Below are 71,394 nucleotides of genomic sequence, written 5' to 3' on the forward strand. Positions count from 1 at the left end.
ATAAAAGTAATAGTGAGATCAAGGGGGGAATGTTAGATTGATCTCCTAACGGCTTATTGGGCCTTGGTCACGCGTCCTGATCGGGGGCGCCCAACCCTACATGGTTGGTGGGCCCCCGTCGCACTGCGCTATATAAAGAGGTGGGGGCCGGCGGCTCAAAGCATGAGGTTCGCCGTGAGCCGCAAACCCCACCAACAAACCCTAGACCGATCTAAGAGGGTGCGCAGCCAGCGACGGGAAGCTCCGCTGACCCTCGCCCTCGTCACTGCTACGCCCCGTCTGCACTGCATCGACGTCCGTGCAACCTCTACTCCACCCGTCGTTGCCCGTGTGCTGCCTCCATCACCGAACCAGCGATGACCAGCACAACCGCGACTTCATCGGAAGGCTCAGGTTCATCACCAGCACCTCTCTACCATATCTCCCTCTCGGTATAGTGTTCTAGGTCTAAATGTGTATGTGCTTCACGAATCCAAGTATACATCCGCCTAGATCCCTAGTCGATCCAAAGAATCTTAACACTGGGTGGTCGGCCGATGGGGCAGAGGCGGCGTGCCCGTGATGCGCCGCCGCCAGCGGAGGGGTTTCCTTTTCCTATTTCTTTTTGTTTTCCCGTTCGGAGGACTACGGCCGTAACAAACTTAGGGCCGTTTCTGGGCGAGGTTGCGACCGTATTTTCCGAACGGCCGTATCGTGGGCGAGGTTATGAGTGGGGCACGCACGCGATAACCTCCGTTATTTTTTAGTGTAGAGATCGAGAAGAGAAGAGAAGAGATATACTGGATGGATTCGTACGACATAATGACTTGAGCCTGTACGTGTTTTTTGTGTCATATATGTATATAAGCACTTGAGCTTGTACGTTATTTAGCTTCTGTTTCCAGTTCCGCAGACGTACGCGTTGCAGGATACGGACTCAGTAGATGTGACAAGCGTCACGAGCGGGGAAACAACACGGACTCCGTATATACTCCGTAGAGTAGACGTGGGCGGACATCCGTAAAGCGGAGCGAAGCTTAGACATTTTTAGGTGTATATATAATACCTATTGCTATCGTCCGCGCAAATAATCGCCCCGCTCGACTCTTCTCTACGCACTTACGTGACTCCGTTTCCTACGTACGTCCTACGTGACTCTCTCAACCTCGACTCAAACAAGGGAGTCTATCTGATATACAAATTGGTTACCTACGTCTACGTGCGTCCGTTTCCTACGTACGTCCGTTCACCGTCGCCAGGGGCATCCATCTCCAAGCCGTGGTGGTCGCGCTTAGGGTGCCAGAGTCGCCCGTGTGGATGGACAGCAGCGGCCATGGCCAGGTCGCTGCACCTGGCGAGGCTCATGGGTGCCGCGCGTACCAGCCCTGCACAGGGCCGCAAGCACCGCACCGAACGCTGCCCGAGTGGGGCCGTCCTTTGCGCCGCCGCCGGGTGCCATGCCGCTGGCAGCTCCGGCGAGAGTCCGGCCAGGCGCGTTGCGCAGGCCCTTGCACCACTTTCGCACGCGCGTGTGCGCGCAGCGGCGAACACCGGCCTAGCGGTGCCCGTGCTCTGCTCTCTGCTCCAGCAGTGTGATGTCAGCATGTCATCATGCTGATGTCATATACTTCCTTTTCCCTTGGAAAATAAAATCAGGAAATACACTAGAAATACTAAAATGCAATGCACATGAGCCGTTCAACTCTGAATGCCTGTCATTAACCGGCCCAGGCCCACACCCTCCTCACCATGTACCGTTCAAGAACTACATGAATTAGTTTTCTAGAATACCAGTAATTGATTAATTAGGCTATATAATCCAATGAATATGAAATTTTTACTATAGTTCAATCATACAATAATTAACCCACCATAAAAAATTCATCACAATTGGACCATAGAAACTGTAGCTATGAATTATTCTAATTAATTACAGAAAAGCATAGATCTAGAGCCGCAACAAAAACTTTGTACTAAAGCATACCATATTATATGTTCACTGTGTAGATCTACTCACGTGGAGTCCAACAAAATTGAGTTTTCTATTTTTTATGATTTTCTGTGATTTACTATGATTTTCAAAGATTCGGCCGAAATAAATAAATAAAAAAGACAAAATCGTCTTCAAAACTGCTTATAACAGGGTCAGGAAGGTAAGATGAACGGTTTTAAAAGTTGAGGTAGGTGTTTTACCCGGTTTTAAAGTTCAGGGAGAAAAAACGGACTTTCGCGAAAGTTGAGAGGTAACGCGGACTTTTTCTTTTTGCAGTGCAGCGTAAACTTAAGCCCGACCGACTTCAGAAGTTGAGCCCACGAAGGGCTAGGCTTAGCCCAGCAACGGCAATCCCTGGCAGCGGGTCCAGATGGATCATTGGGCCGGTGCTTCTACTTTCTTCACTGCTTCAGTTTTTCTTCATCTTCTTCTTTTTTTTCTTCCCAGAATTTTCACGTTGGTATATTCTCATCATAGCGACAGCACTGATGCGATGGATGTCGGCAAGTGGTTGGCCAACAAGCAGGTTTTCCTGATGCTCATCTCTAGGTTCGCGAAAAAGGAAAAATCGACTGAAATCTTTTGCATCGGTGGCAATTGGCATTTCCACCTCGCTGCTGCACAGTACAGATGTCAGAATATGTGCCCTGATATATAGGGAGATGGCACAGCCGCAAATCTCCTCCTCTTGAAATGGCGAGCCAAGATGATCCCGGAGACGTGGACCGTTCGTTCAGTGAGGCAGCAGGAAGGAACAAGGCAAAAAGCGGAATCCTACTCTCGGCTCTCGTTGGACAGGGCAACATACTCTAGTCTTTTCCAGCTTGCATGTGTACATCGGCTCAACACAACTATTTCCTTTTTCCTAAAGAAAACTTGTGCAGCTGAAGCCATCCACGTGGACTACTAATAGTAGTAATGGTTGGTGATGACCGATAGCATAGCAGGGTCTATATTCCGTAGGTACGTTCGCTTGAACTTATCAGCCGACTTATCAAGTAGAATATACAGTGTTTTTCTTTCACAACAAAACAGATTCGGTCGGCTTATCAGCCGACTTTAATACCAGCTGAACATGCTACATTATGAACCTCCTCAGAAACGTATATATATACTCTATTTCTCCGAAATTGTTGTATAGTAGCAGTTCTTACGACAGGAACAGTAATGTCTGTGTAATCTTACCGACGGGCCTCCTCATATATACCACGTTTAGTGCAAAAGCAGACGGGAGCATTGCTAAAAACCTAAAATAAAGACCAGCTATCAGCTTTCACACCGCGCTCTCGCTGTATGTAACTCAGCCCTTGTTTAGTTCGCGAAAAGTTAGAAATTTGGCTACTGTAGCACTTTCGTTTTTATTTGGCAATTAATGTTCAATCATAGACTAATTAGGCTCAAAACGTTCGTCTCGCAATTTCCAACCAAACTGTGCAATTAGTTTTTTTTCGTCTACATTTAATGCTCCATACACGTATCGCAAAATTCGATGTGATGGATACTGTAGCACTTTTTGAAAAAACTTTTCGTGAACTAAACAAGGGCTCAGCTGTGCCGCAAAACATTTCTAGAAAAAAAAAACGCGTCTTTATCGATCTTTCAACGGTGATTGGGCGATGGAGACCACGACGAGACCGACGCTAACACGAGCGGTCCAGGAAATCAATCTAGGCAGCACGCCATGCATCATGCATGTATGTGTGCATGCTGGGTTACTTCCGGTCCGTGTTCGGGTACAGTCAGCCCCGGGCGCGCGCGTCGTGGTCGACAACAAGCTATCGGCTTGTTCGCTGGTTGGTTTCTGGGCTGGTTTGAGCTGGCTGGTGCTGGTTTGTTGTGAGAGGAAAATACTGTTGGCTGGCTGGTTTGGGCTGGCTGAAACCAACAAGCGAACAGGCTGTATATATTTACGAAATTGCACCTAACGTGACATCCAAGTCAATGATATGGAGGATCCTAGTGTGTAGGTGTGGCCCTGAGTACGATCTTCAATCCAATGCGATTATAACGGAGGATTAATTAGGGCCAGCGCTTTTCTTTGATGCGGATCCCATCTGACGTCGATGGAGATATATCGAAGGCGAGCACTCGAGACTAATCTCAGGATTATAATAGAGACGCTGTTCCCTTCTAAACAGTAAGCTAATAACTTGACATGGAGACTCGATCGAATGACGCACGATCGTATCGATGTCATTCCTCCATGTCACAAGGTTGCTTGATTAATAGGAGCTCTGACGCTCTGTTACGGTGCTCTGATGGGCGACCGACCTCTTTCCCCCGAAGCGGGCTGGGGGACGCATGCATCTGCCGCGCTTTCTTCATTCGCAACACCCCGTTTGGAAGATGAGAGCGTGGTGGTGGTGCTTCGCCAGAGAATTGCCGATCGCGGAACCTGGCACGCGGCTCGCCTGGAGTCCTGTGTGGCAACAAGCTAGCCAGCAGCGACTAATTGCGGCCGGGCGTGTGTCGCCCGACGGCCGACGGCCAGCGCGCCACGCACCAGACGGAACGAGATTGCCCAAAACCACCCGCGTGGTACGGCTTTCGATCCTCGTGTCGTGCCGACACTCCAGTTCCCCGGACAAGGAGGTCAACCTCGTGAGTGCGCCATGCAGGGGCTGCGGCCCGACACGTCAAAAAGGGGCCGGGACGACCGCGACGCTAGCTTCGTTCTATAGCTACCTACCTGCTGCCTGCGTAACATCATATCGTCGTCGCGTCAGTCGTGAGTCGAGAGCCCTCCCCACGCCACCTCGGTGATTGACGAGGCCAGATTCCCCGTAGGCGCGATGGCGACGGCCGGCGGTGGACAAGGAGGCGATCGAGGTTCGAAGATGACAGCGAAAGAGCTAGCCCCACGACCGTTGCACGCGCAGGACATCGGTAAGGGCGGAAGCTGGAGGTGCGTGGGCCGTGTGCTGCACAAGCGTCCGCACGACGAGATGGGGTGGGGGCGTGGGCTACTACAGGCCCGTCACACACACCTTGCGGGCGTAATCCCGTGTTGGCATGCAACGCGAGAAAATCAACTAGGCCGGGTCCGCGTTCTCAAAACACGGTCTCAGGACCGTGTTCGCTCAATCACGCTACAACCGGTAGCAGTAGCATAGGAAGCGGATTGCGCGCGGCGCGACAAGCTTCCGCTGCACGTGCACGTCGTCTCTCCAAAACGGAGCAACCCCGTGTTGGCGTGGAACGCGAGAAGACGAACCAGGATCTCGGCACCGCGACGCCAACGCCGTTCCAAACATGGCCGTCGGTTTCCATGCTCGCGTGCGGCCGGAAGCGCACGACGAATCACGGGTTACGACGTTCCGGGGTTCGCCGAGAGGATGGGGGGCAGTTTGTTTTTGCCCTTTAAATTAAAGCAAGGTGCCAGTTTTAAGCAAGAGCAAGAACACCGTGTGCTGGTAAGCTGTTGTTTTAGTACAGTATTTATCTTTTCGCTCTTTTCATTTCTGTGCATCGATCGATCACTCGCTTCTACATCTTCCTCACTCAGTAGTAGCTGATGCATCGTTGTGTATACTGCTGTACGCGCGGACGTAATCAACCGATGCTCCGTGTGACGTCCGCTTTGACGTTTTCCCCCGCATACGGCTGGCTGGCTGTAGCATCGTATAGTATGTAGCAGAGTTGTTGGACGTAAGCGTCGCCTGGGCTGTTTGCCCTGGATTCAAATAGGAACGGCTCTCAACATTTTCCCCATTTGCGACAGGAAAAACGAACAGTTTCATCGAGAGAGAAAAATGGACGGAAATTGTTTTTTTATGCTTTCTTATATACTAGTTATACACATACACAAATCGAGCAACTTATGCTAACTTAAAATATACGTAAATCTTCTCTTTGATTAAATAGCTAGGCTTCGTTATTTAAGTTATTATCCTACTCAAACTTGGTGCATGCGGCAAGTTTGTTACTGAACAAAGCAAGCAGCTAGCTAGCTCCTCCCTATGTGTAGCAATATACTATCTTGGTTTCAAGCTGGTAGCATGCAAGATTATACTATATGGTTCCCTAGTCACCGTATTTTTTTTTCCAGTTTTGCAGCGATGTAATAATGACTCAGTTGACATGACTGCGGCTTGGTCATGTATACACACACAAAAAAAAAACAGGCCATGTCAATCGGGGAAACATAAAAATCAGGAGGAACAGCCAAAGGAAAAGGAAGGGGACCCAGCCACTGAGGTGCTGCTGACCCTGCAAGAAAAGAAATCCTTGAGTGAGCAATTCAAACACGACACGACAGAGGAGCGGCGAGCATGCAAAAGTCGTATCGCGTGAAATTTGGCTGAAACGGGTTAAAAACACTGTTCTGGCTGAATTGTTGTGAGAGAAAAACACTATTATAACTAAAAAAAGAAGTTGAACATGTGATAAGCCGAACAGGGCCGACGTGTCGGTCTACTGCAGAACAGTATATATACCTCAAGGGTGTGCAGCAGACAGGAACTCACGCGTGATCGATGGGCCTTTCGTTCGCCTTTTCTCACGTGTTCCTGCCATGCATGGTAGTACCTGCCTTGGTGCCTCCTATCGGGCCATCGCCATTGCTGTTCCTCGTCAAGCATGTTGGTATATGCCACACATGCATGCATAGTTTGTTAGTAATAAGTAGTAGTAGTATTACTATTACCATACTCCCTCCATCCCAAATTGTAAGTCATTCCAAGAATCTTGGAGAGTCAAAGTTTTTCAAGTTTGACCAAATTTATATAACAAAATAATAATATTTATCATACCAAGTAAGTATCATTAGATTCTTCATTAGTTATATTTTCATATTATACCTATTTGATGTCATCAATCTTTGTGTTTCTCTCTATAATTTTAGTCAAACTTGAAAAATTTTGACTCTCCAAGATTCTTGGAATGACTTACAATTTGGGATGGAGGGAGTACTATACTAGGACAGTAGTACACACATGCAATTTAAATGGTTTGTTGACTTCAATCCATATGGATAATAAGAAGAAGAAGAAGGCGGGCGATCTAACAAACTTGCTCTGAGGAAAACGAAAACCCAACAGACGTACTGCACGTACGTACGATTACGCCTCCTCATCCGCGTCCTAATCCCTGACCAAAACAGCAGCCTTCGCAACTTCATTTTCTGTACGTACGTTACGCCAAAGTCCAAACCAAACACCCCCCGCGCACAGCTCAGCTATGTTGCTCGGTCCTGTTCCGCAACGACCTCCATATATGGCTAGCTGTAGCAGTGCAGCTTGCTGCTGCTAGAACTAGCTAGCCACCCTTAACTACCGTATTAGCCCGGTCGTATCTAATCAATGTGCCGTGCGTGCAGGAGAACATGCACACAGCAAGAAAAGAGATGAAGGAAGATGAATAGTGCTGCTACATACAGTAGGCCATTTTTTTCTTTTGAAAAAAAGGCCGTTCCTAATGCATGAGAAAAAGGGCAGCCTAGATTAGGTACGGTGGGAGTAGGGGGAATTAATTAGTGCACGGTTTGGTTGGCAACTTTGCATGGCTTGTGGAGCGAGCTGAGGCGCTTTGCTTTTCCGTTGTGGCGTGGCGTGGGCTAGCAAACCCGGCTCAATCATGCAGGTTACTCATGCAAGGCAAGTGCATCACGCCATCATCTCTTTTTGTGACGGCGACGGCCTCTGACTCCCTCGCTCTCCGCCTCTGCCCGATCGATCCATCACCTCCGTCCGTCCCCCTCGTTGTCGTCGTCGATCGTAGCCGTAGCGGAAGCCGCATGCACCTCGCGCGCGCACGAACCGCCCCTCTGTAGTCTGTGCCGGCTCGCTCCTCCAATCCGTCCTGCCGCGCGGGAGAGAGAGGCGGAGGCGGCCGGCAGCGATCGACGTCGTCGCGATGAAGAATCAACTAGCAGCAGCCAGCAATAACGTGTGGCTGTGCTGGTCCGTTCGTGCGTGCGTAATCTGATGTGTAATGCGGCCACTTAGCTGCGTCGCTTTGGGATTGCATAACTTCAAAGAGGAGCCACCATGATGCTCCCCACCGTACCCCTCGCTCGCTAGCTAGCTTATGGCCTCCTTTTTCGATCGCTTCTGCTGTGCGTTCGTTGCTTCCCTTTCTAGAGGCCAGGCACATGTCAGCAGGATCAAGCCTCATGCAGGGAGAGAATCCTGCAGAATCCTTTATTTATTTTGCCCACGACGACAGAAGATGGAGACACGCACTACGCACTCGATCACGGTAATTAAATCATTGGTTATTATTATTAGTGGGCGGTGATTCTTCCATCTACATCATGCCATGCATGCAGCACTCATGCACGATTTGATTCACCCCTATACCGCACGTACGTACCTGCTGTACGTGTATAGTGCAATTCAACGACCGTGCAAATTGCGGAGGTGATGGCAGCTTTTGCAATACTTTTCTCCCTTGAACTTATTGACCGATTTATCAGCTAGAATTTATAGTATTTTTTTCTCACAACAAAACAGCTTCAACCGGCTGAGCTGAACGGGCCCCACTCTCAAGTCGTCCGAACGAGGGAATCAACGTCAGATACGAGACTTACCAGTACAGCATGCTGGACGACTTACGTAGCAGTTGTGTCTCGTCCGGCTACCAGCTCGGTATGTACTAAAACTGGAGTTTCCTTGAAGAAATGAACAGGTGCAAAAAGCGGAAGCTAGCTAGACGGGGATATATAGGATAGATACACACAAGTTGTGTCGTTGTGTCGAACATATTATACACATGTAACTGTCGCCCTTTTCCTGGCCTTCGCTTTTCCCTCCCTGTGGGTGAAAGAGGCCGGCCGGCTTGTCTTTAACCACTGTGTTGCGGCTACCTCGAGTGAAAGGGAAACCCTAGCTGCCTGCCATGCCTCCATGGCGAGAGGTAACTTCGTCAGAAGAATTGGGGAAGAAGCATTATATATATTGAATTGTTCCAAACGGTACAAGCAGGAAGTACCAGATTCAGCGAATTCTTTACACATATGCCTTGAGTTTCACTCACCATGCAACATGCGTGCAGGTTTGTTTAATTACCTGACAGTTGCAATGCTGAATATCATTTTTTTTTCTTGCGAAACAAATGCCAAATATGTAGACAATTATTGGTGAATGCATGCTTTCGCACTTCAGCGCGCATCTGTGTACAAGTCAAAATCCTCAACCAAACACGCAGAAATGGTCGCCAAACATCCGAAGAAACAGGTCACCTGTCTTATAAGTGACTGAATGCAAATGCATGGGTACGGTGCTTCAATGTCCATGCATGCATGCAGCACAAATTGCAGCCGAGCTGAGAAAGAGCACGTACGAGTGCACAACCGTCAGGCCTTCTAGGGCAGTACCTAGGACCTAGCTTAGCTAGTAGGTCCCTAACTGAAATCTAACAATTGGGGGAGAAGAATCGAGAAGTACGACATCAGCAGGCTGGAGACGACGCTAAGCGGGAGCCTGATAGGTCACCAAACGCCCACACGCCCGTGCTGGCTAGCTACACCCGGTGGTCTCCGTGCTACGCTAGCTAACCTGCATGCTGCTTTCTCCAACGCACGCTAGCTCTCTAGCCATATCGTCCCCCCCCGGCCGGCCGCTACATCATTGTCGTCGACGATCACTTGCGGTTGCAGTTGCAGGCCTCCTTGGCAACTCATTTCTGTCATGGCGCCATACTACACTAGCTATACAACTGGTGGTTGCCATCATTTGGCACTAGTCTTCAAGTTACACTAACGAGGGGTACTAGCTAATCCCTGTACTGAGCCGCGCTTAAACAAACAAAGTAGTAGCTACAGCAGTTCGGTCGTCGTCGTGTGTTTCGTGTTTCCCCTCGTGACAATAATTAATACGTCATTTATATTGTGAAGAACAAGTAAAGTAACAATAATAGTGCCGTCGTCTTCTCATAAGGAAAAAAAAGGTCTGCATGCTCTGCTCTACACGACAAGTTCAGTTTCTTGCACTCACTGATTAAAGAACAGCGGACCCCCCCCCCGCCCCCCCCCCCCCCCCCCCCCCCCCCCCACACACACACACCCACCCGGGCCCCCCACCAAAAAAAAAAAGTTGGCATACACTACACGAGCTCAGCGCTCCATCATGCATCATGCTAACTTTGGGCGCCTGATTTTCTGGCGTGCGAGCCAAGTGCGGATTCTCTCCTGCATGATAATGCAGCTTTAATTTGTTGTGACTTGTGAGTGTGATCAGGGCCCTCGCTTTTAGTGTACTGAACGCTGAATGATTGCGCAATTGATCCATCGCCGGCATCCTCAAGGCAACGAACGAGATCGATTCGTAGAACTGAACATGTGTATCGCACTTTCCCTTTATATTCTCTACTCATCGTACGATCGATTCTTGTCAGGTGCGTGCATAACTGCATATATGACCTGGAACTGTCGCTTGTTTTGCAGCGATATGGAGTATCTACCTGGGACCCCTCCGGCCGGTTAATTATTCCATCGATCCATCTCTTTAAGCTTTTCTTGCAGCTGATGAGACAGAAGCGGTTATTATGTGATTTCCACCTAGCTTTCATGCGAGATGTAGCTTTCAGCTTTTCACAATGTTTCTAGAATTAGTACGTAGGTTACACCATTTTGATGCGAGCTGCTCCGATCCGTACATTTTGTTCAATTCTCGATACTATTGTGTGAAACCGACTGAAGACCATTTACTTCAAATTAGATAGGTATCAACCGTCCGATGAAGACAAAATAACAGCAGAACTGTCAAAAGCATTAATTTACCGGTTCTTGTAAAATTAGAACCGTTACACTACGCTGACAAGACATCGATGCCAATGCGTAACAAGAACCGCAAGGTTAAGCACTCCCAAGTATTATTCGTTGATCTTTCACCATAGATACATCTGTGAGTAATTATGACAATGCTTGTTTTTACCAACTGGCATATATTCCCTTTTGACTTTTGATTATCCATGTCGGTTTGTATTTATGAGCCGGCACATATAGTTATGCTGGCTCTAGGCGACACACAAGTATATATTGTGTAATTTGAATTTTAGCTTACTTCTGTAAAATCATATTCCCTCTGTCTAAGAATAAATAGATTTCTAGTATAAAATTTGTCTACAAATAAATCAATCTGTAGGAGACTCAACGGTCCACTAGCCCATTCCCCCCCTCAAAGTCCCCTAACATTTACGGGCTACCTCTTTTCCACCGATCTAGGCTTGAGTTTCTGCAATCGGATGGGTTTAGTAAATGCTATAATTATTATGCAACTCAAATAAGTGTGAAACTACTCTAATTAATGAAGGGTAGTATAGTATTTTCTCTGTTATACTAATCTGTCCTAAGTTTGTTAGGAATCTATCTATTTATTCAGGGATAGAGGGAGTAATTTTTTTCACACAGATTCCGATGGAAACATGCTTTATAACAAGAAGAAGGAGCAAAGTCCCTTTCTGGCCTTCACATTTGTCTAATTTTGCCCATCAGTTATGAATCTGAGTAAATTTTGCACCTCAACTGTCAATTTCGACCCCTCGGCTTGGTTTTGGTGGTTTCCTGATGGTTTAGGCCCACATTCCAGTATAGATCCACGTGTAAGATACTCCATTTCTCTCTTGCTCCCTTCCTCACACTATCTCTGCCTCCATCTCCCTCTCCCTTCACTCCTCTCTCTTTTCGCCACCACCGCCTTATTCACACTCCATCATCCATGGCACTGCGCCAACCGCACCAAAGGAGGTGTGTGTGCACGAGCCCTCCACTATACCCCCTTCCCCATTATCTCCCTTATCTAGCGCACAAAAATATCAGCTATGTAGTTGTCTCCGTGGCCATCGTCCACAAGTGTGGTAGGTAGAAGCACACGCCAGCAGCATATCGAGGCCGGCCTCAGAGTTTTGGATGTGATCTTGAATGACTTGAGAGGGTGGATGGAGTGTGGAAACACTTACTCTAACTTGTAACAACCATGGGTCACTCTAGCACACCGAAACAAGTCAGGCAACCTTATATATATAGTCCAATTCCCTCCAAAGAACCGTAGTTGAACAAAATGTCAGAAGGTTCCTCTTGGATCCATTCAATTGGTAATGGAGATACGATGCCCTCATTATTCTCAACTACTTTAGTTTCAGAATCCTAAATGACTTCATTTTGTTTGGTGTACAAATTATGCCTAGCTGTCTCTAAATCTTTTAATAAGTCAAAAGTATTAGAATCATTTTGCTCAATTATGGCACCCATATCATAAGTAAAATTTATAATTTCTTCCCTTGCTAAAGCAAAAAACAGGTTACTATATGAATTGTTGCCTTAAAAAATTCTCTTCTTAGCCATCTTTTCATTCTTCTCCAAGATGGTGAGGGTAGTGTCCATCTTGAACCTTTCACTTCTTCTTCTGTCTTGGAACTATTGATGGTTTTCCTTCTCATCATCTACCTTCCATTTTTTCTATTTTTATTCTCTACTTTCTTTTGAGCTAATTCTTCCTTGTTAATTTCCCCACTAGGATCATTAGTTTCTTGAGTGTTGATGATGATACCATCAATGACGAAGACTTTAGGAGATTCAGTTATGTTTTGCTGTTCAGCCTCACTTTGTTGGACTTCAGCAACCTTAGCTGATAGAAGCTCACAGATATTCGCTTTGTTCTTGCTATGAAATACTAAATCTATCCTAAATTATAATACGTTTTGGCTTTTTTAGATACATTGCTTTTACTATGTATCTAGAAAAGCCAAAACGTCTTATAATTTAGAACGGAGGGAGTACCTCTTTCATACCTTGCTCGGAACTAATTTGGGTTGGATTATTGACCTTGCTTTGAGGAAGATTGTCCCAAGTCTCCCATGCCCTCAATCAGTTTCAACCTTTCACCAAAGGAATCACTCTTAGATTCTGAATCTTCCAAACGATCAGGAATATGCACCTTCTCCTCATCTTCCATCACAGCATGACCCTTAAAAGCCTTCTGAGCATTACCCAATAACTTGTTTTTCATGACTTCCTCCACCTTAGTGGGAGCAGAAACTAAGGTTGATGTAGACAACTTGGGAGGAGCAAAATACATGGCTTGCTTTCCTATCAGTTGTCATGACTCCCTTTTGCTGCTTCGTCCATCTTCAATCCTAGTGGAGTCAGTCTGGTTTGTTTTATCAAATTCATTCCCTGCTTTTGATCTTTTTGTAGGAGGTTTGTTATCTTCTCCAACCTTGATCTCACTCTTAAGAATTTTGTCATTTCCTTCTTTTGGAACTTCCCTTTCAAATCCAAAGTCAAATAAGCACATACCTAGAGCACCTTCAACATACTTTGGTACCTTAGAAACATCTCTGGAAATCTATCTTTAATCTCACATAATCAAACCTAAATCTAGCTCTTTCATCAATTTCCTTAACTTTACCAACCAACCACCAACTTTAGCTATAGTCTTCACAGATCTTTGATCAGCAGGTATATTGGTAACTCTAAACCAACCTTGTTGCAGTTTACCCTTAATACCACCAGCAGGGGACTAGGGTTCAATGTTAATCTGAGCTTCAACACTTCTCATGGTTAGAGTTTTGAAGTAAGTCCATTGCTTTACCACCTTTTTACTAGGAAACCTCATCACAAACTTTTTCTCAGTACTGGGCCTAATATTCCATCTCCAATAAACATCTGTTCCAACCAAATTCATGAACTTTAGTTCTATTTGTTTATCCGAAACATCCCCCACTTAATAAAGAAATAACACCTCCGTTGACCTTTTCTTTAGGCACCCTATGGTCAATGCACTCATCAATGTAAAATAAGCTCTACTTTAGCAGCACAAAGTTCGGGTCCAAAATTCCATGGTACACATTTCTTACAGTCATAAGTAACGTAACATGATGGTTGAAATCACAAATATCCTACGACAATTTCTAGTTGCATCCTCAAGCCACAAATTTCACAAGCCCCCTAGGACGAGTAACAGTGGTAACCTCTGTTTTCATATACGCTTGTACGATGTCGCCACTTTGAACTTCACCGCTTAGTGGGATCAACATCTTTAGGCCCCCACCGGTCCCATTTCTTCTCATGCATCTCCTCGTGGTGTTCCCACTTGAATTTTAGTACATTTGTCCTGTTCGCTTCTCTTATAATTCGTATTTTTTAGCTTGTTTTTTTAGCTGGAACAGTGTTTTTCTCTCACAACAAATCAGCCAGAACAATATTTTGGCTTGTTTTTTCAGCGAAGCGAACGGAACCATTATAGCTTCCTTAATAATTTTTTGCTATTTTTGATGATTAATTAAATATAGATCTTGTGTGCGTTGTCTGTGTGTAGATATTTTTTACACCTCGTAAGGTTCAAAACGTTAAGTAAAACATTTTTTTGTTGGGCTTCTTGCTGGGAGTGGGAGCATAATTAATTGTTATGCCGCCTCAGTCAGTTTTGGTTCGGAGCACAATACTCGATCCTAATTCCGTGATGAATACTGTAGTTCCAAGGCTGTAACCGTTAAAGTATAATATAAGAAGGTTTGACCACAATGCAATATCCTGACACGTGACCGAAATTCGCATTGTGACTGGACTAGAGAGATTTGATCCAAATACTGTACTACTAGTGTAGTACACGTCTTATGGCCTGTTCGCTGGTTGGTTTCTGGGTTGATAAGCCCAGCTGATACTGATTTGTTGTGGAAAAAAAAACTGTACCATCACTGATAAGCCTTGACTGAAATAAACAAACGAACGTGCTGTTAAACAATTGCTAAAAATCCGATGGCCGGGATACCAAACCGACAGCGTTGCTTGCCGTTTGATGCACATGTTTGCAGTCCGTTTCCGGCCGGAGGGCCGACGCCGACGCCCGACGCCACAGCTGATACTGCTTCGGCGGCTGCACCGCGCAGCATCAGCATCGGGATCGGGGAGACAGTGAGTGATCCCGTTCGGGCCGGAAAAACGGCTCTGTTTTTACACGGCTTGAAGACGACGTCGACCGGCCGGCCTTCCGCTCGACCAGGATGGGACGCGACAGCCGGCAACCCCAAGAATGGGATCGATGCATCGCTGGGCACGCACGATCCACGTCTGTCTAGCGCAGCGTGCGCACCCCCGGCGCGGCCGCGTTGAAACGCTGCTCGCGGCGTACGGACGTCGTAAGAGCGGCTGGGGCACGACCGACGTGGCAACCGGATTGATTATTAGCTTGCTGGTGTGACTGTGGGTAGTAGTGGCGAGATGCATGGAACGGGCACGTGGTGCAGGTGTTGCGTTTTTCCGAGCTCCCTGACGAGGGAGTTTAATGATGGTACCGTGCCACATAAACCGTGTGCCGTCAAGGCAAAAAAATCTTGGTCATATCCTCAACCAACAACCCCAGCTTTTTGCCTCGGTCCTTTGCTTTCCCTGTCGGCGTGGCCCACAACGCGCGACCCAGCGAGCTCCCTGCTGCTCTGCTCTGTTCTGTTCACTTGGATCTCCATTGCTGTGTGAGTCTCTCTCTCTCCTGCCTCCCCGCGCGCACAGAGCACCATTTTTAATCCCACCTTCTCCCACAAACCGGAGTATCTTGAGCTCCAATCCACTGCAGTGCAACTGCAAGCTCTCTCTCTCTCTCTCTCTCTCTCTCTCTCTCTCTCTGCTCGATCGGCTTGCTTCGAAAACACTTGATCGCTGCGTGCGTCGTCTCCCGGGCCGGCCCTCCCCGTACGTGCGCAGTTGTCGGCACGCTACACCATATATAACCCCCGGCCGGTCTCGGCGGATAGAGATGCACAGGCAGTGACGCGCGCCCAAACCGACGACGGACTAGGTAGCTGCTCATCAGCTATCCAGATCGTTCGTTGCTCCTTCCTTCCTTGCTTCCTTCCCTCGCCATCGGCCGCGCCCGTGTCGGGCGGAGCGAGGCGGACGCGTGCGGGAGCAGGAGCGGGAATGGGACGCCACGCGGCCTCCGGCGGCGGCGTGCAGCAGAAACTGCGCAAGGGACTCTGGTCGCCCGAGGAAGACGAGAAGCTCTACAACCACATCATCCGCTACGGCGTCGGGTGCTGGAGCTCCGTGCCCAAGCTCGCAGGCATGAACGCACGCACGCAAGCGCCTCAAGCAGCCTAGCTCATCCATCCATGCATATGCATCTTGCTGCTGCTGCTTCCGTCTCGCCCAGGCTAGTCGTCTCGCGCTGACCGTCATTCGCCATTGATACAGGGCTGGAGAGGTGCGGCAAGAGCTGCCGCCTTCGGTGGATCAACTACCTGCGCCCCGACCTGAAGCGGGGCAGCTTCTCGCAGCAGGAGGAGGACGCGATCGTCGGCCTCCACGAGATCCTGGGGAACAGGTACGCACAATGCGTTTCGGATTGATTTCGCAATGTTTGTTCGGCGACACTGCTAACGGCATCAACGAATTTCGCGGATGCAGGTGGTCGCAGATCGCGTCGCACTTGCCGGGCCGGACGGACAACGAGATCAAGAACTTCTGGAACAGCTGCCTCAAGAAGAAGCTGCGCCAGCGCGGCATCGACCCCAGCACGCACAAGCCCATCTCCGCCAACGCGCCGGCATTGGAGCAGCCGGCGTCGCAAGACCGCAAGCCGTCGGCCACAACCGCCGCTGATGGCGGCGGCTTCGACATGAAGAACCAGCAGGTGTTCGACCCGTTCCCACTGACCGACAGCTTCGGCGGCGGCTTCGACGCGGCGGCTGGCGCCGCATTGTATGGCCACATGGGCGGCGCTGGTGGCTGCGGCAAGCAGGACGCGGCCGCGTTCGTGGACTACAGCAGCGTGCTGGACGTGTCGGAGAACCTGGGCTACGGCGAGAGCTCCAGCAACAGCAGCAACTGGAACTGCGCGCCGGAGGCAAACAATGCGCTCGACGGCGGCGACGCGCCGCTGCACTGGGCCTCCGAGAGTAAGGCCACGCCCCCCTTCGCTGACTACGGCGGCGGCGAGGAGCACAAGTTCTTGCTGCCCTGCCACGGGCAGCAGGAGCAGAGCCTGCCGCATTTCGACTTCGACATCAGCCGGGGCGCCGTGGTCGGCGAGTTCAACCTCGAGTTCTTCTGAAGGTTCAGTTTGTGAATTTCAGCAGTATAATTACCGTATATATATATATATACTGTATTATTGTTAAAGGCATTTCACACGGAACAAATTGGGAGCTTAGAGACCGTGCTTTGTTAATTTCCTCTAGTCGTCCTTACTCCACCTTAACAGTGTTTTGGGCATCTTCATTTTTATGTTTTCTCTATGTCTAAATAAAGGCATATACATATATATACAAATGTAAACACAGTGTAGTAGCTACTCCTATATTAAGGTTTTTGTAAGAATACGCTTCTTACTTTCTGTACTCAGTTCACTGTCTATTGGCTACGGCTACTACTACCAAAAAAACACTATACTAGTTTTGCCTTGTGTATTTTCCTGTTCTGAAGTAGAAAACAGAAGGTTCTCACTAATTGCATAGGCAAGGTCGCCATCATGTTTTCAGCTTTCCTTGATTTGTGTCTTACGAAAGCAATGAGGAAGAAAGCTACACCGCTAGAATCGGACATGCCAGTCAATAATTTCAATTATTATTTATTTTACGAGTACAGATGCTTTATATTTTTCCACGAACATCAATTTTGTGGCATTGTTAATGCTGCTGTTAGCTTGTAATCTAAATTTCCTCCCAAATGACACTTTTCCTATAAAGGGCGCTAGGACATGCATGCAGCACGCCACTGGGCCGAACGAACAATCTACCCTTCAAAAGAAACCAGTCTACTTGAAATATGGTTCAGATTTCAAAAACATTAAGAAAAATACTTGAAATATTCTAAAAAAAAATCAGTTTTTGGCTTCAATTTTTCTAGGATAACTGAGAAAAATCGGAAAAATCCACCGCCACTATCTAGGAACATTTTTGGACAACAATTTCTTAATTGCAACTACTTTGTTTACGTGTGATAATGATTTTATGGACAACAATTTCGTGGTGGTGTTAATGCTGCGGTTAGCATCTAGTAGTAGTCTCATTTCCCCCCTCCAACACGCTGCTTTTGTGAAAAGGTCCTAATAATGCATTCACCATTGCCATGACACTGAATCACCATGTTCGCTTAGATCGTTTCTGTGGCTTATAAGTCGGCTGGTGCTGTTTTGCTGTGAGAGAAAAACATTACATCATGGCTGATAAGCATGACTGATACGATCAAGCGAACAGGATGATATTGTATTATAATTTAGATGTGTTGGGAGAGAAAGAGAGAGGACGAGTGCAATTAAAGAAAGACGTGAACAACCTTTGCTGACCCATCGGGGCAACCATATTTCTCATGCATGGCAACAAGTCACGAGACTAGCAGTCTGTTCGTTTGGCTGTGGCTTGTCGTAAACGATCATAAATTTTTAGTCGGAATAGTATTTTTCTCTCACATAAACCAGCCAGCAGTACTTCTTCACGAACCAGCAACGATACGAACCAACCAACCGAACAGGCCGCTGGACTAGGTAGATGTAAAAGGACGTTGGTGTAGTCCTTGTCTTATTTAAATGAGAAATCTAGGGGAGTAGTACAAGCCATGAATTTGATTTTTCTTGGAGGAGGGAGGGTCATGAAGATTTTTTTTTTCATGTACACACATTTGTCGCCCCACTGCCGAGACCGCCGAAGTTGGGTTTTGGCGCTGCACCATTTGCCACGACCACCGAGGGTGAGTGCCGCCGCTGATCTGCTTCCATAATGGAGGGGTGTTGCGGCATCGCTGTTGCCGTGACCAAAGGTGCAGGCCACCACTGCTGGCGAGCTGTTGCTCTTCCTAGCTGACGCTGTGGCCTTGCTCTTCTTAGCCGGTGCTGCGCCGATGGGATGTACCGGTGCTGGCGCCGATGGGATGAAATGAAGGGGGCGGGGGTGTTTTTACAAATTTGATACGACACGGACAGCAGCTACGGTGTTTTTACAATTCTCGCAGCGGTGTTGTACACTGTACGTGCCCTTAGTGTCATGTAGATGAATTTCTCCATTTAAATCGGTAGCAATGGATGGGCCATGACATTGGACACGACAAGATGTGAGTCCGTCAAGTTTGTCGGAGTTATGGTGATGGCGTTGCTTGCTTGACGTCAGAATCTAACCGCAGGTAGCGACACAAGCACTGAACGTAGGAGGGTGAACATCGTGGGCATCATGTTTCCCATCCCAACGGGACGGCCATAACGGCCGTCACAACAGAGGGGCCGGCGAATACGGATCTTCAACAATAATACTGTACGGCTTAAGTAGCACGTCAGAGCGTACTACAGTCATGAGGCATACAGAAACACTTTACAGGCATGAGGCATGACAAAAGCCTGTTCGTTCGGCTGGAACAATATTTTTCTCTCACACAAACCAGTCAACAATACTTCTTCACGAACCAGCAACGATACGAACTAGCCAACCCAACAGGCAGGCTTCCAGCTCTCCTTTGTTACACATGTCACTGACCAATTACGAGATGAGCAAGCCAAAGCATCCGAGCCAGCTGATCTGTCTTGCACTGGCAGTCCCAGTCATTAGTAATCAATCGAGGGGCCAGCCGGTGGGGGGCAGACTACAGAGCATTCCGACGAGAGATCGGGACAGCAGGAAGAGTCAATGATTTGGGGGGCACAGTTCGGCCTCGATCGGCCATTCGGTCCCCCTAACAGTGGCGAGCGACGGCGAAGAGCCGAAGACCCATGCCACGACGCGCGGGAGGGGCCAAGGGGGCTCCTCAGCCTGCTCTGCTCTCTGCTCTCTGCTCTTGTCGCGGCCGCGGTGATCGACTTCGAATGCACGGAACGGAGTAAGGGCCTCGCGCGGGGGCAGGCCCTGTCGCGCATTGAACCCCCGGCCGGCGGCGGCATAGCCAGGGTCGCGCTGCTCTGCCGCCGTACTGGCGCGGCGGGTTGGCGCGACATGGATGCCAATGCATGGTCGTGGTCCTGAAGCGGCGACCAGGCATCTCACTGTGTAACCGGGGCTGCTTGCACATGTCGAGGAAGGAGGCGATTCTCTTCGGTTCGATCACGCTGTGGGCGGTACAGCAGCAACAGCTACACTCGCTCTCGCTGCTAGTGCTAGCGATGGGGATGTGCACACGCGCGGGCCTGCACGGATCAACTCCGATCGGAGCAAATCTTCGCGTGTACGAGCTGTGCAACAGCGAAGCAGGCGCAGGCGCACGCGCCGCTGTCGCCCGCCTGGGCCGTGAGTTTCTCGCGATCTACCGGAGCCCGGAGGATACCCATAATCTGCCAGCCCAATCGTGGTACCGAACCGAAGGCCGCCATTTCGTCACCCGGCACCGTTCCCGGCCCACTCAGCTCTCGTGCCCATGTGGATTGTGGACCCGTGCCGTTTCCTTCCGGTTCGCGATGAGCGGAGTTTCGCCCGTCGCTGTCCCGTTGCCTCACGAAGATCGCACGCCTCTGAAGTTCCCAGCTTCTATTTACTCTGCTTAGGCAAGAGGCGCTTTGGTGCAATGCAAGCAAAATTCATAGTTCATACGAGATAAGACTAATTGACAAGTCGCAAGAGCCAACATATAGATGACTATACAGACACAAAAACACGATCCCAACATAACTCTTGAGACAAACCTAAACGGAGGAGGTATACGTAGACACATACGGAGTACGGAACACACCAATGCACGCATGAGCATGACCAGGTACAAGCGATCGAGGCTACCGAAGTCGTGCACGCGACACGATTCTGGACCCCTCTAAAGTCCAAGTCCTCAACATACTGAGGTACAGGCTCTCAGTGGTGGTGTCCCGGCAGCTTCTCCTTGATCTTCTCCATGAAACCCTTCTTCTCGTGCGTCCCCGCTGCATGCGTCCCCGTCGTCGTCGCCGCCGGCGCCACGTGCCCAGCCTTCTGCTCCTCGTGCTTGTGGCTGCCTGGGAGCTTCTCCTTTATCTTCTCCTTGATGCTCTTCTTCTTCCGGCGCCCATCTTGCCCGTCGTCCTCGGAGGACTGCCGTCGTCAAATGACATCAGTCAGAACGCCACCAACAATAATCTGCGGCCCATGAAAACATGCTCGATGGACGATGGCTAACAAGCACAGCATGTTATTATTACCGAGCTGGAGCTGGAGCTGCCGGAGCGCCTCAGCTTCTCGCCGAGTGTCGTCGTGTGCTCTTCCTTGGTCGGCTGGAGCTGCGCGCCCGGGCCAAACGTGTGCTCCTCCCTGGTCGGCTGGAGTTGGGCGCCTCCCACGCCGCCACCGACCATGCCCTCGTACGCGAGCGCCGTCACGTGCACCGCGACAGTGTCGCCAGCGCTGTAGGGGGGATCAGCGGTGCTGCCCAAACCGGACGCTGGTGGCTCCCTCGGGACGGGGTTGCCGTACTGGTCCACCGGCGGCACGGGGTTCCCGTACTGGTCGACGCGCGGGTACGGGTGCCCGTACTCCCCCTGGTACTCCGCCATTGCCCCCTCTAGCTGAGCGACAATGCCCTCTTGGCTTGCTGAGCGTCTGCGTGCCGGTGACTGTTGTCTGGTAGCTGTAGCGGATGGGAATGGAGGCGAAACCAATGCGCTCGTGTCTAGTATATGTACTGGGAACAGGGCGATAGGGACGCCATGCGCAGGAGGACACGCGCGCACGCATGCAGCCACATAGAGAGGCAACGCATGACGAGAGAAGGGCGCGTGTCACGGGCGTGCCACGTTAGGCGAAGGCGAATGAAAGGGGTAGCCGAGTAGGAATATGGTCCGAGGACCGAGGTAAGCAAGTCCAGTGCCATTTCTGGTTTCAGTCTCAAATCTTTAATAACGAGATAACGATACGCCACGGTCGTCCATCCATCCGAACGGACGGACCTATCCATGCCGCTCATCTGTGCTGCGTGCCGTGCGTCTAAACGCGTGTCGTCCGTCCGCATCGCGCGCCGCGCCCCCACCGCCCACTCTGCGCTCGTTGCTGCCGTCCCACTCCACCTCGCTCCTCCCTCCTATCGCACGCCGCCTAGCCAGCTGAGCCAAGACCGGTGCCAGTGGTGCTTACGACGGTGGCGCTCGCGCGCCGCCGCTGGTGCTGAGTGCTAGTGCTAGTGCTAGTGGCGCTCGCGCGTCGCCGGCTTCCACCCTGACGCGACCGACCCTGGTCTTTCCTACGTTGCAAAACGCATGTTTGAAGTGTTTTATATGTTTCATATGTATGTTTCTAATGTTTTATATGGATGTTGCAATGGTAGTTTTCGGATGTTGCACATGTAGTAATGGTTATACAGTTCGTTGCAAGAGTTTGTTCAAAATATTTTATCTGTTCGGACGAATGTTGCAAGTATTTTATCTAGATGTTGCATATGCTGCAATGGCTATGTTGTAAATGTATGTTCCAAATATTTCATCTGTTTCAGACGTAGTTGCAATTGTTTCATCTGAGTGTTGCAAAAGTAGATCTTGATGTAAGGTTGTTGAGCGAGGAAGAGAAAGCTAGCGCGGGAGCCATGTCAGGGTCGATGTGGGGAGGAGGCGTAGGCCGCGCAACGCCAGTGTGGAAGAGGCGGGGAAGGCATCCGAACGGCGTGAAAGAGGTGGACGTGAACCGGTGTGGAAGAGGCGGAAGAGACGCCGATGTGGAAGAGACGGGGCCGAGTCATCCGAGCGGCGTGGGCAGCGGAGTGGTCCGAACGTGAACGCGGGAAGCAGAGCGGGCGACGCATGAATCCGAGAGACCAGGGCGGAGTAGGCGTGGACGTCTGGACGCAGGCAACCTCCAGATTTCTAAACAGTAGGGTTTATATAGGCAATTCGATTGCAGTATCTCGTTCTAAAATATAAGTGTTTAGAACTTTTTCATCGTTTACTTTATTCTCATTTTTTAAGATAAGATCCATCAGGATCTGAGTCAGATCGCAAATGACATCCAGAGTCGATGATGATGCGCTTAAATCGTTATGTATCACATTGCGACTTCAAATATTTACTATTTCTCGTCCAAAACAAAACTATTTGCAGTGCACAAGAGCGATACAGTATGGTATGATACCGAAAAGGTAGCAATACCTGTACAAAAAATCTTTGGAAACAGCCAAACAGGCATTGTTTGTCTCCTTCCACACTGGTCGGCTTTTGGGCTCAGGCCCGTTTAGTTCCGAAAATTTTTGGCTTTTGGTTACTGTAGCACTTTCGTTTTTATTTGGCAAAAAATGTCCAATTATGGACTATTTAGGCTTAAAAGATTCGTCTCACGATTTCTCGGCTAACTGTGTAATTAGTTTTTTTTTTCGTCTACATTTAGTACTTCATGCATGTGCCGCAAGATTTGATGTGACGAAATTTTTGGTTTTTGGCTTACGGGGCCTCAGTCTCGGTGTGTCGGTGCCGCTGACGCTGATGACGCAGTATATGATATCATATCCAGATTTGTCCACCATCCTCAGTGAGACGGTGTGGCTTCTGCCGCGTCATCTTCAACACGCAGGCTGTTTTCACGACGGTAGTTTGATTTTGCTCCCTGATTTCACAAAGGACAAATTACTCATTACAACTTTGTTACCTGGTTAAACTGGAATGACATGAAATTACTCAGGATGGAAGTAGCACTCACAGCTAAGGGATACAAACAAGAACAACTGATAAGTGAAAGCTAGCAAAGCATCTAGTGTAATAAAGGCAGACTGAACATTACAAGCATGCAAGTTAATTTCAACATCTCGGCAGTTCGGATAGCGGCGGGCAAGGTGAAGGAGAGAAAAACAACACTGAAACATGCAAATTAATTTAAAAAATTGAAATCAACAAAAGGCTGATGCCCCAGCAAGAGGGAGCTGAAGGACCTTTCAAGAGTTTCTAGATGTGTTTTCTGACACTAGTGGTACATTCAGCAAACAAAGGAAAAAAATATTATGTTTAAATTTGTCCTGGGGTTTGTGAAATTGCTGCAATATTGTCACTAAAAATAGCTTTCATACCTAATTGGTAAAAAAATGAACGTGGTCCAAATTAATTTATAGACATTAATTTGCATGATGAATAGGTCGTGTAACAACAAATTATGCCTCATTTCAAAGAGCCCTGAAGGTGGGTGCATAGAATAACTTCAGTGAGAAAGGATTCTGTATTAGAGTAATTGATTTTACTATTGACAATACATTAACACCAGATTCAATATTTGGCGTTTATAATGCAATGTACTCAAACAAAATGATGTAGCGTACTTCAGTCCTGAGAACCATAGAGATGGTAATATAATGATACGCAAACGAGAGATTACTCAAAGCCTAAAAAAAACTTACTTGAAATATCGTCCCTAGCTTTTTCAGTCCTCTTGCTCGCAACTTCAGTACGTCTCTGGGAATATCACTCTCTCTCAAAACCTGGAGAAAAGGGTGAAAACATAGATTAAACATGGAGTGCCAGACTTCATTTTTCTACTTGAATATTCATATTAAAGGAAATATAATTATACATGCATACTTAATTGAATTGAACGAAGCAATTTGAATAAGTGCTTACTGCTTGGCAGACCCGTGAAAGCGTTGCCTCAATATCGACCACATTGATTTTCCATAAAGAATTGAGCATCGCATCCTTTTTCTCTTCGATACTCTTAATAAGCTGCTCTTCCTTGTTGTCACCCTCTTCAATCTTTTTTATTCCTTCTTGTAGCTGTATCAGAGAAATTGCACCTATAGGAGGATACAAGTCACTGAAGAATCGGGCCATTGTTAATAAAAAAGGGGTAGTTATTGACTTATTGTCCTCGGATTTACCTGCAGCAGCATTAACCTGTGATTTTACGTGATGGCCCTTGTCCCTTACCCACTCAGCAATGAAAGGTACACCCATATACAGTTTGCTTTTTCCAAGTTCTCTTGCTGCTTGCCGAACATAGATGTAGCCAATAGTGTGAAGCATAGCCTCACCAAAAGCTGATAAAAGTTTTATATAAGTAAACCATATAAAAACATCAGTAAATAAAATATTTATAATGTTCAAACCTAAATCAAGGACACAAATGAACCTTATGGATGCCACATTACGATAGTTGCAGAATCTGGAGGTATAAGTATTTTAAATGCAACAAAGGTATGAAGAAATGAGATTCAACAGTTTGCCCTCATCATGAAAATAGCATTAGGAGAGTTCCAAAAAAAAAAAACCAATAAGAAGTGTCTCTGTGTAGCAGCAAAGCTGAATGAAGTGCCTATACTTCTAGTGAGTAGATGACTGAATATAGAGATGAAAAGTGAGGTTCTTAGACCTTACCAACTTGAGACAAACGCCGAGCTTCTGCATTTGCCCAATCACCAAACTCATCTTGCTTCCCATCAACATATGGTTGCAGCCGATGCTTTAGGCTTTGTGTAAGTATTTGCTCTCTTTCGTTTTGCACGTCCTGAAAACCAATGAGATTATAAAGGTCTACACTTAGAACATCAACCCCAAGCCTGAGGAGTTTTTTCTAGACCATGAAGTTATTTGGACTCTTATTAAAGCAAAACCACGGGGCGGTCTCTCCCACCGGGGTTTTGGTAATTTTAGAGCCTGAGGAGATTTAAGAAATAAAACTTATTACAGGAGCAGCGTACCTTTATCTTCTCTTGAATCCTTATCCTTGCCTCAGGTGCGGTTGATTCTTCCTCAATCTCTACTGAGGCAACAGATGCTAGCGCAAGTTGGCCAACATAATCTTCAAAATAGTCGCTCCCGAAAAGCATTCCAAAGACAGCGGTTGGATCAATCATATTATCTCTGGAGTATCATTGCAAGAATTTTAGTGACTAACTGTCAGTGATATGGTAGCTACTATACCGTAAATGTAACATCCAAAATAAAGTTCATAGCATTTGTGGCATCCTGTGTTTTAGAAACTAGTGTAAGAAGATAGGATAGATTTAGATAAATTCAGGACTTACTGGGGAAGTCCTTCCTTTCCATACTTATCGTAAGACTCCTTTTTCACCGGATCACTTAGGACCTGATAGGCTTCGCCTAGTTCCTTGTAAGAGGTAACCAACCAATCCAAAATCAGTGTTCGTAGCAAGGTAACCATCTACAGGACAACTGATTCAGATTTTGCAATAAGAGATAAGAGAAAGCTATTCCTGTACACAACAAAGTTTATAACAATGTCGTGTTAACAGTTTAGCTTTTGCACACTACTGCAACACCGATGCGAATTCTCTGGCCAAATAGGGTGCAATCAGAAGCAAGACACAACACAGGAAATTTACAGCCATTTCACCCTTATCCCTCTGCTGCACCCAAATGGAACTAGCAAAATCCTAAGGAGGTAGTAAAGCAGAATATGGATACGTACCTGAAACTTGCGCGCGGCATCAGGGTTGCCCGGATTCTTGTCCGGGTGCACCAGCTTGGCCTTCAGAAACCGGAAACAAGGCCAACAGATTCAAAATCACGAAACCGGAACAGTCTGCGCGAAAATAACCACCGTCGTCGTTGATCAAGGGAGGCCGGGAGGGGGATAGCCACGCACGCACCTTGAGGTAATAGGCCTTCTTGATCTGGGCCACGGAGGCGTCAGTGCTGATCTCCAGGACGTCGTAGTACGCGCTGTCCTTCACCATGGCGGCCGGCTCCCCGTTCCCTTCCTCCTGGATCAAACTGAACTCGGGGGGAGGAGGGTTCCGACATGGGTTGCAGTTGCAGGCGAAGAAACGAAGAGTCGGAGAGGCCGAGGCCCACCTGGCCGGGAGACCGGAGACGGGGCTGAGTCAGTTGATGCGATGGTGCGGTCAACATGGGAACAAAGGCACCGGAGACCGGGCCCACCGGTGCGTGGTTCCGTTGGGGCCAGGGCACGACAAAACTGCAGCAGCGGGCGACGCCACTGAGCTTCTGGCCCCGCTGGCTTGCAACTGCAAAGGGAAACTTCGCTGGCCGCCAGCAGACTCCAAACCAAGGGGCTGTAAATGATTACTTTTTGATTAGGCTGTGTTTAGTTCGAGAATTTTGGGAATTTGGCTATTATAGTACTTTTATTTTTATTTGGCAATTAGTGTTCAATCATGGACTAATTAGTCTCAAAACGTTTGTCTCGCAATTTTCAACCAAACTGTGCAATTAGTTTTTTTTCATCTACATTTAATGCTCCATGCACGTATCGCATGATTTGATGTGATGGCTACTGTAACACTTTTTGGGAACTAAACAAGCACTAAGCGTGTTATAGAACATGTCGTCAGCGGCTAGAACCTTTCTCTCTCCATCTCTCATGATCAACACAGTAAATAAAAATAGAAGAACAAATAGATACAAGATAGGGAGACTATTCTTTATTCCTCTAGTTATTGATAATTACAACATAGAGCTCTCACGTATATATATAGTCCTGTCAAGGCCTAAAATTTTGGTAAGAACCCACGTACAAACGGACTAAGATTATGATTTCTTCTTTTCCTTTTCTTGTAGGAAACAGTCCATATATTTTACAACACTCCCCCTTGGCTATTACCACGATATGCGCATGCCTCATTAAAAACTCCATCCGAAAATCTAGTGGGAAAAAACGGTTCTTGAGAAAAGAGTACATCTAATTGCATTGCACATATTGTCTCATTAAAAACCTTATGTGAGAAACCTTCAAATAAAAACTCACATAGGAAAAAAGAGTACAACATTTAACCTTCTTGATCATGTATTCTTCAGAATATTCTATTCTTCATAAATAGATATTTATCTTTATGATAAATGCATAAACTTCAATTTTTAGCAAATATGATCTACTTGATCCTGTGTAATTCTAGTGGTTTTAATTACCTTTAAGGTAGATTCAATCAAATTGCTCCCCCTCATAAAGCCATCCATTGAACATCATTGTTCAAACCACACTTTTTATAAATGTGTGCTTAATAATGGTATGCAGTACCACAATACTATATCTTTCAAAATATTAGCTCATAATTCTTCTATGAATTATAATATGAGTAAACAAGAGCAATATGCTTCATGCATAAATGACCACTTATTAGTTGTGCAAAGCAAATAAAATTTATCCTTCAAGATAATAAATCATTTCAGAGAATTATGGGTTAAATAGTTTACAATATTCAATATCTTCTAGATAGTGAATCAAACTTATACTAGAGTTTGGATACTTATAATTCTTCCTTAGTGAATTTTCAAATTATATGTTCTACAAATCTTCAGGACTTTGATTGTACCACTAAATAATAAATCCAGTCTTACATTTGGCATTTAGAGGATAATTTAATTGTCAAAATCACCATTATTCTCAAACCTTCTATGGTATTTAGGATTCTTCATTTTCTTTTTCTCGGGTCTATATTCACTACAAAGTCGTTCAATGACTCTTTTCCTTCTAGGACATACTCTTCTTGAGACTTCAATATTCATATAGGAATATACATTCTACCTTAGACTTCTTAATACTTGGTATTAGATTTAATTTCCATATGTTGCGATTTATATTCTTCGGGAACTATATGGATCTTCATAATCCACTTATTAACTGCATATTTCATATTTCTTCATTTCATTTGCTAGAGATATAGCAGAACATTTATTTCTTCTTAGCAGGAGATTCAACCTCAATTGCTTTCTTCATTGACCCGATATAATCGCTACAGGCGACTTTGCCATGGACTTTGTTTTCCGGATCTGGGTTCTTATAAGAGAAACATTTGCAATTGTAGAGGTAGCGTTGTCGACAACTATTATTTTCTCCCAACACTCTTATAATGTGAGATGAGTAAAATGCACCGGAGGTCCATTAACTTTTGAGGGGGTGTCATTCAGGTCCATTAACTTTCAAACTGTATTTTTGGATCCTTAAACTTTTTAAGTGAAACATCCATACCCCTTCATTTATGTTTGTATTTTCCATAAACATCCTTCTGTTTATTTTTCTTTCACACCTTTACCCTTCTCCGTCTTCTGAGCGCACAGTGTTGGCGGGAGAGCGCAGCAAGCATGCATGAGGGCCTGCAGACTGCAGTGCGCTACCGTCCCATGGACTATGGATGTGGGTAGAGATGCGAGCACCACGAGCCAGCGAACGACTGTGGGTGTGCGCTACCATCTGCAGGGCTCCATGAAGATGGCGATGCGGTGGGGCCAGGCCTAGACTCCAACGAATGCCTCATCTTGGGCAGTTGGGCTCTGATGACGTGTCGCCATCTCCGTTCAGCACGTGCTCGTAGCACGGCGTGGACGGTGAGGCCGCAACCACCAGCACTGTCTCGGACGTTGACGAGAGGCGCTGCCTCGGGGCGGCGCGCTCTACGACTGTGCTAGTGTACAGAGAGGTGAAGGACGCGTCGTCAAATTGGCCGCTGAGTGTCAGCATGCGGCTCACGTCGTCAACCTAGCTCGCCGGCGTACCCCTTCTGCTGCACGCTGATGTACAGCACGGCGAGCACGACCTTGGCCTCCCTCTCACCTGTGGTGTTTATCACAAACACTGACACACTCATGTTCTCTACGGTGGATACACGCATACACATACAGAAGCCTGACACAGCCACACAACAGCTCTCGTCCTTTCCATTCATTTATAGACTATAGTAAGTATACATGCAACAAGCGATAAGAACCGGGGCATCCACTCAGCGGAGACTATCACCATGAATAAGGTAAATAGCAAGTGCACTAATGACAAGATTAAACTCTACCAAAGTGCATACGCCTGCCCGCGCGAACGGCAGGAACGCCGGGCGTCGGCCTGCCGCGAACCGCTCTGGCTTGAACTCGTGCGCGACTACGCGTTGGGGCCCAGATGGACTTGTCGTGGTGGATGGCCAGCACCGGGGTCCATGCCGACAGGTCCTGGCCATGGGCCGACGTCGTGCGGCCCTCGTCGGCGATCTCCCTGCTCTGCCCGATGGACTCCCTGCTCTCTTGCACCCGGCCATGGCCTCCGCTGGCGACGTGGGCAGGGCAGCTTGCTCTCCACGCCGGAAGCGGTAGAAGTCGACGACGTCGTCAGCACGGTGGCCCTTGTCCTTGACGAAGCGGCTCCAGCCCTTGGTGAGCACGTAGTTCTGGCTGCTGGCCCAGTACAAGTACTAGAACTGCCACACCTTGCCCGCGCTGTCTTCTGGCCGGGTTGAGGAGCACGCCCTTGCTTCTCGGCTTGCTGCTTCGGGATCACCAGGCAGTCACTATGTAGAAAACGATTTTTAGCAATGGGTTGATTTTTTTTTGTAGGAGTAGCTGGTTATGGAGCCGTCCCTACAGTGGCGTGTTCGGGTGCCCAGACACCAGCCGCCCCTATAAATGGAACAGCAGTGGCGGCTGGTGTTACGAGCCGCCCCTACAAATAGGGTCTGATTTGTAGGGGCGGCTCAATCACCAGCCGCCCCTGGAAATGGTATTTATAGGGGCGGTTGGTGATTGAGCCGCCCCTAAAAATGGCCCCGTATTTATAGCTCCTATTTGTAGGGGCGGCTCAATCACCAGCCGCCCTTACAAATGGCCCCCATATAAAACTGAGGCAGCACCTTCTTACTCCTCGGGTCACTTACTCCAACCCGTGAAAAAAAGATGGGGAGGCTTTGGGCACCTCCCAAAAATTGCTCTACTAAGGGGGGAAGGTTTTGGTCTCAAATCCTTTGGTGGAGAGGTTGTAGAAGGTAAGAAAATGCTATTACACACTTTTTTTTAAAGTTTTAATGGTTGATTAGTGAATAATTAGAGTTTTGTTTTTCTCTCTCTTCTACGGTGCTTGAGCTATTTATGAGCAAATTAGACCCAACTTTTAAATGTACTAGGGTAAATTAGGGAGGGGAACAAGACCATACCCTTATTTGGTCCATGTTTCTTGATTTTAGTGAACCATTAGTTAGTTTTATGGATGTTTCATGTGCATGTGATCTAGATCTAGGGTTTGGTTTTTTTATTAATTTCGTTTTTGTAAATTTATGTTTGATAAAATTGGACTAGGGTTTGTACGAAAGATATTGGGTAAAGTATAATTATTGCTAATTGTTGTCTTTAAAATTGTTTATTGTAATCAATAAATATGTATTTTAATTATTTATGGATAAATAGGCCATTAATTAATTTTCCTCTACCATGGTGTGTTTGTATGCTTCATGTAATTATATTAGATTTATATTCATATATATCTGAGGTATATACAATTATTCTCAAATAATTATTACTTTGATTAATTTTTATATATATCTGAATAAGTAGTCCTTTAATGTTTGTTTTGTTGTTGTTGTAAAAGATGGAGTACAGGAACTCTTGGATGTATGGTTCGTTAAGGTTCAAGGCAGGTTTCCGTGAAGAGGTGGATAAATTTATTGAAGCCGCAACAAAGCATGCAACGACATTGAAAGAGAATAAGGATACAATTATTTGCCCCTGTAAAGATTGCAAGAACCGTATGGCATAGACAGATGTGACTATCATCAGATCACATTTGATTATACAAGGATTTGTTGAGGACTACACAGTGTGGATTCATCATGGTAAAACGGTTATTGTTAACGACGAGGATGAGAAGAAATACGACGATGAAACCATAGAATCACTGTCCCAATATTCAGCCGAGCTTGATGCACAAATGGATTTCGAGTTTGGCAATGAACAAGGTGGTGATGCTGGTGGTTGGGATGGTAACGACAAAGGTGGTGCCAATAATGATGGTGGAACACGTGTCGGAGTTGAAGATGATTTAGATGACATGATTTGAACCCTTAGACCAGAGATTTTACTAAATAGCCCGAAAGGTCTAGAAAATTTAGAAAGAGTGACAAAAGCATCGAAGGAGACTGTGTATGGTGTTGAAAAGGGTTGTCCGACACATTGGACATTGCTACGTTTCGTGCTTGAGCTGCTCATCCTGAAGGCTAAGTACGGCTGGTCAGACTGTAGTTTCAATGATCTATTGCATCTCCTGTCATGGGTGCTGCTACAACCAAACTCAGTTCCCGCCAACACATACCAAGCGAAGAAGATCATAAGTCCATTGACAATGGGGGTTGAAAAAATACATGCATGCCCCAACCACTGTATACTTTTTCGTGGTGAAACGTTCAAGTCATTGGATAAATGTCCCCGGTGTGGGGCCAGCCGGTACAAGAACAATGACCTTTATGGTGGGGACGAACCATCCACGGGGAAAAAGAGGAATAAGAAGGGTATAAAAAATGTGGTACAAGAATCTCAACCCCCAGAGGACACTCCATTAGGCAACGATGCAAAGCAGAGAAGAATTCCTGCCCTAGTAATGTGGTACCTGCCAGTGACCGACCGCTTGAGACGTATGTTCCTAAACCCTAAAGAAGCCGCACTCATGATATGGTAGGATGATGAGCGCAAGGTGGATGATGATAAGATTGCACACCCGGCTGATTGTAGTCAGTGGCAAAGGTTTGATGAGAAGCACAAAGAATTCAGCGATGACCCAAGGAATATACGGTTTGGCCTGAGCACCGATGGAATGAATCCCTTCAATGAGAGGATGAGCAACCATAGCACATGGCCAGTGATCTTGACCATGTACAACATCCCAACATGGTTGTGTTAGAAGAGAAAGTACCTTCTCCTCGCTATTCTTATTTCTGGCCCTAAACAACCAGGCATTGGTATAGATGTGTTCCTCGAGCCCTTGATGCAAGAAATGGAGAGACTATGGAGGCATGGGGAGCAGATGTACGATGCGTTCCGAAAGGAGGACTTCATATGTAGAGCAATAATATTTGTTACTACCAATGATTACCCCACGTTGTTTGCTTTGTCTGGATAGATCAAAGGGAAGACGGGATGCTTGGTTTGCTTGGATGGTACTACATGGGTTTACCTGGATGCATCCAAGAAGATAGTTTACCTAAGGAACCGACGTTTCTTAAAGACAAGTCACAAGTACCGCAGCAAATTGTTCTTTAGATTTTATGACAACGCCCCGGAGATTGAACCCCCTCTGGAGAGACGTCATAGCGGAGAACATGTGTACAGAATGGTGAAAAACATACGCGTCGTCTATGGAAAGAAGAATCCGGATGGGACGAACAGAGATAGAAGCACACCTCCTATCGAAGGCATACCTTTCAAGAAACAATCGATCTTCTTTCAGTATCTGCCTTATTGGCCAGACTTAGAGGTCTTGTTTGTTCTGTTATTTCAGTTTTTTAGAACATGACTATTTTATTGATTTATTTGTTCCATTTGTTTGTTATGCCATGAGACCATGGTTGTGCTTCCTTGATTCTTAAGCTGGTAACTGAAATGTGAAAATCTGGTTGATAGACAAAGTCCTCTCTAGCTGCTGGCTCAACTTGGCTCAACTGCTGGCTGCTACTTCTATACTACTAAGTGGCTCCTGCTATACTACTATCCTACTACTCCTCTACTACTACTACTCTACTTCTACTGCTAGCTACTCCTCCTACTACTAGTTGGCTGCTACTCTACTCTCTTCCCTAGCTGCTGGCTGCTACTCTACTCACTTCCCTATACTACTAAGTGGCTGCTACTAAGTGGCTCACTTCTACTACTCTATCTACGACTACTACTGTATCTAAGTGGCTGTTTCTCTTAACTACTGTCTGCTACACTTCTCTACTCCTCTACTCTACTCCTCTACTATTACTCTATCTACTATTACTCCTCATCTACTCTAATCCATTATTTACCACATCTAAATTACCAGATTTTGATCTACAGGGGTCTTCCAACCATGTGGCAGCAGTCAACTATTTTTTGGCTAATTTTCCTATCCTCTATGTTTGGGAAGCAGCAGCTGCTTGTTTTTACACCTTTTCCTCTCTATGTTTGGTAAGCAGCTGTTGCTTTTTTTTGCCAAATCTCTCCTCTCCTCTCCTTTGTTTTGTCGATGATGAAATTGTCTAAGTCCATACATTATATGGAATATGAGCTGATGATCAAGAACTTGTGAGGAACTTGGCATCATTAGCAGCCGCCCCTACATTACCTTCTCCTCTCTTCTCTGTTATGATGCCTTGATGCTCCAAGTTCAAGATCAGATGATGATTGACATGTTTCTGAGGCCTCTACCACTGCTACTTCTCGTTTTTTATATTGTTGTTTTATAGGACTACTTTGGTTTATAGACCTTTTTGATTTCTTATACCTTCTCGCGTACCTAAAGCACACTTTCTTGCATCTTTTAGAACAAAGCGCGAAATAATATCGCGGACAACAGACCGTGTAGCTCGATGCCCCGAGCATGATGAGCAGCCAACCCTTGAGGAGCAAGCACTAGAGGACCAGCTTACTCAGGAACAGTTCGATAACGAGGTAGAAAAGGATCTAGAAGTGATGCTTACTCAGGAGGAGTGTGACGAGGAGGAAGGCCCCGAAGGAGAGGCTGCTGAAGGCGAAGAAGAAGAGGATGATGAGTCAGAAGAGGGATATGAAAGTCCCGAGGATCCTTTCCCACCCGAAGCAAGAAGGAGGCCAACGGAGGAAGATTTGGACAAGGATTTTGACCCGAACGAGGAGGTAGGGAAGAAGCCTTAGCTTGTAAATTTTGCTAAAGCTTTGGCTGTGTTACCTCTGCTAACACTTTGACCTGTCCTATACACAGGTCCCTCTTGAAACTCAGAAAAGACAACGTCGACGTCCACAACATCTCGCTGGACAAGACGGAGTAGAGGAAAGGAGAGCAGAGGCAACAACCACAGAGATGGATCACGATGCCTCTGCTCCACAAACTCAAGACACAACCACGACTACCAAGCCTAAGAGGAAACGAGGGGATAGAAAAGGAAATCTATATCCAGATAAGGCTTGCTATGTGATAACGGAGGTTGGGCCAGCAGGGGAGATCCTTGAGCCGAAGGAATTAAGAGGACGATTCCGTAATGCGATCGGGGCCCTAGTAAGAGATAAATTGAACCTAGCAATCCCTAACTGGAAAGAGGTACCAGAGAACATAAAGAATGCACTATGGGATAGGCAGCTAAAGGTCAATTTTAGATTTCCAGAGGGTAAGCACGAATTGGTAAAAAAAATGCTATCAGGATGATGGGAGAGTCATTTCGACGTTGGAGGTCGGAGCTACACGAAGTATATCCAAAAGGGGTTAACTCCCTTCAACGAGTTTGGCAAAATAACTCCTAGTCAATGGGAGGAGCTCGTGGCTCAGAAGACTTCAGCGGAGGCATTGGAGCTCAGTGCTCGTAACACCGAGCTAGCAAAGAGGAACAAACACCACCATCATCTAGGCCCCGGTGGCTACTATGCCAAGGAAGAGAAGTTTAGGAAGATGGATGAAGAGGCCATAGCTGCTGGGAATATCGATGTGACGAAGTTGAAGGTACGCTCAAGGAACTGGATATATGCGAGGAGTACAGAACCATCCGGTAGTAATCTTAAGTTTGATAAGCCGGAGACCCAAGAGGCGGTATCAAGGATACTGAAATATGCTGAAGACAAAGAGACGGGCTCATTCAATCCTTCCAGAGAGAGGGACGAGCTTAGCCTTGGCTTGGGAAACAAGGAGCACACAGGCCACACCAGGGGGCTAGGGAAAAGGATGACATGGAAGCAAGGATTCGAAGAGGACAGGCACATATATAAGAAATATGGCCGAGACCGGGAGACTAGTCTTGAGCTCCAAGTGAAGGCTCTAGTTGCGAAGGCGCTGGAGGAGCAAGGAATGTCTATGGAGCCACGTATATTAGTGACGCCACCGGGAGTAGTGGCATTAGTTACTAGCCCTCCGAAAGTTCCTAGCAGCCAAGGTTCCACTGTAGCCACAACCTCAGTCGATCTCATATGGGAACCTACTAGTTGCACCTTGGTGTTTCTCAGCGGCCGGCAGAACACTATGATAGAGGTGGCAACGGGTGTTGCACATCCTCCCGGTGGCTTACACTACAATAATAAGATACCACCGGACTACACTAGGGTCGAGGTGCATACAGTGAAGCCTGAGTTCATGCAGTGGAGGATAGACTACGCAACTCCTGAGGGGCTAGTGTTACTCAGAGACGTTATGGGGCAGTTCATCCTCTGGCACAAACGGGACATTATATTGACTGCTTCTTCGCCGCCTCCCTCTCTCCCAAATTTGGAGCGAGTTGTTGAGGCCGGGGAGATATTTTCACCGTCTCATGACCCCCACATTCCTGAGATGCCACATTCTTCCCCGCCTTCTATCGAGCATGTGCCTGATGAGATGCCACAACCTTCTCCAGCTCATACCGGGCAAGTGCATCATGAGATGCCACAGTCTTCTCAATAAGCACAACCGATACATGTACAACGAGTGCCTCCGGAAGAAGGTGATGCACAAGAAGATGAGGACGTGCCTAAATGGGAACTCCAAAAGAAGATTCCAATCCACATAAGGCCAATTTATGTTCTGATCAAAGACATCTCGTCGGTGTCCAAGTGGTATTCCCATGATCAGTTCAAGCCTGAAAACCAAGTTAAAAAAGTCCCATCATGGGGTTCTGAGGATGCCGTCAGTAGCAAACTTCACCAAATTGCAAAGCAGTATCCAAATGTTGATGCCATCGAATGGTCAAAGGATTGCCCGAAAAATATGAAAGAGGTAAGCCCTTCCTATCAAACCGGGACATCCAGCGCCTACCACTTGGAATGAGAAGGTTCCATGATTGGTACTTGCGTGTTCTCCCAACGAGCATAGATATCATACAAGCATGCTTTCCCACCGGCACATTTGGAAGCCCAGCCGGGAAAATTGTCTTTGACTTCAATGACATGCACACATGCTTTCACCTAGGAGAAATAGAGATGAATCTAATTCACACGTGGTGCCTGTAAGTCCTTGTCCTCCTGATATGATATGAATGTAATCTTTGAATTTTGTTGTAACTAACCCATGCCGTGATTTGTAGAATGCAAGTGCACATTGTCAAACAAATGCCAAGTGTGAAAGCTGGGTATGTAGACCCTCAAGCTATAGCCCAAACAAATTTTAATTACCCTAAACGGTGGACACTGGATGCCAAAGAGCTAGCAGCTGCAAAGACTCTTCGGGAGAAAGAGCGCATCCATAGTGCAAAGCTAAGGGAAGAGTCCCTTAAGGTTGCGGCATACATTGCCTTGGCTTTCAAAAATCTCCAACACCACTCTACTATATGGCTACCATACAACTTCGAGTAAGCTCAACTCTATACTTAAAGCTTTGTTCGATATATTTCATTCGATGCAAAAGGGCTTATCTAGTTCTATGATTAAATCCATGCAGCAACCACTGGATTTGTATAGCCATCGACGTCGGGAGGAGCATGGCATGGGTCTTTGATTCATTAGATAAGGACACGGTAACATACAAAGACTTCATATCGATTCTCAAAATGTATACATATCGACAATCCTCATTAGCTTATATGTTTGTATACATACTTGCAACATTCACTTTTGGATACTAACAAGTTGTATTTGCTAAAATAATTCAAACAAGGCATTTAGGTTCTATGTCACTAATCATCATGGAAGGCATGATCCAACAAGGAAGGAAAAGCTGGCTATAAAAACACTATGTGCGATAAGTGTAACTTACTTCTTCAGTACTCCGTTACATGGCTGTGAAAAGCATTACTTAACATTTTCATATGCAAAACACATAGTGCCCCAAGCAGAAGCCTGGGAGTGTACATTGTGGATACTATATATGTTCTATGATGGGTAACACCGGTGCCTACAGGAGACACCCCTTAAGGGTAAGTTTGAATCTCTTCACCCGTAGTATAAAAACTTCGTAAATAGTATGAAATACTAAACTGAAACTTGTTTTCTTGTAGTGGAGAGAAGAGAAAGGAATGAAAAGAGACCCATACAAGGATGACCAACTCTTAGAGCTCATCGGCGACCTTTGCAACTTCATATTGGACCAGATTGTACACGTTAGAGGCGCCTACCATGACGGAGAGTCTGACTTAGGTACAAATCCTCAGTACCAACACCTTTGTGAGACTGAAAGGCTAGCTCTAGGACATTGATAACAATATGTATGGAATTTGTATATTTAATGATGGATTGTATATATTCATGTGAATTGGACTTGTAATTGTAGTTTATAGAATACTCTTATGCTTGTAGTCGTGGTCGTGGGGTGTTCAGCAACGCGAACGTCGGTCATGGGGCGTTCGGCAACACGAATGCGGTTCGGAACGTTGGTCGCGGGGCGTTCGGCAACGCGAACGCTGTTCGGAACGTTGTTGTGGGACGTTCAGCAAAGTGATTTTGAATTGAAAATTTGATTTTTTTGTGGGAAAATGTACTGTAGGGGCGGTTCTAGATTGAACCGCCCCTACAAATACCTGTTTGTAGGGGCGGCTAGTACTACAGCCGCCCCTACAAATCTATTTGTAGGGGCGGCTGGTAATAAGAGCCGCCCCTACAAATATATTTATAGGGGCGGCTGGAAACACTAGTCGCCCCTACAAATCGATTTGTAGGGGCGGCCTGAGAACCGCCCCTACAAATGCATGATTTGTAGAGACCCTTGCGTAGGGGCGGCTGGGCAAACCGCCCCTACAAATGGTCTACAACCGCCCCTACAAATGCTTTTTGACGTAGTGAGTTCAGCTTGCCCACATCGCTGGGGGTGACCATCTTGTCGAAGAGGTGCCCCCACACGCAGGCGTCATGGGGGAGGGCGACGCGTGGGGAGAATGGTTGTTGGCCAGCGATGAGGTGGTGGATAAGGTGCGTTTGTTCTGCGCGAGCTCATCAAAGTAGCTTCCTGCCTGGCTGCGGCAGTTTCCTACCCACGCCCTTGTACCTAGACGATGGCAGCTTCCCACCCACGCCCACCGTGGTGGAGCCAAAGTCTGCCTCGATGCTCTGCTCGCCATTACCCATGCGCTAACAGGATGAAGAGGGGTAACCATGTGAAAGAAAAAGAAACAGAAGGAGTTTTTTTTGTAAAATACAAACATAAAAGAATGGTATGGACCTATGGTAAACCACTTAAAAAGTTTAGGGACCTAAAAATGTAGTTTGAGAGTTGATGAACCCAGATGACACTTTCTCAAAAGTTAATGGACCTCTAGTGTATTTTACTCATGTGAGATTATTCTATCTCTTTGTCATTTCCCAAACAAGAGATAATTTATTGTTCTGTGTACCCAACACTATGATGCGCGTGTTTAGTGTGTTGGATTTCATCTTCATGATGATCCTCTTCATGAGGTGCTTAACCTTCTTCATGAGGTGTTCTCTTCGTGAGAATGAAGGATTTTTATTTTATTTCTATTTAACAAGTATACACTAAACTAGAATCCACAGGCGTCCCCGTTGATTTTTAGCTTGATAGTATACAACATTTAGTTTACAACTAGTAAATACAACTTCTGGTTTATAACTTCAAGTTACTCCTCTCATTTTCAAAAATATCTAGCATATGCTCCGCTTCATGCTTCACAAGAGCATTAGTCAAACTATTATTTGATTTAGTATGTGATACTATTCCTGCTTCAAGCTTCAAGGAATAATTTTCTCTTAAGATAATTTTCCTTATATAGAAATAATATTTGGCATTTAACATAGGATTTCTCTCCCCCTAATGCCAATATTAGATCTTTAATAGCATACTTCAAAAGATATCCTCAATCATGGGCTTAAAATAATTCAAATTCATGTATCTTCAGCTACAAGTGGAGGCCCATTCATGTATGCTATGTTGTAGTTTTATGGGAAATATTCACGCACATATTTTAACATGGGGTTATTATTCACTAAATGCAGCAAGCTAGAATACATAAAGTGCACTTAAGAATGTTCAGCATCCCTACAAACTCACGGATGTTCTCCCCCTGATTTGCACATATCATGGTTTTGAAAACTATTTCATTGTCTAGCTTCTTTATTGTTTAGCAAAAAAAGATCCAATTACTCATACATAAAAAATGGACCATATACTTCAAATGTATAAAATACTCAACATTCAAAATCACATAGAATTTCTTCTAGAAATTTCTAATTGCCATTAATGCAAAATTCCCGAAATGCTTTTTCTTCAAAAATCCTAAATCATCTAAGTGTGTTATCCACCATCTTAATTCCACAATTATTCATCCCATCAATTGGGTCACTTCTCCATTTAGCTAATTTTAGATTAACGACTCCCCTGATCTTAGGCTACTTGGCCATAGACCAATGTATTGCTTATGCATGCAGCACATCGAAAGTAAAATATTTCTTAGTTCAACGAGAACTAGCGTGCTAGCTAGCCAATTTAATAATGAGGGGAAAATGTAGTAGCTACAAGCTATGAATATAGCTTCTATGCTAATACTCATGCAGAAGTGGAGAAGTTGCAGCTCAACGAGAGCACAACATAGTGATACACATTCATGTGTAATGTGAAATGTGAAATGTGAATGTTGGTATTCAATCCAACGTAACAGATAACAACGAAATGCAAAACTACAAGCTTGCTTGCAATTCGTGCAATGTAGAGAAAGTTAACTCGGCCGAAGAGGATGCAGCTAGAACTTCAAGTCCTGATATATGCACTTAAAATAGATTTAGGAAGGCTATGCCTATTAAATATATATTACCCACATTTTCTTATGCCTTTATCCAAAATTGCTCCCCTTTTCATGCCATAATTACTTCAAGTGGTAATATGCTTCATGCATCATCTATGAATAATCATTCCAAATGTTTCAAATAATCCAATCATACTTCTAGTATTCATTGATTATGGCATGAAATTCACATATATAGTGTACTATTTAGTTTACAACTATATATTTAGGGTAAAATATAAACTTCTAGTTTTCGGGCTAATGTATTAAATACTTAGTTTTAGGATTATACTATTTCTTGGCTAAATCGATCCTTCCAAGATCAGTTAATATGCCAGTATAGTCCAATTGTTCACGTGCTTCTAGGAAATCCAGTTTCCCTTCTACATACATGGTAGTAATGTACAAAGAACTATAACATTCATGGTTAATTGATGCTTCTTTATGGATAAATCATTGCAAACTTATTTAGATAGGCAAAAATAGACAATTATTTATATGTGAAACATATAAAACGTATTTATTCCATGCAAGATTAACACATATTACTGCAAGTAAGAATTACAACTAAGAATATATAAATGCTTCATATTAGTCTTCAAGCTAATAAAGTAACCATTAACTCCTCTATGAGTTTACATAATCCACTTAATTCATTGGAAACTAAAACTTAAAGCACCATCACCACTACTACTAATACTTCAGGATAGTAAGTTTAAAGACATACAAGTCTATAAGCACATGGCTAAGCTCTTCAAGGGAACCTTTAAATATGCTAATCCTTATCTATTCTTACATGTCTTAGCTTCTATGCATGACATTTAGCAGCTTCATGCATGCTCCACTTCGTAGTTGTGATATGTAATCATGATCCCTCTAGGAGTACGGCACATGCAAGTCATATATCCTGATTCATAATGCTATCCAAAAATTCTAACTCAATTTCTACTTGATATTGAGTAATTATGGATGATAAATTTGAATACTTCTAGTACTTCAATGCTCTCGACCTTTCTATTTCAAGAAATATTTCTTCTAGAATTAGACAAAGTCTTATTTACCATCTCATCTTCTATGACTTTTAATCACAAAGCTTCAAGCTTATTTTATTTGTTTATAGAGCAGCATTATATCCCATATGGTCATATAGCTTGAAAACTCAATTTTCAATATTTTTGGCATTATGCAATCATAATGTAGGATATCTTCTAGAATTTCTCATTCAGTGAGTCCCATAAGACCTTCAGGATTTAGATTGGTCACATACTCATTCTTTGAGAGTAATATAAGGAAGTATAATGCTTAACGTCAACTCCACTTCAGTAACAGTAGAATATCCTACTAGGATTTAATAAATGACCATGTTATATAGTTATGTCATTCAGGACAAATCCAGGATATTCCTTATTCACGAAGGTATTCATATATTATTATTACCGGAATCATCATGTGCGTATGAGTTTACTGCGTGTAACAAGTAGCAAGGTGCAAAAAGATAGTGGATGGTTATACAAAATATTCTTAGAAGCATCCTAGCATTTTTCAGGATAATGTATATGCAAATTTTTAGAATTAATACCAACTATTGATTTATCCCAAAAATTCAATATGCTAGGAAAAACAAATATGAGCCTCTCAAAGGTGATACGTCTAAGGTCTGTAGGATTTAGAGAGGCCATATACCTTATATCATGTTTCTTCTAATGTTGTAGGATCTCTGGTTAGCATAGGGGGGTGAATATGCCTATCAAAACAAACCCTCAAACTTTTATCAAATTCAACCTGCGACACTACCGCTCTGACCTCACGGCACTGTCGAATAGTGGCACTGCCGGGCCAGAACAGCGGCACTACCGCACCTACAAACAACTTTGAGTCACAGTTCAAAATCAATGAATGTAAATTTGAATCGGAGAAATTTCTTAGGTTACTGCAGGTATGAGATTCACAGATCGAGAGCTAGAAGTGGTAGGAACACAACACATAGGTAGATCAACCACAAACCCTAGAAATCACCTCAACAACAATATGAAATGCAAATGATGTAAATCAAGCACAAGGTGACACGATGATTTAACCCGTGGTTCAGCTCACCACTAAGGCTTGCCTTCGTCCACGTTGTTGAGGTTAGCCACTAAGGCTTAGGGCTTTATAACCCTTCCTCATTCTCAAGTCAAGAGACTCAACTCTTGAGATGAGGGGGTGGTTACAAACCTTCCAGGACTGCCACATAAGTTGGCAAGCTCCACGAGCGACGCTCTAGCCGGCTAGCAGCAAAGCTCCAAGAGTACTAAACACAACCGCTGGCTAAAATATGAACTAAGTGCTCTTTTGAGTTGGGGAATCAAAGGATCTACTCTCTAATTAAGTTTGGGACCTTTTTCTCTCAAGGATTGATGGTGAAATCAAGGGAGAATGCTTGGGAGCTCAAGGTCACTAATGGAGGAGAGAGAGGAGGGCACTCTTCTATTCTTGGACGAGCTGAATGAGTGGGAGAGAGAAGAAAAACATTGGGGAGGAAGGGGAAAGGTATAAGTACCCCCAGCCCCAACGGTCACTTAAGTCACGGCAGTGCCGTGGTGTCAATGTTTTGAGTTACCACCGATGAGTAAATTTCTAATATTGCGCATCTGGCTCGGATGGTATGCTTAAAGGACACAAGGTTTATATTGGTTCAGGCAGAATGTCCCTACGTCCAGTTCGTTGCTGCTGCTCATGTTACTAGCACCGAAAGTTTGTAGTAGGGGTTATAAACGGATGAGAGAGGGACAAGTCCCAAGTCTCTGGTGGAAGGAGTAAAAGGGTGCTGAAAGCTCGGTTGTTGCTCTTGTGTGTGTCTGTATCTTATCAGTTCGGGGCCGAATCGAATTGGTCCTCGATGGGTCGATCGGCCCCTATATGGGACGCCCTGCTTTCCTTTTTATAGGCCAAGGGAAAGCACGGGTTACAACGGAGGAAAAGAGAAGAACGAGAGAGAGGAGTTCTTCTAGGATCGCTGGGTCCTTCTTCTCCTTCATGCGGGTTCCGTCGACCCTATAGATGTCAACAAGGATAGCTCCACGTCATGGCCCTGTTCATCACTAGCGCCATGCGTAGGCGGCGTCTTTCGGTCATGGCATTCCATTCCATTACAGCGGGCGTCGTGGTGAGCTAACACGCGTGTTAGCGTTCGTACAGGGGTTAGGTAGAACAACAACGGTATGCCTGATGTTGTTCCTGATTTAAATCCTTAGGTATAGCCTATCATGGCCACAGGTTACATCGGGGCATGTCAGTCTCTTCCTTGGTGTCGGGTCTTTGACCTAGGCCCATACGCTTGGACCTAGAGTCATTGGCGGTGGTATGGGTCTCCGTCGGGTGAGGCAGAGCCCGTGATCTTGGGGTCAGACGAGGCCGAACCCATGGCCTTTGGGTCGAGTGAGGCAGAGCCCGTGGCCTCAGGGTCAGGAGAGGCGGAGCCCTCCTCCAAAGGTCAGGCGAGGTGGAGCACAAACCCAAGGGTCGGGCGAGGCGGAGCCCGCGGCCTTGGGGTTGGGCAAGGCAGAGCCCATGGCCTTAGGGTCGGGTGAGGCAGAGAGCAATCCCAAGGGACAAGCGAGGTGGTGCCCATGGCCTTGGGATTGGGCGAGGCAGAACACAAACCCAAGGGTCGAGCGAGGCGGAGCCCGTGGCCTTAGGGTCGGGCGAGGTGGATCCCTCACCTAGAGGCCAGGCGAGGAAGAGCTTGCATGCCTAGGGGTTGGTTGGAGCTGTAGTCATGCTCTTGACTGCTCGAATGACTTAATATTGATGGTCGTTAGCTCCTCCTCTTCAGGTACCCTAGTATTGGTCCTTGACAATAGCCCCCGAGCCTACGGAGGAGTAAAATACTCCTTCGGAGGCTTCTCCGAATCGGGAGGACTTTGAGGGCCTTGGCCTTCTCTTGTCGCCCACGGCGTGACCTAGGGATGGTGACTCATTTTCATCATTATCGGACCCCTTAGGGGTATAATCGTGAGATTTGGTGGGTCAGAAAAGGTCTTTCTTGATTTTGACCACTATGGGGGTCTGTCGTTCTACGGCCGTTTGTTTGTCCTTCGTGCGAGTCCAACTTTCCTTGAGCCCCTACCCATAGCAAGGGTCCGATCGAGGATCGGCTCATCTTTGCGATTGTCTTCCCTCGAGCATTTTTTCCGATAAAAATAGAGGGGCCGAGCCGTGCCATGATTTTCCTCTATGGGCGAATCATGTGCTCGGTGAGCTGTTAATGGGCTAGTCCGAGTGGGGCCCCATCATCTCATTCATGGGGATCCAGCTTGGGTCAGCTTGGTGGCCGACTCTAGATTCTTAGCGGTCAATCAATATAGTTCTCGGGTCTGTTCGACCGGTCCCGAGGGCTCTGTGCCTTTCTTCGACGACAAACCATGGATCGTATCCGGTCGAGACTCAAATGTGGGCCGAGATGACCGTGGCGCTGGTGCGCCTAGGTACTGGCCACTAGCGGGCCCATCCCTTTTCACCCCTCACTCTAAAGGTGCCTAGAGCGGTTGTCAAACCCATTGGTGGGCCAACCTTCAAACTCTTGGGCCTAGACGGGCCGTAGAAGCGTTTGTAGCTCCGGATCCCTTTTACCTATGACAGGTCATGGCCCGTTCGGGAAGGCAAAACATCCAGCGAGTTTTCTGAGGGAACAAACATAGGTTGCGTGCGCACATCCCATGGCAAGATGTGGTGGCAGGTCATGGCAAGCGTAGAAATCTAGGTGGACGGTTGGTTTCATACGCACGCTTGCATCCTTGCCTCCATAGCCACGCTGCCGTCGCCACTGCTTAGGTTTCCTGCCTCTACATCTCCACCGCCATTGAGCTTGCATCCATCTGCTCCCATCTCTAATGGATCCATGGTGCCGTTCTGACATCACCTTCTAACTCATGGAGGGCCTCTTTCATCGCGGTCTTCTCCACCTACGGACCTTGGCTGAGGAGTTGCTGTTGCCCAACGATGAGGATTTGTCATCACTGCCCGATGGCTATGTGGTGTTGTTCACCCACTTCCATGAGCGTGGGCTCGCGACCCCCGCCCATAAATTTCTTTGGGGGTTGCTGCACTACTATAAGATCGAGTTGCAGCATCTCAATCCCAATGGGATCTAGCACATGGCGGCATTCATTGTGCTGTGCGAGGGATTCCTGGGGATCAGCCCCCACTTCAACTTGTAGATGCACTTCTTCACCATCAACCTCCAGAAGAAGAGGGAGAAAAGCAGCAGGCAAGAGCTGCACATGCCAATGGGGTGCGGTGGCATCCAACTTCGGAACAATCGGGTCGGCGAGTACCCATCCATGCGGCTTTTGATGTCCAACAAGGGGTGGCATTCGCAGTGGTTCTACCTCAAGAACAACGCCGCTGCCCCTCTGCCGGAGTTCACCAAGCGCCTGATCGAAGAAGCCCCGTAGTCATGGAGGAAGTGGGGCGTCTAGGAAAAGGACAAGAAGAAGATCTGAGACCACATCGCCGCCATCCAAATCTTGAAGGAAAATGGCTTGAAGGGGTCGAGCGTCATTGGGGCTTACCACGCAAGGAGGGTGGCGCCGTTGATGATGCATGCACTTCCGCTATATGCAATGGCGCCTGAGGCATCGTTCGACGGAATGTCGCTCGCCAAGGGGATGCTCCCCAACTCTGAGATCGTGCAACGCATCAAGGAGGCGATGGAGCCTTTGTGGGATGACGCAGGTGCCGCCCTTGACTTTGTCTACCTGGTGCCGGGGTATCCTCTAATGTGGCTGTAGTTGGGCTACATCATCTTCGTAAGTTCCCCTTTCCCTTGCCTTTCCTTCAATTGATTTCCCTACCCTTGATACTAACCTTGAGAGGGGCAGGACCGGCCAAGGGATCTCATCCTCATGGATCACCCGATGTCATTGCCGAGGGATTCAGCCATGAGGACGACAAATCACACCGAGGGTGAGTAGCTGAGGAAGGCAAAGGAGGACAAGAAGAGGAAGAGGCAGCAGAAGCTGCATGCATGGGAACGAGGGGAGGATACTGACAGCGATGATGATGATGACGATGGAGACAACGATGAGGTAGCCGACAATCTCGAGTGGGACAACCTAGAGAGCAAGGATGCACTGATAGGTATCAGTTCGTCCTTACAGGCATCGAGGCCCTTCCCATTCCACAGAGGGAAGGGTACGTCTGGGGAGCTGATGGAGGTGGACCGTACAGTTGGCCTGTCTCAGGAGCCAATAGGGGCGAACGGTTCTACCATTGCCCCCGAGGTGCCAGCGGAGGCGAGCGTCTCTGCCATCGCGCCCCAAGAACCAAGGGGAGCGAGCCCCTCTACCCAGGAGCAGGGGGTGGGCTCAAAACGGCCTTGTTTCGATGAGGCAGAGCAAAGGTCGGGGGGTTTGCCCCCCAAACACATCTGCCACCCGACGGTGCCGAGGTGAGTTGTTAGTTCCTCTAATATTTCCTATTTCAATCGGATTTCATCTTGACTTATTCTCTTCGTCCCTTGCAGCATCGGTAGACAGCATAATCCTTTAGCGCTGGTGCCGAAGAAGAGCGTCGCCCTCCAATTAAAGCGGCAGTTGTCAGCTGGTGCCATGCACATTTTGGGCAGGAGCAGCGCCAGTGTGACCGCGTTGCCGGCCGATCAGGTGCTACCCACGGTGGCGCCCGTGCCCTCGGTGGGATAGGTGGATGCGGGGGCTCAAGGGGCGCCTTCAGAGATCATAGAGCAACCGGTGATGGCTGCGATACCGCTGCCGATGGTGGGACAGATGGGGCTACCAACTGCGCTCGTGGCACTGGCCATGATGGGCATGGCGCAGCCGGTCGTGACCCTATCAACACAGGTGGTTGTGGTGGCAGTCATGACAGATGGGTCATAGCTGGGCACAACTACAGCAGCGCCTGAGGCAACGGCATGACCCGTGCCATTGGCGGCCCAAGCGACAGTGCCTGGCGAGGACCAAATGGAGGGGGATGTGGCCGAGGGGTCCCTAGGAGTCATGGTGTTGGGAAAGGGGTCGGCGTCCACACCGCTGACCCCTTCCATCGCCGAAGGGGGTGTCCCAGTAGGGATGTCAAAACGAGAGGGGTCGGTGGCGCTTGGAGCTGGCAGGGAGTTGTCCTTGGCCCCGACATTAGTGGGCAGCGGCTCGCCTGCACAAGGCGAGCCCCTGCTCCGGTGGACGAATCCACAGGATCCGGCGTCGATGCTTTTCACCCTTGACAATGCCACCGAGAGCATGGAGCGGGAGAGCTTCGACGTTGGGATCGCGTTCGTGCTTGAGGCCCTGAACCATGCCACGAGCGCATTACGCGACGTTGTCGTTCCCTCTGGCCGGGTATTGTTTCATCCTTCTTCTTGCCTTTATCTTCCTTTTTTCTATTTTTTGTATCCTGATCATTGTGTTCCTGCAGTCCCTCATAGCTCATAGCCAGAGGAAGTCTCGGTTCCTTCGTCAATAGGAGGAGACCTAGGACCACCTCATCGAGGAGGCACGGCTATACGGGGAGGTGACCCCTCAGCTTTTTGCTGCCCAGCAGAGGGTGGCCAAGCTTACTCCTCTTGCTGAGGAGGTGGCCAATCTTTAGTCGTAGGTGTCCAAGGCCCATCGGGATGCTAACAAGGCCAAGAAGGCGTTCAAGGCCCTGTCGGTGAGGTCATGGAAGGATGAAGAAGAAGCCGCTAGGGTCAAGAAGGAGCGGGATGAGGTGCTCCAGAGGGATGTTGAGACCCGCCAGCGGATCCTTAACCTTCTAGATGAGGTTGAGAAGGAAAGGGATCTAAACCTGGGGGCAGAGGAGAAGTTCATCGCCCTAGAGAAGAGGATAAGCCTAGATGCCACAACGGTCACTTGGTTGCACAAGGAGTGGGATGAGCTGCTCCAAACCATGGAGAGGCCCCTCTCAGAACATGGCGCGGCTTGCGAGGAGCGCGACTAGGCCTGCCAAGAGAGTGACAATGCGCAGCAGAAGGTCAGCTCCCTCTCGGTCAAGCTCGAAAGCATGTTGACCCAGAAGCTTGAGGCCGAGAGCATTTCTACCGAGCTGGCTATGGACCTCGCCGAGGTGAGGAGGAATCTTCAGGCGGAGAGTGATGAGCTTGGTATCCTGAGCGCCGCCCTCATAGTGGTCTGCGACGACCTTTAGGTGGTGTGGTCGGAGGGGACTAGCTCGCTCGCGGCTCATGCCATCGAGATCACAGCTCAGGTGCGCTAGCTTGAGATGAATGCTCTTCACGCCAGGGTCAATCAATCCTTCACGATTGCTCATTCTCATTATGGAGACATCATTGATTTGGAGACGATGAGCCACGGCTACACGTCTGGCTATGAAGTCCACGAGCTAGAGGAGATGGAAGCGGCTCTGGCTCCCCTTTCGCAGGACCTGGCGAACAGGATAGAAGACATAGTTCTCCCTCGGAGGGGCTAGTTAGTTAGATAGGTCGGACGATTATTTTTGTAATAATTGGACAAGTTCTGATCCCTGTATTTTGTTCGAACAAGTCTAATCTTTTATTTCGGTGTGAACAAATTTGTTTTTTTCTCCTTTTTTATGTGTGAAAAGGGGTTAATGCATTTTGACCCTTTCGTTTGTTAAGACCATAGAGCTCGGGGTATGGGTGAACAACCTCTGATCATGCTAGTGAGCAAGAGTGCCATAGCCGCTAGGGCATAGGTTTCTTGCAATCCAACCAACCTTACTCAGTCGTTCATTTTCGCAAACCTTGCCACTAGGTTTTTTAACGTGAGGAAGGGGTCGAACATGGCGATTGTTTCAGAAAGGGTATAAATATACCCTTATTAGCCCCTGAGTGAGACCCAACCCCTTGCCATTGCTGGGGTTGGGTGTCACTAAAGATTGAGGAGAGGATAGCGAAACTAGTAGGAGAAAGCGTCTCTTGTTTTGAGAAACATCATTCTTAGTTTTTGTACGTACCCCCTCCCTAGGATCTGAGCCATCGTTCTACGACCGCGCATTCGGTCTTTTTACGAGTCCAACTTTCCTTGAGCCCCCGCGTGTAGCAAGGGTCCAGTCGAGGGTCGGCTCGTCTTTGTGATTGTCACCCCATCCACGGTTTCCACAATCGGAGGGGTTGAGCTAACATCACTTGCCACGATGGCTCGAGTGACGCACTCGATGATCTCGCTAACAGGAATGTCCGAGTGGAATCTGGGTTCATCGTTCGTGATGGGGTCGGCATATCCCTCATGTGGCATTCCACTGCTCCTTAACTATCTCTCGGTAGCGGCCCGAGCTATTTGATCAACCTAGGTGACCTGCTGGCCTCTCCTTGATGGAGATTCCACAGGTGGGCCCCTCCAAACCCTTCTTGGGGAAGCCAAGGCTGAAGCTTAGGATGTGGGGACAAAAACACCATAGCCGCTGGGGCGTAGGTTTTTTGTGGCCCGACCAGTTTTACTCAGAGTTTGTTTCTACACACCTTGTTTCTAGGTTTTAGCGTCACAAAGGGTTGGGCATAGGGAATGTCTACCGAATAGACACTCTTGCCAGCTCTTTTTGACACAAGGCGGCCTTAGGCCCTTCATGGGCTGGCCTTTGAACCTTGGTCGGTCAGATCCCTGAGTTGGGATCGAGTGGCTGAAAGGTCCAAATGGCTAGAGGGGGGTGAATAGCCTATTAAAAATTTCTACAACAACACTTAACAAACCGATTAGACAAATATGAGGCAAAGCGAGTGTTGCGCTAGCCTACTAAAAATGCAAGCCACCTACCATAATTCTAGTTTCTATAGTGTCTATTCACACAATGGCTATGTCACTACACTAAGTAAGTGTGCTCTCAAAAGCTAACTAAAGAGCCACATTAACCAAACTAACAAGCTCTCACGACTAGCTACACTAAAGAGCTTAACAACTAGTTTGCAGTAATGTAAAGAGAGAGAGAGCAAGTTGGTTATACCATCGAGTCGAAGAATGAACCAATCAATCACAAGAATGAATACCAATCACCTCGGAATCAAATGATGAACACAATGATTTTTTACCGAGGTTCACTTGCTTGTCAGCAAGCTAGCCCTCGTTGTGGCGATTCACTCACTTGGAGGTTCACGAGCTGATTGACATCACCCACCAAACCCTCAATAGGATGTCACACAACCAACACAAGATGAGGATCACACAAGCCACGAGCAATTTACTAGAGTACATTTTGGCTCTCCGTTGGGGAAAGGTCAAGAACCACTCACAATCACCACAATCGGAGCCGGAGAAAATCACCAACCTCCGCTCAATGATCCTCACTGCTCCAAGCCATCTAGGTGGTGGCAACCACCAAGAGTAACAAGCGAATTCCATAGCGAAACACGAACGCCAAGTGCCTCTAGATGCAAACACTCAAGCAATGCACTTGGATTCACTCCCAATCTCATAAAGATGATGAATCAATGATGGAGATGAGTGGGAGGGCTTTGGCTAAGCTCACAAGGTTGCTATGTCAATGCAAATTGCCAAGAGAGTGAGCTAGAGCCAGCCAAATGGTATTTATAGACACCTCCAATCAATAGAGCCATTGGCTCAATTATTGGGCTGAGTGCGCATCGACTGGACACGTAGGTCATGTTGCACCGGACACACCGGTCATGTATACCGGACGCGTTCGGTATGGCGATCGAACATGTTCGGTCGCTACCTGACTGCCACGTGTCCAATTCAAACTGATGTAGCCATTGCTGCCACACATTCACCTATGATCGGATGCTCTGTTAGAAACGACCGGACGCTGAGTTAGAAATGACTGGACGCTGAGCCACAGCGTCCGGTCAAGTCTAGAGAGTACCCAGGTCCGATCAAACGTGTCTGATCGAGTCCAGAGAGCTCCCAAAGCCGCTCTAGGCTGATGCTCCTAGCATCCGATCACTCTGGACCAGACGCTCCCAGCGTTCGATCAACTGTTACACTGAACATTGACTTCGCTGATTCACACCGGATGCGTCCGGTGTGGCGATCGGACGCGTTCGGTTGCACTTTGCAATTCAGTATCGAGTCACATATCAGACGTGTCTGGTCACCATACCGGACGCGTCCGGTCACTCTGTGACCAGCGCGACTAACTTCTTTTCAACTCTATCTTCTTCACCCTTGCTCAAATGTGCCAACCACCAAGTGTATCACCTTGTGCACATGTGTTAGCATATTTTCACAAACATTTTCAAGGGTGTTAGCACTCCACTAGATCCTAAATACAAATGCAACGAGTTAGAGCATCTAGTGGCACTTTGATAACTGCATTTCAATACGAGTTTCACCACTCTTAATAGTATGGCTATCGAACCTAAATGTGATCACACTCGCTAAGTGTCTTGATCATTGAAACAAAATGGCTCCTACCATTTATACCTTTGCCTTGAGCCTTTTGTTTTTCTTTCTCCTTTTCCAAGTCCAAGCACTTGATCATCACCATGGAATTACCATCATCATGTCATGATCTTCATTTGCTTCACCATTTGGAGTAGTGCTATCTATCTCATAATCACTTTGATAAACTAGGTTAGCACATAGGGTTTTATCAATTCACCAAAAACCAAACTAGAGCTTTTAGCGGCTCGAGCCCCTGAGCCCCATTGGGCTCGATAGGGGTCGGCCAAGTTTTATGCGTCACCCCGTCCATGGTTTCCACAACCGAAGGGACTGAGCTAACAACACTTGCCTCGATGGCTCGAGTGTCGTGCTCGGCGAGCTCCCTAACAGGCATGTCCAAGTAGAATCCGGGTCCATCGTTCATGACGTGGTCGACATAGCCCTCATGTGGCATTCCACTGCTCCTTAACCCGTCTCCCGATAGATGTCTGAGTCATTCTAGAGACCAACTTAGGTGGCCCATTGGCCTCCCCTCGATGGAGATTCTGTGGGCTCAGGTCGAGGTTAGGATCGAACGAGAAGGTCGAGATGACCCTGTCCGCTTCTGAGCGGGTCGAGCAAGGGCCACTGGGGCTCATCTACATTTTCTCCCCTAGTTCTATTTGATGCGAGGCAGCCTCAAGCCCTTTGCGGGCTGGCCTTCGAACCTCGGTCGGTCACCGCTCATATCGAATGAGATGACTACCGCTTTGTGACGCCACGTGAAGCGTTGTGATGCAATAATTGTATATGCGATGCTTGGATGTATGAGATGAATGTATGGATGAATGTATGAATGCATATATGAGATTTGATGTATGAATGATCATGCACTGGAAAAGAAAAGTGGGGGTTGATAAAGTTACCTCGATGGCTCAAGTGACGGGTTCAGGGAGCTCTTACCGGATATGTTCGAGTGAAATCTGGGTCCATCATTCATGACGGAGTCGGCCTAACCCACATGGGGTATCCTGTTGCTCCCTACCCATCTCTCGGTAGCGGCCTAAGCTATCCGATCAACTTTTGGCGACCTACTAGCCACTCCTTGATGGAGATTCCACACATGGGCCCCTCCAAAACCTTCCTAGGAAGGCAGAGGCTAAAGCTCGGGGTGCGAGGATAAAAACTCTGATCACGCTGGTGATCAAAGGCACCGTTGCCGCTAGGGCGTAGGTTTCTCGTAGTCTGACCAGTTTTACTTAGAGTTTGTTTCCACACACCTTGCCTCTAGGTTTTAGTGTGAGAAAGGGTCGGGCATAGAGAATGTCTACCAAATAGGCACTCTTGCCGGCTCTCGAGTGAGGCCCGACCCCTTGCCATTGCTGGGGTTGGGGGCTCAATAGCAAAATTAATAAGAGAAAATGTGCGTAAATTAAGGGTGACCCATCTCTCAGCAGTGGCCCAAACTATCCGGTTGACTTGGGTGACCCACTGACATAGGACTTACCTCAATGGCACGAGTGATGGGTTCGAGGAGCTCTTACCGGATATGTTCGAGTGGAATCCGGATCCATCGTTCATGACGGAGTCTGCATAACCCATGTGGGGCATCCTACCACTCCTTACCGATCTCTCGGCAGTGGCCAAGCCATCCGATCGACTTGTGTGACCCACTGACATAGGACTTACTTGCAGAGATAGAGGATGAGATCACCCCCTAAGAAATTAGTTAGGTAGATACGCCAAGCGGTGAACTTGTATTAAGTGGACAAGCTCTAAAATTTTGTTATGGCCTAACAGACTTTTAGCCCTTCTCCCCTTTTTGTATAAAAAAGGTTAGTGCGTTTTGACACTTTTCGTCATTAATGCCAGAAAGCTTGGGGTGCGGGGACAAAAACTCTGATCACGCTAGTAAGCAAAGGTGTCGTAGCCGCTGGGGCATAGGTTTCTCACAGCCCGACCAGTTTTACTCAGAGTTTGTTTCCACACACCTTGCCTCTAGGTTTTAGTGTGAGAAAGAGTCATGCATAGAGAATGTCTACCAAATAGGCACTCTTGCTGGCTCTCGAGTGAGGTCTGACCCCTTGTCGTTGCTGGGGTCAGGGGCTCGATAGTGAAATTAATAAGAGAAAACTTGCGTAAATTAAGGGTGACCCATCTCTCGGCAGCGGCCCAAACCGTCTAATCGACTTGGGTGACCCGTCGGCATAGGACTTACCTCAATGGCACGAGTGATGGGTTCGAGAAGCTCTTACCGGATATGTTCGAGTGGAATCCGGGTCCGTCATTCATGACGGAGTCTGCATAACCCACGTGGGGCATCCTACCACTCCTTACCCATCTCTTGGCAGCGGCCAAGCCATCTGATTGACTTGTGTGACCCACTGGCATAGGACTTACTTACGAAGATAGTGGATGAAATCACCCCCTAAGAAATTAGTTAGGCAGATACGTCAGGCGATGAACTTGTATTAAGTGGACAAGCTCTTAAATTTCGTTATGGCCTAATAGACTTTTAGCCCTTCTCCCCTTTTTGTATAAAAAGGTTAGTCCGTTTTGACCCTTTCCATCGTTAAGGCCGTAAAACTTGGGGTGTGAGTGAACAAATTATGATCACGCTGGTGAGCAAAGGCGCCATAGCCGCTGGGGCATAGGTTTCTCGTAGCACGACCAGTTTTACTCTGTGTTCGTTTCTGTAACCCTAGCTTCTAGGTCTCAACATGTGAGAGGGTCGGGCACAGAGAATGTTTGCCAGGTGGATATACTCTTAGATGTGTACCGACTCTTTCCTTAGTTAAGGCTAAAAAGCTTAGGGTGTAGGTGAACAAACTCTGATCATGCTGGTGAGCAAAGGCGCCATAACCGTTGGGGCGTGGTTTCTCGCAGCCCGACCAGTTTTACTCAGCGTTCGTTTCTACGACCATCGCTTCTGGGTCTTAACATGAGAAAGGGTTGGGCATAGAGACTATCTACCAGATAGATATGCTCTTATTATCCCTTGAGTGAGGCCTAACCCCCTGCCATTGATGGGGTTGGGTGTCACTAAAGCTCGGAGAGCGGATAGCGAAACTGATAAGAGAAAGTGTGCGTATATTAAGGGTAAAAGCGATGTAGCTGCTCGATGTTCCAGGCATTGACAAAGACTATGCCGTTGATGGTCTTGAGCTTGTAGGCGCCTGGTCAAAGCACCTCAGTAATGACGTACGGCCCCTCCCATGGTGGAGAGAGCTTGTGGCGGTTCTTGTTGTTCTGGATGAGATAGAGCACTAGGTCATTGATGTTGAAGGCCTGACCCCACACTCGACGGCTGTGGTACTGGTGCAACACTTGCTGGTATTTGCCCGAGCCAAGGAGGGCGGCATCACACGCTTCATCTAGCTAGTCCATGGCATCATTGAGGGACGCCTCGGCTCCCTGTTTGTCGTATGCCTTGACCCTTGGTGCTCCATAGTTGAGGTTGGTCGGGAGGATAGCCTCAGAACCATAGACCATGAAGAATGGTGTGTAGCCGATGGCCCGGTTGGGGGTCGTCCTCTGGCTCTAGAGCATCGTGGGAAGCTCCGCGACCCATCATGCGCCCAACTTGTTCAACCGGTTGAAGATCCTAGGCTTGAGGCCTTGTAGGACATGCCGTTTGTGCGCTCGACCTGCCCATTCATGTGGGGTGTGCCACAACGGCCCAATCGATGTGGTGTGGTATTCATCGCAGAATTGGAGGAAATTCTTTCTGGTGAACTGTGTGCCATTGTCCGTGATGATGGAGTTTGGGACCCCAAAGCGATGGATGATGTCAAGCAAGAACAGCATGGCTCCTCCACCGCCTCCCTCACCCGACGTAGAATCTCCTCATCGGAGAGGGAAACGGCAGACATCTGGATGCCCTCGATCGGATCATCTGGTGTCATGTCAAACAGGCGCCACTGCCGAGCCATCAGCGGCAGCACCCTCCGATGGTGGAAGGCCGCCACAACCACAGCCACTGTAAGGTCGTGGCTGCGTAGCCTCTCCAGTCCCTCTAGGAGCGGCTGCAGCTTGGGCTGATCCACCACCGGGACGCCGTACCTCCACTTCTCCGGCAAGCTCTCAATGACCCACCCGGTATAGGGGGGAAGCCCGCTGTCATCGTTGCAGAGGTAGAACTAGCTGTTGTACCAGCGACGGTTGGACGACACGAGCTGGGTCGGGATGTAGAGGTGCTGTCGGTCTTGGCGCACTTGGAGAGTGCAGCCGCCAACCCTCATCGCCTTCCACGTGCTCGTTGTGCCCATCGGCTTGGTGGTGAGCCCCGCCCGGAAGAGGTGGAGCCATAGCTCCCAGTGGGGGGCAATGCCCAGGTACCCCTCACAGACGGCGACGAAGATGGCCGCCTGCGCGATGGAGTTGGGGTTGAAGTTGTGAAGCTCCACGCCATAGTAGTGTAGGAGCGCCCACATAAACCGGTCTGCCGGCAGGCCGAGACCACGCTTATGGAAGCACACGAAGCTCACGATGTAGCCATCACGTGGCCTCAGCTCCTGCTCGCCCCCCGGAGCAATCCACTCTGGCCTGGTGGGGTCGGTAATCGGGCAGAGGAGGCCATCATCGATGAGCGACTGCAGCGTCTCCACGGACACGTCGGACGGACCCCAAGGATCCACCTGAATGACAATAGCGCCGCCAGCCATGAGTGCGGTGGAGAATGCGGCTATGGCGGTAAGGCTCGCTCTCTCCCTCTCTTCCTCCTCCTTCTCCCTTCTTCTCCCCGGCGCTCTCTGTTCTTAGCGATGGCTCGAGGTTAGAAAAGGCGAATGTAGGCAAGGTAAGGAGGAGAGGGGCGAGGCTCGTCATGTATTTATGTAGGAAGGGGGCGAAATGGACGGGCAACGAAACCAGGAAAGTTTCCCTCAGATCTGGCGTAGTTAATCTAGATCTGATTAAACCGCCCACGCGTCCACCTTTTCCTCATTAATCGCGCGCACGGTAACATCCTATCCGCAGACATCGCGTCACATCCAACAGCAGCGACAGCAGGCGCCGTTTTGCCTCCCCGCGAAACCGCCCCAAAAGGCACGCCCGCCGTTGTCAGCCGATGGGAGAGGAATATCCTCCACCCGATTCTTTTTAGACGAAGGAACTGGGCACCGAGCCTGTTACGGTCTAGGGGTTAGAAGGCTAGGCCCCCGAGGGTCTCGACAGCCACCCCAGGACAACAGAGTCAGGGATGACTATGGGCGAGCCCATACATGACCGAGGCCCAAGCAAGCGATCACTTGGGACGCCCTAAGTCGTGTCCGAGACCGGTAGGGAGGTCTCTGAATGGGATCCCACCGTAGGGAGGCACCGAGCCCCCGGGGCCAATCGAACGGCCCTGGGACCCACTAGAGAAGCCCTCTGGTACTTTGGAGTGCGTCTCTGGACCGCTAGCCGACCCCTATCGAATGGGGCATGGGCCTCCACTCGGACTTACCCGATAACAGCTCACCGGAAGTGTCACCGCTTGCGCTCACCGAGGGTAGCCTGGCATATTCCACCCCTCCTTCCAAATGAAAAGGATGCGTGAGGGTCGCACAAAAAGCCAGGAGAACTCCTGATCGCCCTCTCGCTCCGTGCAGAGGCTCAGGGGCTCTTCCTACAACCAAGCCGAGACCCAGCGACCCAGGCTCGCACTCGAGGGCTCGGCAAACAACCCCTCCTTCCGAACGAAAAGGATGCGTGAGGGTCGCACAAAAAGCCAGGGGAACTCCTGATCGCCCTCTCGCTCCGTGCAGAGGCTCAGGGGCTCTTCCTGCAACCAGGTCGAGACCCAGCGACCCAGGCTCGCACTCGAGGGCTCGGCAAACAACCCCTCCTTCTGAATGAAAAGGATGCGCGAGGGTTGCACAAAAAGCCAGGGGAACTCCTGATCGCCCTTTCGCTCTGTGTAGAGGCTCGGGGGCTCTTCCTGCAACCAAGCCGAGACCCAGCGACTCAGGCTCGCACTCGAGGGCTTGGCAAACAACCCCTCCTTCCGAACGAAAAGGATGCGCGAGGGTCGCACAAGAAGCCAGGGGAACTCCTGATCGCCCTCTCGCTCCATGCAGAGGCTCGGGGGCTCTTCCTACAACTAGGTCGAAGACAAGCAACCCGAACTCGCGGGGCAAAACGCGATAAAAGGAACCGAGCCTGTTACGGTCTAGGGGTTCAAAGGCTGGACCCCCGAGGGTTTCGACAGCCGCCCCAGGACAAACAGAGTCAAGGATGACTATGGGTGAGCTCGTACATGGCCGAGGCCCAAGCAAGCAAATGCTTGGGATGCCCTAAGTCATGTCCGAGACCGGAAGGGAAGTCTCTGAATGGGATCCCACCGTAGAGAGGCACCGAGCCCCTGGGGCCAATCGAACAGCCCTGGGACCCACTAGAGAAGCCCTCTGGTACTTTTGGAGTGCGTCTCTGGACCACTAGCCGACCCCTATCGAATAGGGCATGGGCCTCCACTCGGACTTACCTGATAACAGCTCACCAGAGGTGTCACCCCTCGCGCCCACCGAGGGTAGCCTGGCATACTCCACCTCTCCTTCCGAACGAAAAGGATGCGCGAGGGCCGCACAAAAAAGATAGGGAAACCACTGATCGCCCTCCTGCTCGGAGCAGAGGCTCGAGGGCTCTTCCTGCAACCAAGCCGAGACCCAGTGACCTAGGCTCGCACTCGAGGGCTCGGCAAACAACCCCTCCTTCTGAACGAAAAGGATGCGCGAGGGTCACACAAAAAGCCAGGGGAACTCCTGATCGCCCTCTCGCTTCGTGCAGAGGCTCAGGGGCTCTTCCTGCAACCAAGCCAAGACCCAGCGACCCAGGCTCGCACTCGTGGGCTCGGCAAATGCGATAAAACCCCTCGCTCAATATGAGAAAAGCCCCTAGAGGAATAAATCCACTCCTCTAGGGCCTCAGGGGCTACACCCGGCGGGTGCGCTCGCGTGCACCCACCGAAGCCTCGAGTACAAAACACCATCCCGCCAGGAGCTACCGTGAGCCGAGTCTCGTCAAAACCTCAGGGAGAGCGCCCACACTCTCCCTGAGGCTCGGGGGCTACTGTCGGGTACCGTAAAAGGGGGTCCCCTAAGCAAGAACCGAAAAAATCGCTTAGACCCTGTAAAAATCGAAGCCAAGAGACAACTACTGGCTAACCCCCACCTTGTCCGAGGCTCGGCTGGACCGTCCGGCCCACCTCAAACCGATTCTCCGTCTCGCTCGAGGCTCCGCACATAAGGCCTCGGGCGAAGTACCGATTCTCCATCTCACTTGAGGCTGGCTCAGCAACAACCCCGTCGCCTCCACCTTGACCAATTTCCCTGACATAACGTCACGTCCAACTAGCGCGCCCAACCACTCCCACGACGTCAGCCGAATGACGGCTCGATATAGCGGAGTGACCGACGAGACGTGAGTCACATCGACACCATGCCGTCCGGGACAGGACGGGGCAGGGGTTACCGGCCGCTGTGCTCGGCACTGTGCCCACGACTAACACTCGTACTGTACTGTGCTACCAAACCCCTGCTCCGAGGACAGCGCGGTGTGGGGAGTCAAGTCCGGGTACCTATAGCCTCGGAATCAGTGTATAGGACCAACTGCTCCCTTCGAGCCTCGGTCATCCGATTCGAGGTCTCGGCAGCCTCGGGATTCGCACCCGTCAAGCCCCCCACGTTGGTTCGGCCTCTGCACCAACTAGGCCTCGGCTCTCTACGTTGTCAACATACATCGACCGACACGTTGTCCACCACGTGTGCCATGCCCTGCGTCAAGCTATCACTGGAGCTCCCACGTCGCACAGGATCGGGCGTGACTGGCGCGTCGCTCCAGTGCATCAAGGACAAGACCGCTCCATCGACCATGCCGCCACAGTGACAAGCTACAGGGCTCGGACACACCATCTCCGCTCACAAAACGCCGCATGACGAACACATGTATCGCCCCTGTCCCCCCTTCAACTATAAAAGGGAGTGACCGGGGTCGTTTCCAGAGGGGGGAGGACAGACTCACGAATGCGCACACGCTCAGACGGTCACAGACAGAAGGTAGACTCAGACGCTCACGAACAACGCAACGCTCTGTAACACATACTCCTCCTCACTACAAGAGATCAACATCTCAAGCAACCCACGCCACTACGCAGAGACCTGGGATTAGCTCCCTCTCTCGCCCTGCTTGTAACCCCCTACTACGAGCACCTCAGTGCAAGGAATACAAGATCGCTCTTTCAAACTGGACGTAGGGCACCTATTGCCTGAACCAGTATAAACCTTGTGTTTCTTTGCATCACCATCCAGAATTAGGGGCACGCAGTATATTTTCACTAGTTGGTTGAGGACCCCCCGGGTCCGAAACACCGACAATACTCTTGCAACATATGTGTAAAATATATAAAAACATCTAGATCAAAACGCTTGCAACATACGTCTGAAACAGATGAAACATTTTGAACAAATACTTGAAACATTCATCTGAAACACTTGCAACGTATGCAACATGTGCAACATCTCGATCTACTTTTGCAACATCCGTTTGAAACACTTGCAACATACTTCTGAAACACTTCAAATATATGCTTGCAACATGCACTTTCAGCGTAACGCAACATCTCCTTGATGCTTCGGAGAATGAAGGCTCGTCGACGTGTGGAGTTCATCGGAGGTAGCTGCCCGACGACGCTTGTAGGCGGTTGCGCGACGCGGCAAGGTGGCAGCGCCCGCATGACTGGGAGAGGGAGCCACTCGTGCTCACCTTGTCGCGCTGGTACGCCCATGAATAGGGCCGTCGGCACCATTGCGCCGCCATGTTGAGGGCCGCTTAGGGCTCCGCATTGTGGCCCGCTCGTGCTGAGACCTCGCCGAGGCCGCTGCGCTGCCGCGTCAAGAAACTCGCCCGCACCGCGGCGAGAGAGATGGAGGACTAGCTAGCGTTGGAGGCACACGAGGCAAGCTGGCAGGGAGGCACGAGTGAGGAGCGGTGGCTTATATTTTCCAATGCACGCATGCAGCTAGAGAAAGGAGATGTGGCTGATATTCTAAGACACGCATGCGGACGGTACAGGTACAGGTACAGGCGCGGGCGGGTCAGGGTCAATCCGGTCGGACGTCCTCGGCTATTGTTATCAAAAATCAAATTCTAGTCCAACCATCTATCGAAGATTTTCACTATGCAAAAGCAACAATAATTATTATGAGAATAAAGTTCGAATACTCCTTATTTTCTTAACCAGAATCTAGATTTATATTCGCTATCTAAAATTTATGTTCTATGAGAATTAAGATCAAATTGGACTCTAATTTTGACTTTTGGAATAGATGGTGGACAGATCCATTAAAACCGTTTAAACCGTCAAAGGCTCCGAATCCGGATTACACGTTCGTTTCACAGATCACAACACTTCACAAGGAAAAACAGAGGTCTACGTGCACGCCCTCGAGTGAGCCCAAACCGCTCTACGCTACCCTTCACGATTTGCGCGAATCTGTTGGTGGTGCGCCAGAGCCCTCATCATCAGACACGTGGCATGTTCACGTGCCGGTAACGGCCACCTCCTCGCACTTCGGAGCCCGTGGACCTGGTCCAGCCGGGAAGCGTGTAACCCCTCCGCCTCTCCCCTCTCTCCACCGATGAAGGGAAAGCAGAAGCTTCTTTTCCCCTCCCTCCCAGAGAGGCATCAAAATTCTCCGCTAGGAAAAGTCTTCAAAATTCTTCGCTTAGGAAAAAAAAAACTAGATTCGGAGCAATCCATCATTTGTTTACTCCTCGATCGAGAGCCCCATTCGTTAGGGGTTAGGGTCGTAGCGGAATCACACCCGGGTTGGGGCTTGCGGAGAAGGGAATGTCGGCAACCATCGACCGTCTCGCGACGCCGAGTGAGTGCCAAAATGCGTTTGCTTCAACTACATGTTCTTGAATCTTGATAATTCCCTTACGCCTTGTGTTTTCTTGTTTCTTCGATGTTGGGGTTGGAGAGTGGGGGGCGTCTCGCTACTTTGGTTCATCAGTTCAGTTGTAACTCCGCTTTTAGTGGGTATAAAGATTTCGTTCTGTTGGGTTAATATTGACAGTTAACTGCTGAGAACCTGATAATTGATTGACGAACTCAAAATAACAAACGTGTCCTTCAAAATTCAGTACTTTGGTTAAAAAAGATGAGAATATTTCTTCTAGATTGATGCCCGCGGGAGGGGGCATTGAGTTTCAACCTTAACAGTCTGGTGACTGGTGCGTATGAATGACTTGTAGTTGTAAGTACCAAATTTTGTTCTTTGTGAAGCATGGCAATTTGCTAATTTGCCTACTGATTGTTATGACTGCTATACTGATTTCTGATTTCGATTTGGTTGAGACACGGAATGCTGAAATAGTTTTGGGTGCAGGTCATGAAGGTCATGCACACAGTGACGAAAAGAGAGAGTGCAATTCCGATGAAGAGAACTCAGAAGGAGAAAGAAAGCCCAAAAAGGGCTCTTTCAAGAAGAGAGCAGCTACTACAGGGTATAAGTTTAGGCATTCCTTAGGGAGAAAGAGTAAAACGAAGAATGATAACCATGTAGCCTCAATAGAAGACATCAGAGATGTTCAAGAGCTGGAGATTGTTGAAAGTTTCCGCCAGTGTTTACTTGATGAGGGCCTGTTGCCAGAACATCACGATGATTATCACACGATGTTGAGGTATTGCTTCATCGCATTTGCTCATCTTAAGTTTCTTGGTTCTTCTCTTCTGTCAGGTTTTTGCCTCCTGCACAATATTTTTTATATGAAAAAAATCTCATGAATAGAAATTCGCCTCCTTATTTGGTTTTACTTTTTTTTTTCTATGCCTTTTACGTGTAGGTTCTTGAAAGCCAGGAAATTTAATATTGACAAAGCAAAGCATATGTGGTCAGAGATGCTTAGATGGAGGAAGGAATTTGGTGCTGACAATATAGAGGTAAAGCTAATTATCTAATATACCATGATGTATGCAGTGTAATTATTTCATTTTGTTTAATTTTAAAAGTCTAATCTGATCCTTTAGGAATTTGACTACACTGAATTGGATGAAGTTGTGAAGTACTATCCGCAGTTTTATCATGGTGTGGACAAAGAGGGAAGGCCTGTTTACATAGAACTAATTGGGAAAGTTGATACCAACAAACTAGTGCAAATCACAACTATTGACCGCTATGTAAAATATCATGTCAAGGAGTTTGAGAGATGTCTCCAGATGAGGTTTCCAGCTTGTTCTATTGCTGCGAAAAGGCACATAGACTCATCTACTACGATATTGGATGTGAAAGGCGTGGTATGTGATTTTTATTTACAACATTTCCCTCAACAAACTTTATTTTAGGGGGTTAGAGTAGCAATGAACTTTTTTTTTGTAAGTCAAGGGCCTAAAGAACTTCTCGAAAGATGCAAGAGAGCTAATTATGCGGTTGCAGAAGATCAACAATGACAACTATCCAGAAGTATGTTATTCCGAACTTCAGTACTAGTTTTTTTACTATCCCGTCACTTCCCTGCCTCCCTGGTTATCTCTTCTACCTAATGTACATGGTTCCTTTTCAATTATTGCTGCTCATGAATTCACCATTTTTGTCTGGGCCTATACAGGGAAGTAATTTTCTAATGCATTATGAATGATCTTGCAGACCTTATACCAACTTTACATCATAAATGCTGGCCAAGGCTTCAGGATGTTATGGGGTACAATAAAATCATTTCTTGATCCAGAAACTGCTTCAAAAATTCATGTATGGTTGCTACTGTTTATTGCTACGGTCTTATCTTACTATTCATGTGTAGTCTTTGGTTTATATATACTGATTCTCACCAATGTTTTCCACATCAAGGTCCTCGGAAACAAGTACCAAACTAAATTACTTGAAATAATTGATGGCAGGTTAGGATCTCAAATCCTGTTAACTGGTTTTCTGTTTGGAATTTGGATTCCATCCTAATGTTTTTCAATTCCATGTTTTCAGTGAACTCCCAGAATTTCTTGGTGGCAAGTGCAGGTGTGAAGAGTATGGAGGTTGTCCGAAATCAGATAAAGGCCCTTGGAAGGATCCTGAAATTGTCAAGGTATTTTCCTAGTGCTGTCCTCATCATTCTGACTAGTTGTCCTGTTTTATAATACTGAAATAAAAGGCTTCAATTCCCAGAGGGTTATCAATGGTGAGGCAAACTATGGTCGGCAAGTTCTTGCTGTATCAAGCATAAATCAGAAGGAAGTTGGTTGTACTGAACACTCAACTGTAAGCCTGCTTTACATGGACGTTACTTGGAACATCTTTTTTGAGATTTCCATTATTTACCTTATAAATCTTTCCCCCTTAGGAGCAGGAAAAAGGCAATGATGCCTCTGCCGAATCTATTTCTGAGGTGGAAGATGTTTCTTCTCCAACAGCTTTAGTGGATCCCATAAGCCCTAATTTGACCCATGTGGATGAGGCAAGTATCCTTTTACTCTTTGAGCATCTGCAGAGTCAATGATAAGTATGCTATCCTACAGGTTTTATGACTTCAAATGATTCAGTTGCATATGTAAATGTGCTTTTTGGGTTACTGCTTCTTAATGGTTGAACTCTTTATAATCTTTTTAATTGATCAATGTGATGATCGATAGATGTTTTGCTGTTTACAGTCAAAATTTCCAGGACATGCTTCCTCATCTGATGCCCCTCCCATTACAGGGGATAGCATCCCTGCTGTTGACAAGGTCGTGGATGCATGCTCCAATCCAAGAAACAGCTCGACGCCTTCCAGCTCAGGTCTTTATGTAATCATGTCATTCATAGACTAGACTCCTATTGAGAAGTTCCTGTGATTTGTGACCAACTGCATTGAGACTAACTAGATGCAATACTACACGTGCTGAACAGTTTAAATCTCAAATAGTGGTGCATATTGGGCAATTTCGACTGGTTTTAAGATTATTATTAGGATGAGCTACTAAGTTAGCTTGTGAGTTACATTGACTGATTCTTTATGCATGCTTCATCAGGTTCTTTCTCCTTGAGAAATATACCGGCAACATTGGGAGGACTTAAAACTCGAATTGTCGCGTGGTCAACAGTCTTAGTCCTGAGGTTGTTGGCATTCCTCCTGTTATGTCCTGAGCATAGTGACCAAAAGGCTCTCAAACCAGGCCATCACATGTGACCACTATAGTGCTGACTTCCGTCAAGGATATACGGGAAATGGCACCCTTACATCTGTATTGACACGGCTTGGTGAATTGGAGGAGAAGATACAGACACTTGAAGCAAAGCCACCCCAAGTGCCATTTGAAAAGGAGGAATTGTTACATACTTCCGTTTACCGCGTGGATGTGTTGGAAGCTGAACTAATTTCTATGAAGAAGGTACTCTTGTTTTCTTAAAGAAAAAAAAGTAGCTGTAAGCTGATTACCAGGTTGACCCTAGTTTGGTATCTTAAAATTTAAGTATATGTTGTAGCTTCATTGTGAGGTAATCATATTTTTCTCAGCCATGTTAGTTACATCCAAGAATTTGGCTGTTCACCAAATTTCTTGATAATTTTGTTGTATCAGAACCAGACGTGAAATCCTAGATTGATACATGGAGTTCATGAAACAATTAATAGAAAATGCTACTTTTCCTGTACTGACATTTGTTTCTCTCGTGAGCAGGTCTTGTATGAGACATTGATTCGGCAGGATGAGCTGTTTGCATATATTGACCAACAACAGACAGCCAAATTTTGTGTAAGTAACGTCCGTTCGTATAGTTTGCCTTTTCCTTTCAAGAGCATACCATTTTAATGCTTCCCTCTTCTAGTCAATGGTACCAAGTACGCAATCTCATATTTGTCCATCCATCATTTGCAGCGGCAGAAGTTCTGCTTCTAAGGGCATGTTTGGAGGGGCTCCGGCAGCCCTGGCTCTGAGCACTGTAACAGAGTATTGTGGCGGAGCCGCCGGACCCTTAGAACACTGGCTCCTCCGGCTCCTCCGCTTTGCAGTTGTATTTTGCCGAAGCCTGAGCCGGCCAGCTCCGTGTTACAGTGCAGCACAATGCTGTACAGTGTGCCTGTGCAGGGAGCTGGAGCCGTCGAGAGCGGGTGCCAAACAGCCTCGAAGTACTGGAGTACCTGCCACCTATTTTCTTCTCTTTGGAGATGGCATGCTGCTATTGTGGATGCAGTATACTTGCAAATATCTTGGTATTTTTTTTTCAAATATCTTCGTATTTTGTTGCAGTGTAAAGAATTACAGTTTTTAGAAATAGATAGGATTGACGAGCAGGGTAGCTTCTCTTGAGATCTTGTTTCAGTGAAAAAAGAGAAAAGTTTGATACCTTCTGCGCATTTTCAAGCAGATGCAGGCGTAATGTTTCCCAGTACTTAGTGCAAGGCTCGAGCGGTCTGTAAGACTGTGGTACGTACTGGGTGTGTTTGGTTGGTGTATGGGGTTGGATCATATATTTTGGTTTGGTTGGTGGACAGGGCTGGATCGTATATTTTGGGGATGCAAGTTGAGTGGAACCGTATTTCAGAAGAGGTGTTTGGTGAGGTTGCACGAGCGAATGGAAGAAAAATAAAGATACTGTTTGGTTACCTCGAGAGCAAATACAATCTATCTAGCATGTGAACTGACGTGTGGATCCATCACCCCGTACAAGCACCGCTGACAGTTTTATATGGCTCCACTCATATAGGTTGAGCGCTTGGGGTTGGGATGGACGTGCCATTGTTTTACATGTGATGTGTGAAGAAGCATCCAAACAGAACCATTATCAATAGCCATGGGGTTGGGATGGATCTGTCATTGTTTTACATGTGATGTGTGAAGAAGTACAAGTCTGGGAGTCTACGAGGTACATGCCCTCGTGATTTGTGGAGCTTGCTCGGCACTCGGCACATGGGAAATGTGAGTGGCTAGGATGGCAGGCGCGTTTGGAAGCGCTTACCCAATCGCTACATGAGCCACTTCACAATGTCACCAACCAAACGACCTTCTAGGTAACAACTCTATGCGTGAAGGGCCTGTTTGCTTCTAACCCTGGTGAAGGTGCATGGGCAAGCCAGCTCCCTAGGCCGTCAATTTCCAGCGCCTTGGTTGGATCGACCTACCTAGGCGAGCACCCCTAGGCCACACCGTGAAGCAAACACGCCCTAAGTCTAGCAAAACGGCTGATTGGAGCTTGCTTCACCACGTCACCAACCAAACAACCTCTTAAGTAACAGCTCTATGTGTGAAGTTTCGCAAAACCCAGTTGGTTGGAGCTTGAACTGCAACTTAGGAGCTGAAAAATCAAGCTTCACCTAGCCCCCTCTCGCTCTTGTGGGTCCCGCCATCCTTGGGCATCGGAGGAGTTGAGGAACCATAGTGGCCTCGTCTTCCCTATGCGCTACCCCTGACACCGCTGCTTCGCTAGTAGGTGAGGGGCTGGCGCTAGTGGAGGATGGCCGGTGCCAATGGAGGAGTTCAACGCTATTGGAGGAGGGTCTGTGTGGGGATTAGGGGCGGCGATAGGTGAGAGAGATGCAGGAGGATTGGGGTGGTGTCGGGCGAGAGAGACGCAGGGGAGGTGAGAGAGATCTGTGAGGAGGTGAGAGGAATAAAAGAGTGAGCCCAATGATAAGTGAATTCATGTATGAAGTTGGCCTAATAAGAAGTTATTTTGGCAAACATTCCTCTAACAAGTGAAGCTGGAGCCAAAGATAAAAATGCTCCACCAAAGAAGCTGGAACTAGAGCCATTTTAGGCCTTATTTGGTGCATCTCTCCTCCACCAGGTTCAGGAGTTATTTGAAGATGTTTTGTGCCAAATGGGGTAGCATGAAAGAACTCCACCGGAGGAGCTCATGAAAACACGCTCTCACAAGGGGTGGATTGGAAATGGAGCTGAAATACTAGCTTCTCCTAGCCTGCCACTTGCACTGTGGGACCCCAGCACGTGTCGGAGGTTGAATTTACCCTTGGCAGGGATGAAGGCACGATCACCGGGTTAAACATGGAGATGTAGGACTAGGGTGTGGGCGCGAGCGAGGTCACTTGGACATGTGGCCACCAGGGCGTGAGCGGGGTCACAGGGCCACGTGGCTACCAGGGTGCGTAGCTGCTAGGGAAGAAAATAAGGAAGACCATGAAGGACAAGCGAATAAGAAAAAGAAATAGGAGAGGAGAAAAAAAGAGAGAAGGGCATTACGATCTATTCATTGTTTTTTATTACTTGCTAAGCGCTTTACCAAAGCTTCAGCTCCACCAATAGAGCTGCTTGTGGAGCTGAAACAATTTTTTTTGCTCCACCAGTGAAGTGCAACTGTGCCAAACGAGGCCTAGATCTTGCCGAAGCTCTACCAAATGAGCCTTTATTATATAATTTTCATCTCTAGTTGGCACCACCTGGGAAATACGGCTAGCGAGGCAATTGTCAGGGATAATTTGTTTCGGGTAGACAGTTCTTAGGCCATTGATATTCAGCGCCTAGGGTTGGATCTACTATGTGATTGAATGACAACATGATCATTTAGACTAATGTTGTTTGCAGTATATAATTTGTTTAGTTCAATGGATGCAAGGATGGATTGAACAAGACAACGTGAAGATCAAGTAATCAACACCTCAAGGAATGAAGAGGAGCTCTGTTGAAGACCTTTGAAGACTTGCAAGAAATCCAAGACATCAAGAAGAAGAAACCCAGATGAGAGACGCGAAGGAACAGAGCCAAACCGACTCTACACATTAGCCTGGATTTCTCTTGTGTGATGCCCTTGGCAGAGGCACCGAAGAATAGGGCCAGGGAGGACCCCGACGGTACGATCATTAATACTCACCTGAAAACTCCTGTGGTGTGGGGTTGGCCAGCACCGGAGCTTAGGCTCCATGCCAACATTTGGGGCGAAATTCTTTGCAGAAGGTTTTTGTAGGCTCTATATAAAAGGGGAGCTTTGCAGAAGTTATGCAAAAGGTTTAGAGGGGGCACTAGATTTCTCCGACGGTGCATCGGAGAAAAGTCACAAGAGGAAAGGAGTGCGAACGGTTGACAATCAGCTAGTCACAATGGCTAACTGACATGACAGGCACTGAATTTCTTCGTGACCTCACCGGACCTTCCTAGTGGGTGCTGTATGAAGACAGTACGAGGCTAGCGACTATATCTCAGGTGGAGGCTATATATCCCTCCTGGACATTTGATGGTTGTTGGAGCTAAGGAACACCTCTAATGAGTTGAGGCTCATTTAGTGCTCTAGACACAAAAAAGTTCTTAATGAATTATAGATGATTAGCATAGTGCTTAGGTTAGTTAGATCACCATATTGACACTTTCATCTAGGCTTAGGTTTAGTGTTTAGCGAGGTTTGTATACCTCTGGTCAGTCGGTGCTTGCGCATACCATTATTGTACACTAAGGGCTTGTAATCTTGCAAGATCACACCAACCATGTCTATGGTGTCGGCCGCCTAGCTTGTACAGGAGGGAACGAGACAACAACAGTTTGATATGGAAGATCGATAGTGAAGATGGTGGGGACGTGGTTTAGGAGAGGCCATCTCAGAGACCAACTTACGCATGGAGAAAGCCCGAGGGTTATCCTCGAAGTTACTCGCCTGGGAGCTTGGTCCTTGTGTAGGCAGCCTTGCGTGGGGCTCCAACGAGGACTAGAAGAAAGTTGAGCATAGCCGCATGCAGAGTGGTGAAGTGCGCACGAAGCTGGTGTGTGGCACTGGAGGAGAAAGATGGAGTGGATGGGGAGAGAGAGGCGAGGGAGTTTTTGTTTTTTGCAATTTACATCCATACCAGGCACAACAATGTAGGCATCAAGAGGCGACATGGCGGGCTTTGGACCTTTACTCAAGCGTGACACTGGATTAAGGATCTAAATACTCGCTTTTTTAGTTGGATAGATGACACACATATATATAAGAATCCATAAAAAGTTTAAAACTCCACCATGCATTTACTCTAGCTTTATGGCATAAGGAACCATTTGAAGTAGCACCAAGATGAAGTCAAATTACATACTCCCTCAGTCCCAAATTATCTGTCGCTTTTGGTTTTCGTGCCGCAAGTTTGACTTGATTTGTAAAAAATACGTGCAACATTTGTATCTTTAAATAAATTTATTAAAAAACTAGATTCAAAGATCTTTCCAATGATACAAATTATGTACTATAAATATTAATATTTTTTAATATATATTTTGTTAAAGTTATTTCTCAGAAAAGGAAAACGACAGATATTTTGGGACGTATGGAGTATTTATAAGCTCACTATGATAAAGCCAACCTCGGTCAAAATGTTATACTGCCTATAGTAGTACGTAGGTTTGAAAGTTTTGGTAATCGGAAGGTGCTCACATTAGCCTGGAAAACCATTCAATTGGTGTTGGCATTAATGAGACTCTTTGGTTTTGAAAAATTGGATCATTTGCATAGCAAGTTAGTCTTTTGCTACTCTTTTCAGTCTATGCGTTACTAGGAAATTAAGCAAGTTAAGAACCAAACTAATTAATTAGTAGTAGAGACAAGTTATGTTAGTCTTTTGCCATACTTCTTATTTTATCAAATACCTATTTCAGAGCGAAGGAATATATGACTTTACTTTTTACTCTAATCCTTGTCCCACAAACTTCAGGTTTGCTAATTGACTTATGACCACCCACCCTAATGGTTCCATCTCCTAGAGGCAACAGGTCGGACATTCTTTCTTGTTAACTTTGGAAACTAGTCGTTTGTTGTCATATAAGTATACAAGTTATGTTTTGTTGCTTCAAAATCTAGCCTGCCATCAAATGTGAGAGTTATCCCTCTAGAGTGAGCGTCGGTGGTTGTTTCAGTGAAGCGCGAGAGTACCAGATCCTCAGATTTCTCCGGTTTCCATCTCAAAAGTGTGGCGGGACACGCACACGCTGCTGCGAATTTCGCCTTATGTGTTGTAATGTTTAGCACGTCTTACTTTTTTTTCTCCTTCCTTCTGTTCATCTAGCCTTATCGATGCGCATTGACCTGTTACAGTAGACTGCTAGTACTGTACAAGTTTGTAAGCATTCTCTGGATCTTGTTTCCACTTACGCAAGTTATATTCCAACCGGACCCTGGCTCCCGTGGTACAGAAGCCAGTGGTATTGGTTCTGTACGAGGAAAAAGTGGACAAATAAAGCGTTTTGCATTTTACGCAAGCAAAGCAAAGCATCGTTTTGCTTCCGTATTGATGGAGACGTCTGGTACTGCGAACCATGAAAAATGAGCTCGTACCACTAGTTCGCTTGGTTGAAAGAAGCAACTTAGTTTTAATGGGCGGTTGGGAGTTTGTTTCAACTTGTGTGTGGTTACGGACACGAATAGAGTGCATTTGTATCCGGGCGTGGCTTCGGATCCTACCTGTCTGTTGCGCCCACCCTGCATGCCTAATGAGTTTGATCGCATGCTGCACCTGTCGCCGCCTGTCTCGCTTGTGCCGCATGCTGCTGCAACTGTGCGCCCGCCCGTCCACCCCCATATGGTCCTACACGTACGCACGCAAGCCCATGCATGCTGCTGTGGGTTTCGCTTCGTTCCGTACTGCGCGCCCGTGCATGCAGATGGGGATCACCCACTCCCGTGCCCCCGCATGCTGTTGTGCCCCTTTCTTCGCTTTTGTGCTACGTGCCCGTGGACGTGCACGTAGGTGGGGACCAAATCTACATTTACAACATCAGAACTACTTTCACAACATAAAGATAAAATGCATGCAACATTCAGATGAAACATATGAAACACAAATATGAAACGACGCATGAAACATACCGCGCCTACTAATGAAAACACTTGCAACCTGAAGCACTTGCTGTAACATAT

At 47.5% G+C, this 71,394-nt stretch overlaps 3 protein-coding genes and 1 pseudogene across 4 annotated transcripts; 2 read left to right on the forward strand and 2 right to left on the reverse strand.

The window, feature by feature from the left end:
• The first annotated feature begins 15,484 nt into the window (after positions 1-15,484).
• LOC136458837 (myb-related protein Hv33-like) lies at positions 15,485-17,321 on the forward strand. The gene is made up of 3 exons (XM_066458753.1): positions 15,485-15,969; positions 16,101-16,230; positions 16,314-17,321. The coding sequence occupies exons 1-3, from the start codon at positions 15,828-15,830 to the stop codon at positions 16,957-16,959; spliced, it is 918 nt and encodes a 305-aa protein (XP_066314850.1). The 5' UTR covers positions 15,485-15,827; the 3' UTR covers positions 16,960-17,321.
• Positions 17,322-20,475: 3,154 nt separating this feature from the next.
• Positions 20,476-21,402, reverse strand: LOC136458838 (dehydrin Rab25-like). Its single transcript, XM_066458754.1, has 2 exons — positions 20,992-21,402; positions 20,476-20,884 (listed from the first exon to the last, which is right to left on the reverse strand). The coding sequence occupies exons 1-2, from the start codon at positions 21,340-21,342 to the stop codon at positions 20,669-20,671; spliced, it is 567 nt and encodes a 188-aa protein (XP_066314851.1). The 5' UTR covers positions 21,343-21,402; the 3' UTR covers positions 20,476-20,668.
• Positions 21,403-22,818: 1,416 nt separating this feature from the next.
• Positions 22,819-26,536, reverse strand: LOC136458839 (chaperone protein dnaJ 10-like). 2 transcript variants are annotated; one of them, XM_066458756.1, is made up of 9 exons: positions 26,364-26,536; positions 26,183-26,242; positions 25,779-25,861; positions 25,452-25,614; positions 25,129-25,258; positions 24,633-24,791; positions 24,376-24,548; positions 24,156-24,236; positions 22,819-23,374 (listed from the first exon to the last, which is right to left on the reverse strand). In XM_066458756.1, the coding sequence occupies exons 1-9, from the start codon at positions 26,448-26,450 to the stop codon at positions 23,297-23,299; spliced, it is 1,014 nt and encodes a 337-aa protein (XP_066314853.1). In that variant the 5' UTR covers positions 26,451-26,536; the 3' UTR covers positions 22,819-23,296. The 2 variants fall into 2 exon arrangements, with proteins under 2 accessions (XP_066314853.1, XP_066314852.1); XM_066458755.1 differs by having other exon boundaries at positions 24,376-24,791.
• Positions 26,537-61,230: 34,694 nt separating this feature from the next.
• LOC136456438 (phosphatidylinositol/phosphatidylcholine transfer protein SFH6-like) lies at positions 61,231-65,914 on the forward strand (annotated as a pseudogene).
• Positions 65,915-71,394: the final 5,480 nt, after the last annotated feature.

The sequence above is a fragment of the Miscanthus floridulus genome, chromosome 6 (genome assembly GCF_019320115.1).
Source record: "Miscanthus floridulus cultivar M001 chromosome 6, ASM1932011v1, whole genome shotgun sequence".
In the NCBI taxonomy this organism is placed as follows: domain Eukaryota; kingdom Viridiplantae; phylum Streptophyta; class Magnoliopsida; order Poales; family Poaceae; genus Miscanthus; species Miscanthus floridulus.

Excerpts from the sequence above, each read along its gene's own strand:
- LOC136458837 (XM_066458753.1), top strand. The coding sequence starts at position 15,828 with ATGGGACGCCACGCGGCCTCCGGCGGCGGCGTGCAGCAGAAACTGCGC. Across the intron at positions 15,970-16,100 it reads CTCCGTGCCCAAGCTCGCAG|GGCTGGAGAGGTGCGGCAAG; the intron begins GCATGAACGCAC and ends CCATTGATACAG. Across the intron at positions 16,231-16,313 it reads CACGAGATCCTGGGGAACAG|GTGGTCGCAGATCGCGTCGC; the intron begins GTACGCACAATG and ends TCGCGGATGCAG.
- LOC136458838 (XM_066458754.1), bottom strand. The coding sequence starts at position 21,342 with ATGGCGGAGTACCAGGGGGAGTACGGGCACCCGTACCCGCGCGTCGAC. Across the intron at positions 20,885-20,991 it reads GCAGCTCCAGCTCCAGCTCG|TCCTCCGAGGACGACGGGCA; the intron begins GTAATAATAACA and ends TGACGACGGCAG.
- LOC136458839 (XM_066458755.1), bottom strand. The coding sequence starts at position 26,450 with ATGGTGAAGGACAGCGCGTACTACGACGTCCTGGAGATCAGCACTGAC. Across the intron at positions 24,792-25,128 it reads TCGGCGTTTGTCTCAAGTTG|CTTTTGGTGAGGCTATGCTT; the intron begins GTAAGGTCTAAG and ends AACTTTTATCAG. Across the intron at positions 24,237-24,375 it reads TTTCACGGGTCTGCCAAGCA|GTTTTGAGAGAGAGTGATAT; the intron begins GTAAGCACTTAT and ends CCTTTTCTCCAG.